The sequence below is a fragment of the Helianthus annuus genome, chromosome 4 (genome assembly GCF_002127325.2).
Source record: "Helianthus annuus cultivar XRQ/B chromosome 4, HanXRQr2.0-SUNRISE, whole genome shotgun sequence".
In the NCBI taxonomy this organism is placed as follows: Eukaryota; Viridiplantae; Streptophyta; class Magnoliopsida; order Asterales; family Asteraceae; genus Helianthus; species Helianthus annuus.
The window spans coordinates 53,429,316-53,501,404 of NC_035436.2; the positions used below are offsets into that span (position 1 = coordinate 53,429,316).

The window sequence follows — 72,089 nt, forward strand, 5'->3', positions numbered from 1 at the left end:
AATAACCTATTAGAATCCTAACGGGTCTTTAATTTAGCCGTAGCTAAGACCGGTCAGTTTCAAAGGATAGTTACGGTTTAATCGCGTGAAAGGCGAAAACCGGGAATGGAATGTGATTTGGACCCAACAAGTTTGAAGACTTGTTTTATACAGGCATATAACCACACTCTGGATTTTGGGGTTAAAACAATAAGGTTTGACCCGTTTCGGCTAGCTTATGTAAACTAGTTACATAAACCGAACCGTGCACGCAAAAGGCGTAACGGGTAACCGTAAGAGTCCTACACAGGTTTCCTAAGTCAATATGCTTTAAAGAGGTTGCGGTATCAGTAGGATACCTTCCATAATGCCCGTAACGAGTTTAAATCCATTTTATGCCCCGTAGGGGTATTTCGGTCATTTTAAAGATTTAAAAGAGGTTTCTGAGTTCTACAGGAAATCTGAGTTTTCCAAACAGTTTATAAAGTTCAAAATACTCTATTTATTATTTAAAATCAGTAGCAACTGGAATCGGGTCAAAAGACCTTGTAGAACTCAAGTTATGGCCGAAAAGGGTATATTCGGTAATTACCGAACCGTTGCCATAACCGCAGGTTATGAGCAGGTTAAAAATAATTAAAAATCTTTAAAAATCACAAAATATTATTTTACATCAGTGTGTAAAAGGTTTGGTGTCGAAATCTGGGTTTAGATAGGTGTTATGCTAATTGCGCTATTTAATTACTAAAGTTTCAGTAATTTGCGCTATTTAGCATAACTCCTATTCTGGACCTCGGATTGACGTGAAATTTTAGGGACATGCTTAGAAATCAGTAACCAAGGTTATGGTCCTTTCACGTGTCCGAAATTCTCGTTTAAATTTAAAAAGGGCATTACGGTCAACTTTTAAGCATTTAACGGAAAGGTGTAAAAGACTCGGACAAACAACGAACCGGTCACAGAGGGTTATACCATCATGTAACCTGGTCCTAAGAGAGTCCTAAGGCATATCTAAATCATACTTTAACGGGTCAGAACTGAAGTCAAAGCAAAAGTCAAAGTTTTGCGACTTTTGGCTCCGAACCGGGTCAAAACAGTAAATGGTCGGATCAAACAAGCTTAGACTAGTTAATATACTTATTATCATGTTTTATGAGTGTTAAAACAGGTTACACACCATCTACATTACTGATTATGCATAAAATCGCAAAATAGCATTTCTGTTGACTTTTTCTAAGCACGTTTGACTCGACATTCGAACTAGTTAGAGTGGGAATCAGAGGGTGCCCTTTTAGGGGTTTAATGCCCACATGATTACCAACATATAACTAAATTTGATTCGACAAACCACTGGACCATTTGTGATTTATCGCAAAGTCAATCGTTAATTACGACAGATTGACTTTTAAGCTAAACTATGCAAAAACTAAGCCACAAAAGGGTAGACATACTTACAGAAGCTTGGTGCATGACTAGAGATGTTAGAGGAATGCTTTGGAGCTCCAGAGGTGAACTAGAAGGCAGGTTTGAGGTGTGTTGAACATTGGTGAAATGCATTGCCTTTTATAGTGAATTATGGTGCCCAAGATCATTACAACTCATCCTACAATTGCTCATGGATGATCAGCAGGTGTCCTATAGTGCTAGGGCACATGTAGAGGGCGCCCATGCTTCAATTAATGCATCAATGATCGTTCACAAGCTCAAACAGTGAATCTGTCCAAGTTTTCTGCATCTGGGACTGTCACGCGGCCCGCATTAGGATCAGGCAACATGGACGCGGGCCGCCTTAATCCTCATGTCAGTAAACGGATCTTCATATGGCGCGCGGCCCGCATTAGCTTTCTTGTTTCCTTCACGCGGCCCGCCTGGGGCTTGATTTCCAAGATTTTCAAATCTTTTGTAATCATTAACCTGACCTTTCGGTTTCGAAGGGGTAACTTTGCGATTTGGCCCTCGATTATTACAATTAAGGGCCTCGTGACTTTTACCCGCATTGTTAAGTCCCCGGTTAGTTTAATTACTATCCGAAAAGTCTTAACTTTCATTGTTGACGCTTTTAACCCCTCGCATACGAATTTGATCATAACTTTCTCGTTTTAGAACGGAACTTCGCAGAATTTATATCGTATATTCTAGTGAGCGTATTTTACTGTTACAAAGTCTCGGGTTCGTCAAAGGGTCACTCAGAGGTATAAATTAAACATGTTGACACATTTGACCCCTGTAGTTTGTAATCTCTCACTTTCTTCCACGTTTCGCTCCGTACGATCCATGATTTATCCGTTTGAAGGTACGAGCATCATTTAGGGTTACTATACAGTATATTTACCCCTCGTTGACATTTTTAACCCTCGAATTTACATACATTCAAGGTTTGTTAACTTTAGTCCTTTATTTAATATTTAATGCCACGTGTAAACTCATGACACGTGTCAACTCATTATTGGACACAAAATTTCGAGGTGTTACATGGTTCCACGGGGTCCGTGTCTTCATCCATATCGTCAGCATGGTCTCCTGAGAAATGATCCTCAGGTCCTAGTGGGTTGAATCCCACGGGTTCTGGAAAAATGTTAGCCGGGTTGAACCGTTTGAAAGACAGGGGTTGGGTCGTCAAACGAATGGTGAGAATTGGACCTTTGCAACGGTATGAAAAAGGGTGGTTGATTATTGGGCTCATTCTCTGATTGGGGCCCAAAGGAATGCAAGTATGAAGGTGAGGAGCTGAGGGAGACCGATCGCCTCCCGGGCTCAACATAGAGCCTCCACGGCTCTTGTGGGCTCGTACTCATTGTGATGGAAGGTGTGCGCCTGTGTGAGGGCCCGGCTTCATGATCGTGGCTCGTGAAAGGAGCCTTTCCTCATCCGCGTCTCATTCGTGGTGGCATGATTAGACCTGTCAACAAAATGATACAGCAACACATATATATAAAATAAAATAAAGACAAAATGAAATAAAACAAAACAGAGTTTGTCCTATGTTCTTTGTCTAGACTCGGAACTCCTATGCTCCTTATATACAGTCTTTGATCTCACAAGATGTTGCCAACATGGTCTATGGGTGATACAAGATCATTACAGGTGCCCCCTATGCATGAAATACCATTGGGGCAGCCCCTTGTATGTAAAACAAGCATTTTGAGTCGGTTAACAGCCTTAACAGGAACCTGTCCACGTTTTTCTGATACTGGCACCCTGACGCGGCCCGCATAAGCCTGCAAGGGGGGCTTACGCGGGTCGCCTGACCTGCATAACCTGCCAAACATGTTTCATTCTTTGCATTTTTTGGTCCCTGGTCCTTTGTAACGTGGTTTTAAGCTTCTAAATTGCTATTTCAGCCATCCAACTTGATTTTTAAGGGCCTTGGGACTTTTACTAACTTGGTTAAGTCCTTGACTAACCTTGTAACCACTCATAAGGCCTTAGAATTCAATGTTGACGCTTTTAACCCCTCGAACACGAATTTGATCATAACTTTCTCATACGATAACGAAACTTTATGAAATTTTAACCACCTATTCTAGTGAGTATATTTTATCGTTACCACTTTGGGTCTGCCAAAAGGTCACTAAGAGGTATACTTTGCACATGTTGACACATTTAGCCCCTGTAGTTTGTAATTCCTCACTTTCTTTCATATTTAGCTTCGTATGATCCATGATTTATTCGTTTGAAGGTATAAACATTGTGTAGGGCTATTTTAGAATATATTTATCCATTTTTGACACTTTGGACCCTTATATTCTCATAGTTTCCCCGTTTGTCAACTTTAGTCCCTCCAAAGTATTCTTTCTCACGTTCAGAGCTTATGACACGTGTTTATACATTATTGGACATAAATTTTCCAGGTGTTACATTGGGGGACTGCCAATTTGGGATGGGGTCCTTAATGGGACGGAGGCGGTGCTATACAACGCTAACAAGTTCCTTAATTCTTTTCATTCAGATGGCTCGCTGGTCATGCTTACGGTTGATTTTTCCAACGCTTTCAACTTAGTTGACTGCTCGGTTTTACTTCGCGAGGTCCATCGCCATTGCCCCTCCTTATTCCCATGGATTCAATTTCTGTATGCCCAGCCTGCTAGGCTATATGTAGGGAATGACCGTATTGTGGCATTCACGGGGGTTCAGCAAGGGGATCCCTTGGGACCTTTGCTTTTTGCCCTAGCATTACACCCTTAGTGCTTTAGGTGCAGGAAAACTGCAAACTCCCCTTACATGCTTGGTACTTGGATGACGGGGCGGTTATCGGGGAGGATGTTCAGGTTGCTAAAGCTCTTAACATCATCGGTTCGGAGGGTCCAGCCTTGGGGCTACGGCTTAATATTAGAAAAACTGGGTTATTTTAGCCGACATGTAACGGGGTGAAGGTTCGGCCAGGGCTTTTCCCTAGTGAGCTTGGGAGGCCGGATAGAGGTGTCAAACTGCTAGGAGGGGCAGTCAGCCGTGATGCCAGTTTTATTAGTGGTCTAGTGGCTAAGAGGGTAACGCGAGCTGTTGACATTATGGGACACCTTCCTTTGTTGCGGGATCCCCAAAGCGAACTCCTCTGCTTAGATCATGTATGGGGGTTGCAAAGTTGCTATTTAGTGTGCGAACTTGCCAGCCCACCTTTGTGGATGATGTTGTTTCATGTTTTGATAAAGGTCTTCGAGAGGCAATAGAAGACATTGTCATATGTGGGGGGGGGCTTTTTTGGTGAACTCCGGTGGCGGATCGCGACCTTATCGATGCGGCTTGGTGGGTTGGGCCTTATCTCGGCCCAGGATGTGGCTGCCTATGCTTTTATGGCTTCCAGGTCTCAATATTGGGAGTTGCAGGACCACATGGATTATGCCAGCGCCTTGGAACGCTTGTATGAATCTCTACCTGACTTTGATCTTGGCGGTTTCTCTAATAAGGACACCCCCCCAAAAGCCATAGAAAACTTTGGCGAATGCCCTTTGTTGTCGAATCGCACAAAGTTTGGCAGAAGATTTCCATTTGTCCCCCCTCCAGAAAGCCGTCATTGAATGCCTACAGAGGCCTCACGCTCAGGATTTCTTAACTGTTATTCCTATTGAAGGTCTGGGTCAACGTATGTCAGCAGTGGAGTACTGGTCAATCCTTAAGTACCATCTGATGATCCCCATGTTCCCGAATGATGAAACTTGCCCAGTCTGCCGAAAACATGCCTGGATAAATACGGGGAGCATGCGTTACACTGCAGAGAGTTGCCGGGGTTTAAGTATCGTCATGACTTTCTTCGAGATGCGTTAATGGATATTTTCAGACGAGCAGGGATTTCGGCAAAGTAAGAGGCACCGGGTAATTTTCTTACGGACCCGACGGAAGGGAGGTCCACCCTACGCCTGGCTGGCGTGCTAGTTTTTGGTTGGGAGGGTGGGAAACATCCTTGTGTCGATCTCATAGGTGTATCCCCCCTAGCCGGGTTCTGGGAAAATGGGTTTGTGACAAGGCAAGCGGTACTGAAAGCAGAGTCAATAAAGGTGGAAAAGCACGCGAAAGCTTGTGAGGATAATCAGCATGCCTTTGTCCCCCTGGCGTTTGACACGTTCGGCTCCTTGGCGCCAGAGGCGGTTCGGTTCTTGGCTAGAGTTCGGCGTGTGGTCCACAACAATTTTTCAACCCCTCAGGGACGAGGCTTTGGGGTAGATTATTGTTTTCTATTAAGAAGGGGATGACAGCGCAATTTATTACTCGTCTACCTGCTATCCTTATGTAATTTGCCCTGGTAATTTGAATGAATTTACAGTTTACTTGATAAAAAAATTGTATATTATCAATATTTGAAAAACTTTACAAGTCCAAATTGCTACAGTAGCATTTGTTTTGAACCCTTTTTGATAAACTGGGACAAAATACTAAATATATGCCATCGGGAAAGGAATCGTCAAGTACTCAGGTTGTGTCACCTGTCACAATCATGTTCAAGTGACAAACTTGAAAAAGGTTCGGCCAAAATACGGATCCTAACTTTTCGAGGCCTAAAACTAGAACTATTTTTACAAGCTAGTTGGACCCGTGTTGTATATATATAAAACTCGCCTAGCCCGTTCTATATAAATAGGGGGAAATTACACATCTAAGTTAACCACCTTTTGATCCATACAAGTTTAGATGCACGTGATTTAACAGATCTAGAAATAAGTCAAACTAGATGTTAGTACCCGCCGTGTTGCGGCCGGGTTCACATTCACATATCAAAATAATACAAACAAAGCCCAATAAATCCATTTAGCATACCCTTATTATAGCACCTAACCGATGCGGCATTGAAACCCAACCATGGTACAAATTTTGCAAGAAAGTAAATCTTCATCGAGGCGGTCAGCAACACTTAGTAGGTCATAATCAATCATCGTAACCATCAGCTTCATCTTGTAAACAAACAATAAAAATGTAAAAAAATGTTAGTGCATGTTTGTGACAACAGCTTGGATTTGGTCTTTGGATATCTTGTAATTAGTTAAACGATAAACGGTTAGCGGGTTTAGCTTTGTAATAGTTAGTTGTAAATGTTTGGGCTAACTAAACCCAAAGAATTGGGTGATGGGGGGTGAATTGGGCCTGTCCAATTCGCAGCCCATGATGTTTGACCTAGCCCAGTTGTAAACCTTGTGTTATATAAACAAGGTTAGGCTTTAGGGTTTAGGTTGATCAGTTAATCAGTCAATCAGCCAAAACAGAGTTTGAGAGACATAATTTCGTGAGAGTGCTTGCTTAGACGAAATTAGGGTTTGTGGTTAGGGTTTGATTGATTGTAATCAGTCTTGATAGATAATCAATAAAACCCGGTTTGAAAGTGATTTGCTGTTTCTGTTTCCTACACGTTTTCTGCTAATTCTGATCAAGAGGATTCCGCACTCTTGATTGGAAAGACGATTCTGTGACGATCCATAGACTCAAGGGGACCTGCAATTGGTATCAGAGCATTAGGCTCTTGATTGCTCGGTTCAGAATTGTGCTTGGCAGAAGGATTTTCGAAATTGGTGAAACCTGAAAATTAGGGTTTTAAAATTTTCGAAAATTTTTTAGGTGTTTGATTCTGATTTTCGAATTTTTATTGGCTGTTTTGATATTCTGGTTTGTTTGATTGCTGTTTTGCAGGTTTTAGGGTTTGCAGGACTGTTTTTGGTTGATTGTTTGAAGGATTTTGGCTGGAAACACTTGAAGATTCGAAGACTGTTCTTCGTGTTCTTTGCGTTCTTCGTTCTGTTCCTTGTTGATTTTCGAAAAGCACTGATAATTTGCTTGTTTTGATTTTGCAGAAAGTTGTTAGGAGAATCAGAAAATCATCAAGTATTTTGATCAGATTGAGTTTCCAAAGTTACCGGGCGAATTTGACTGTTTTTGGCGAATTTGATTAATTTTGCTGACTGACCAGCGAAATTAACACCTGGCGAATTTGGGACTAAATAACTGGGTCATCAGCGAACTTAAATCCAAAGGCGACTTTGGTAATCGTGTTAGTTTCCACAGCGAAATTATCACGGTTTCAGCGATTTTACCAGTCGTTATAATAGCGAACTGGTTAACCGGCGAAATTAATCTGAGCAAAATTGATCAGCGAACTTGCCAGCAAATTTAACATTTCAGCGAAATTGACCAGCAAAATTAAAGTCGTTGTCCAGCGAATTTAACTGTTGACTAGCGAATTTAGCTAAAACCAGCGAAATTAGTAGAGATTTTAAAGGGTGGAATTTCAGTTGGCAAGCGTCGGAAATTTTTGAGTGTTTTGCAAATAGAAATTGATCCATAGCTAGTTTGACAGAACCGTTTGCACCGTTGACAGAACCGTTTGCACCGTTGACAGAACCGTTTGCACCGTTGACAGAACCGTTTGCACCGTTGAACTCGTGTGATTATATATCATTGGACTCGTCTTTTCGAGACGATTCTAAAGGTGTAATTTGGTAACCACTGTTTTCGGAAATATTTTGTACGGTTTTCTCAGTCTGCAACGTTTAAAATGTCGAACATGACCAACTTGAATGCTCCAAAGATGATGAAGGTGGAGAATTATCTTACATGGAAGGACAACTTCAAATCCTTCATTAAATCTCAGGATGCACGAATGTGGATATGTATTGAAGATGGATACATAAACCCAGTACATGATTTTGAGGGCAGACAACGTAGAACAGACTACGTGAACATGAATGGGGCTGATAAGAAAGTGTATGAAGCTGAAAAGAGAGCTTTAGCTGCAATAAAGTCATCCTTACCTGATAGCATCAAGCATACCTTCACAAAGTACACAAATTCAAAGGATATGTGGGATGCATTACAAAAGCGATATCAGGGAAATGAATGCGCCACTCAGGCCTTCATGGCAGAGATAGTGCCAGTTGATGAGGCTGAAACTAGTGTGAGTGATGCTGAATCTCAAGTGGAGAATGCTGAAGCAAAAGTGGATGCTGAAGTAGAGAAAGAGAGTGAAGCTGAACAGGTTGTTGCTGATCAAACCACAGAAGTTCATGAGAAAGAGGTACAATCTAATTCTGTGTGTTTGAGGTGTCGTGAACTACAGGGTGAGGTTGACAGGTTGTCAACTCAAAATCAAAGTCTGGTGAGTGAGATGTCTAGTATAAAAGAGTCAAACTTTTTTGCTAAAAGAAATGAATCTGTATACTTGAAGAAGATAAAAGGTTATGAAAGTGAAATCGAAGCCTTAACATGCAAATTAAACGAAAAACTTCAAGTAATAGACTTAGCTCACGAAATGATGGCTGAGAAAACAAAAGAGATTTCTGAAAAATGCAAAGAGTTGTCAGATGCACAACTCAAAATCATTGAACTTGAACAGAAATTGGGTCAATTCAGGGATTCTACTTTTGTTATGAAACATATGATGGGTGGGTTAAAGAAGAGTAATGACAAGACTAGTGTGGGATTCCAAGGCTATAATGAAGTCCCACCTCCTCTTAGTCATGATTATTCATTCCTACCTGGTGAAGATGAGCTAACAAAGTTTATGTCAACAACACCAAGTAGTTCCACAGCAAGTCGAGGTGATGAGTCTGAGAGAGGTGATGCTAAGAAGGATAATAACAGCAAACCAGCTTTGAAAAAGAACACTTCACAACCTAAGAATAAAAATTCGACTTTTGCTAAAAAGATAAATTTTGTTCAAGGAAGTGACATGAAAAATGAGACAGCTGTTATTGAAAATGAATCTAACATAGAGTTTGCTAAAAATAAAAACAAAGAAACTTCTGAAATTAAGCAAACTGAACCAAATCCTTCTATGGCATCATCATCAAAGCCTGAATCTAGTTCAAAGGCTTCAGATAAGAAGTCTTCGAAAAGGATGTCGTGCTTCAAATGTCACACCAAAGGACATGTAGCTAGCTGCTGTCCTAACAAAAAGAATGAAGTACAGGTGGATGAGAGGAAGAGAGAGAAGTCACCAGAGAAGGATGGTGATAAGCAGGAGAGAGAGTCCAACTCTCCAAAGCAATCTGCTCCTAAGCAACCAGAGAAAGTTGCTGTTGGTGTGGATAAGGCTGAAAAAGGAACTCCACAAGTTCCTCGTTTTCAAAGAAATCAACCTAGATTTCAGCCTAGATCTCCACCAGGCAGATTCGAGAGACCTAGAAGCAGTTCACCAAGAATGAACAATCAAAATACAAATAATTTCAGAAGTCAAGGTCAATATCAAAATCGATACCAAAATAATGGTAGTCGAAATTTTTATAACAATGCCTTTAGAAATTACAACAATAATGCTTCTTGGAATCAAAATCAAAATTTTCAAAGGTCAAATAGTCCAAACACACATAGGAACCCTCATGACCAAAGACCTAGTGGAAGTCAAAATCAAATTCCAACAGGTCTAAGATCCAAGACTCCAGTTAGGAGTAATGGATATTGAATGGATGTTCCGGTGGTTGGTGAATTTGGACGACCCAAGACCATTAAGGCTTGGGTCCCCCAATCTAACTAATTTCTTAGTTGGTGTGTGCAGGAGCTGCTAAGGAGGATTATCAACTTATGTTGATAGTGGCTGCTCTAGGCACATGAAGGGGGGTGTGAGATTGTTGATATGTATATATATTTTAAATAATTTAATTTGAAGTTCAAAGTGCTGAGTTGACACACAAGATAACCTGGCAGATCTTTATACTAAAGCATTTGACAGGGCTCGCTTTGAACACTTAGTCGAACTCAACGGGATGAGGAATCCTGAATAACTGTTTTTTCATAAGAATTTTTGTAAATAATTTATTGCTTTTCTTAAAAATCAAAAATAAAAAAAATAAAAAGAATTGAAAAATCAAAAACATTAAAAAATAGAAAATCAAAAATGAGATTTCACTGTGTGAAAAAGAAGAAACGATAGTACATCGGTAAGTTAGATTGTCACACTGAACTTGAACCAAAAATTGCTTAAGTGTGATAGCAGCTTCATCATATGATGTACCAGTAGGCAAAAAGCATGAAGTAATCAACTTACCAATGTGATATAAACTTAAATGAACTGAATATGAGTGGGGAACACATCAGTGGTGTATGGTTGAATGACCTTAATTCTTGCGTTGATAGATTGCCAAAATCTGAAGTTTTGGGTCTTTATACTGTTGTTTCAACTAGGGATATCTTGGCTGTCTGTCTGTTAGAACTAAAATTGTACATGACCCCAGGAAAGATAGTCACTTGGAATTAGCTCATTTCTATTTGAATGTCTGTATATTTCCCGATACACACAATTTTGATCTGATTCTGAAATCTTCTCTGAAAAAAGTCGTGTACCTCCTCTGCTGCATCCAGATATATGCTGACCTGGAGGTGCTAGGCAACGACAGCTTCTGCTGCATCCAGATACATGCTGACCTAGCTGTACGTTGTCGCGCTATAGATCTAATACACCCGAAAGAGGCCCTCAAGTGCCCAAAAGAAACCCAAGAAACCTATATCAAACTGAGTAAAACTCATTTGATCTGTATATTATACCATCTCTCCTAAAGATCTATTCTGTTCTCTTCTCAACCTATTCCCAGTTAAGATTTCAGAAATCTGGATTGGACTTGTGAAATATGTGGTAGGGAAGATACTTGCATGATAGAGTGTGCTGTTTATATTTCCAGGATTTGATTTGTATTTAATTGGGTGTTCATGGTTACGAAATCAAAACATGATAAAATAGTTTAAATGAAGAACTAGACACAGTCAGAATATCTTAAAGCATGACATCAGTATACTCACCTACTACGATGAATCTTTGTGCATACCTTGATCGTGGGGGTATATCCTGAAGTGGGACACGCTCGTATTTCAGAAAATAAAATTACCTTAACGTATCATACGGTAATGGTACTTGAAATGTTCATGCATTTTGTTTAAGTGGACAAACATACTGGTAATCGTCTTGAACTGCTTTTCACGAAAAATTAAATAAAGAATTATCTAATTGTGTGAAACAGTTTGATTATGTTGATATGATCTTCTTACCAGTGATTCTCACAAAAATAAAGTGTTTATTGCTTTTGTATTTACTTGCTTTCAGAAAAATATAAAAATCCAAAAATGGTGTCTTTTCTTGTTTAAAATTCTTAACGTACGGAAAACTGTTATTCTTAGAGGAATTGTTACTGATAGGGGGAGACGGTGTTAGAAAGTGAGTTCAAAATTTTAAAATCAGGCAGGTTCTTCAGTGTTGGATAAAAAGTTTTGCGTGTTGGTGATAAGTTGAAAAAGCTTAATCTGTTATACAGTTTAACTAATCTCTTGAAAAATGATTTATTTTACTTATGTTGAAAAATTCTTATGGTTTCTCGAGATGTTTGTTTTATAGTATACAGATTGAAGCGGTTTGTTGCTGAGAAGTTGCCGAGAAGTTGCTGTGAAGTGTGAGGATGAGAGTTTGATTGGATGCATGGTAGAACCTCCTTTCTATATTGCAGACAAGATTGAAGAGTTTGAAGATTGCTTTGCAAATGCTGAACTGGAGTTTACTCAAACGCTAACGTGTTGAAGATTTGGTGATTGGATGCATTAGCTTAGGGGGGGTCTGTTGCTGACAGAAGCTATTGAAGCTGAAGCTATCCAAAGACCAAAGACAGTGCAAGACTACTTGAAGATTGCAAGAAGACCGAAGACAGAGTTTTGACTCAAGACAAAGTTTTTATGAAGCTATTGTCAAGGGGGAGTTTGTTGGTGCATGTTTGTGACAACAGCTTGGATTTGGTCTTTGGATATCTTGTAATTAGTTAAACGATAAACGGTTAGCGGGTTTAGCTTTGTAATAGTTAGTTGTAAATGTTTGGGCTAACTAAACCCAAAGAATTGGGTGATGGGGGGTGAATTGGGCCTGTCCAATTCGCAGCCCATGATGTTTGACCTAGCCCAGTTGTAAACCTTGTGTTATATAAACAAGGTTAGGCTTTAGGGTTTAGGTTGATCAGTTAATCAGTCAATCAGCCAAAACAGAGTTTGAGAGACATAATTTCGTGAGAGTGCTTGCTTAGACGAAATTAGGGTTTGTGGTTAGGGTTTGATTGATTGTAATCAGTCTTGATAGATAATCAATAAAACCCGGTTTGAAAGTGATTTGCTGTTTCTGTTTCCTACACGTTTTCTGCTAATTCTGATCAAGAGGATTCCGCACTCTTGATTGGAAAGACGATTCTGTGACGATCCATAGACTCAAGGGGACCTACAAAAAAAAATCACTAAATCAGCTTGTATAAATGTATGACTAGCCACACGCTCTACCATGTAACTAATCATTTCATGCAAATTAAAAACAATTTGATCACCAAAAGAAAGAATCGACCTAAACAAAGCTACCAGTTTTGGCTAAAAATTTTGTTTACTTTTTCAAATGATAGGTTCATAACAGTGGCTAGCTTGTCATTGATGTCACACCCCGCTATTTCCACATATCACCGGTGGGCCCGGTGGGGAGTATCGTGACGTAGTTGATATCATCATGGTCAAACATACACAGAATAGCACAGCGGAAGTCTTGGAAATAAAATATTATTACAAACTCAATGTCTGAAAATATCAAAGTATTTATTATAGACGAGTCTTTAATATCAAATCCACAGGTGGATCATTAGAGGATGTATAAAGTGAAGCTTAGCAGACTTTATGACATCTTTAAGGATTTGCAAGATCCTCTTTTTCGACACTGAGCAACTCCCAGCCTAGTACGAGTAGTACCTGCCACTTAGTCTTTTGAAAATACGTCAGTTTTCACTGGTAAATACAATTAACCGAATCATTTGAAAAGAGTTTATGAAAATTGATTTAAGTGCACAAGGCACAAACCATTTATAACTTGGGACAATCTTTAATAAAATCTTGTATACAGTTTTACATGTTTGTCATACATATTGGGCCGGTTTGGAAGCCGGTCATGATTAACCGACTCACCGCTTATAAAACCCACAAAGGAGTTATCCCCAACATGTGGTTTAATATATTATTTAGCATTTGCATTTGTCAGGTGTATGCCTACACCCCGTGCATAGGTCGTGGCCATTTTCAAATGAAATGAGCCGAGGATATCCAGGACACGGTCGAATTAACCCCCAATGTTTATGTTATCAAACAAGACAGATAAAAACGGGTGATGTAAATTTATTAATCACAATCCGATTAAATGATTTCATACCCGACCAAGCGGTATTATTATAATACCTTATCCCAAGCCCGTATAAGGGAAAATAAGTTAAAAGTATTTACCTGAGCTAATACTTGATTCTCAGCACAATAACTCAGTCGTATCCAACCTATCTAAATGCAGGTAGCTTTTACCAGGTGGCTCTAGTCTGGAGTGATGGTAATATATAACCAATTCAGAATGTTAATGGTCTTATTTAGGTCGTAGACTTAGACCGACTAGCTTAAAGCATCTAAAGCGGTACGACACGCTAGATTAAACGATGACTGGAATAGAATGTTATTTAGACCCGACAAGTTTGGATACTTGTATAATATGGGTAAACTAAACACATTCCGGACTTTGAGATAAAAATGATAAGGTTAAACCCGTTTCGGCAAACTTACGTAAACTAGTTACATAAACCGATCCGAACGCGTAAATGCGTAACAGGCAACCAAATGAACCATATACAAGTCCCATATGTTATTATGCTTAGAATATGTTAATACATCAGTGGGATATTAACATATATGCCCAAAAAGTATTTAAAACCAAATTAAGTCTCGTAGGGGCATTTTGGTCATTTTACCCTTTATAAAAGAGGTTTTAAAGCAAACCGAGGTTCTGGTCTTTGGTAATCAGTAAAAATATTTATTTTATCACATTACATCAGTAAGATATCATACATATGTGAGTTTTACCATGTTTGGCCAAACTATGCCCCGGAAGGGTATTTTGGTCATATCACATATGCTTTTACGGACATTTTTGGAAGTCTGAGTTCACGACTTATACCTACTGTAATAATATTAATTTTTTTTAAAAAATTCAGTAGGTAACAAGTCTTAGGTGTTAAATATGGTTTAAAACCATACTATGCACCTAAATAGCGTAAAAATCGCTAATTGACGATAATTAAGGAGTTTTATGGAAATCTGAGATTTTGATCAGTTTTGAATGCTCAAAATAATTTATTTAATATATGAAATCAGTAGGAAAATGTTTGGCATTCAAATCTTTTGTAAATCTCATTTTATACATGAAAAGGGTATTATCGTCATTTACCGAATAATACAAGAACTCTATGATATGATCAGTTTATAATCTGATTAAAAATTCCAACAATCCCTAAAATAATATCTTAACATTAGGTAATGAGTTTTGGGTCAAAATTCAAGTTTAAACATGCTTTATGCAAGATATCGCAATTTAATTAATTAAAAGCTTGTAATTACGATATCGAGCATAACTCCTATTTGGGACCAAGAACTGATGTCAAATTTTCGGGACAAGCTTATATATCAGTAACAAAGGTTTTGTCCTCTCACATTTCTAAAAATCTCATTCATATGTCAAAAGGGCAAAATGGGCGTTTATAAGCATGATAACGGAAACTAGCGTATAATTCAAACTACTAAGGACCAGGTAATACAACCTTAGGGGGTTATACTACAACATGATACGGTCCTAATGGAAGCTTAAAACATGGAAGAATCAAGCTTAATCGGGTCAAAACTAAAAAGTCAAAGCAAAGTCAAGCTTTTGCGACTTTCGGTTGCGAACCGACCCTAAACTCAGAATTGTCGGGTTGAACACGCTTAGACATGTTTTAATAATTATTGCCAAGTTATTAGAGTGTTAAAATATAATTTATAGCCTCTGCATCTATGGTTTTTAATTAATATTCACAATCTGCCAAGTTTGACTTTTTACCTAAACGGTTTGACCCGACAATTAATTAAGCAAACGAAGGAATTAGGAGGTGCCCTTTTAAGGGTTAATCACCTACCTAAATATGGTCACATACCCACATTCATTTCGATCAGTGGCTGGACCATGAGAGTTTAAACTGAAAGTCAAAGTTAATTTACGATACTTGACTTTTCGGTTTGTAAAACTATGAAACTGAACTAATGAGAGGGCTTAAGACACTTACAATGGGTCCTTGCTATCTTTTCTACTAAAATATAAGTTCCATTCAGATTATAGAGCTCCAGGGATGAGAGAAGGGATGTTAGAATGAAATGGTGTGAAAAATGAATGAACATGGCTCCTATTTATAGTTTTGGGTGAGTCTTGGATGATTAACATGTGTTTGTTTGGCCTCCAAGCAGGAAATCTGAGCCATACAAGTGTCTAATGACAACTAACATACTTGGAGAAGTGTTAACTTGGTTAACACTCAATAAAAATGACATAAACAGTCCCTGATCAAACAAACAGTTGCTGAAAACAAGTTTCTGGAACTGGGTATCTTCAGGCGGCCCACGACAAGGTGTACTGACCTTTACGCGGCCCGCGTACAGTCAGCAGATCAGCAACAGTTTTTAGAAATTACAAGATCAGTCCCTGCAATGTGTTTTTATCTCATTTCAGGCACTTTTGACCCCTGTTTATCCAATTTCAAGGCTCTTCAAGGTCATTAAAGTTTAGAAGACTCAAAATATGCTCAGAACACTCTCGGATGTCGGTTCGTTTGGTTGTACGGTCACGTTATTCGTCAAATTACGACGAAACTCGAACGAACGCGAAAACGATCCAAATTAAGCGACGAATGGTATTTTATCAAGCCAAACACTAAAATAAAATATTTTAGTGCTTACATAAATTTTTGGATGCCCGGATATATCCAGAACGTAAGATATGCGCGAAAATGCAAACTTATGCACTTTTTGACGCTTTTAGTCCCTGTAAGATCAAATAAGCATATTTTCGCACACCAAACCACTCAAAGCTTATTCCTAAGATATGTTTAGGTTATATATGGCATGTTTAGCTTATAATCAAGTTCCAGACTGTACGTTTCCTTACGAAACGGCAGACTTTTGCAGTTTGACGCAAATAGTCCTTTAATCGCACAAAGGAGCGCGAAATGTCGTTTAATGATACCCAAGCCTTCCATGGCCTAAAATGGGTATTTCCAAGCATGTGTTTAAATTTTACTATGCCCTCGATTGCTTAAATGTTCACCGAAAGGCGTAGATTCAAAAGTTGACGCTTTAGGTCCCTCTAATGCACAAACTTGCGCATATCATTGTTTAATAGCATCGAAGCCTTATCTAGTCCATGTTAGGCATTCTTGAGAGTATTATAATACATCATGATGCTCCGGGTTCGTTAAAAGGTCATTCAGAGGTATAATTAAACATGTTGACGCATTTAACCCCTCTAACTTACAAACTTGCGCGTAACTTCACTTATTGGCATAAAAGCCTTGCATAACCAATATTAGGCGTTCCCGAGAATATGATGAAACATAATGAAGCTCTCGGTTTGTTAAAAGGTCACTTAGAGGTAAGAATTAACATGTTGACACTTTTAATCCTTTGACGCGCAAACTTTCTCATAATTACGCAAACGGCTCCTCTCGTCCAACAAGTGGCTCATTTGAGAATACGGACACCGTATAAGGTCACTCAGAGGCCTAGTTTAGGCATGTTGACACTTTCAGTCCTTCTATAATCAAGGTTTTCGATTTTTGACAAAATTAGTCCCTCATAGTCAACGTTTGACTTTATTTGGGTTCATTACACGTGTCACCGCATCATTGGACACGATTTTACGAGGTTTTACAATTGAATGGCAAGATTTGGCTAAAAATTTTGTTTACTTTTTCAAATGATAGGTTCATAATAGTGGCTAGCTTGTCATTACTAGCAAGATAAGATGGTTTCTAAAACTCGTAAGTGATGATATGAGCCTATTAACTTGAAATGAGAAGATTTGGGTTATGTTTTAACTAAAAAGAGTCAACCCCCTGTCATACCCGTATTCACCTCTACTGAAATCTTTTACATGATTGCTTAGAATAGAGTTTACCTCCGTAATCATAATGCCCAATGAATTTGCCATAACCACCCCCATGTCCACGATATCCACCACAACTTCTTCCTCTTCTCCTTCCCAGCCACCATCTTTGTTGTATTCATTTTCTCCATTATTATAGTTCCCTACAGAAATAAGCAACAATACAACTTTGGCTTTACTTATTCATCACGCATAAATAATTAATCTACTTCTTTCAAGACATGAACAAAAGGGTTTAAGGTTTGCGCTTAGCATAAACCATCTCTGAGTTACAAACTTGGTTAAAAAAAAGAGCAAGGCGCTCTCATGCGTTGAAGGCCCAAAAGATGAGGTGCTCTCTCCGCCTCAAGCCCCTAATGTGTTTTCCTAAAAGCCTCGTGTATGTGGTAATCAATGATCAGTGTGTTGTTATTTTAAATACCTATCGGAAATTTACATTTATTAAAACAATTACTTACTTTTCATCGATGAACATCTCAACCGCTTTCGCATTAGTGGCGCTAAGAACTCTGGTCATCGTGCCACCAGCTCGCCCTGCAGCATAAGCCAAATCGATTGATGAGTATTTCACATTATTGTTAATAAATATATTCATAAATCATAAGTTTTTGTTATGATTTACATACTTGCAAAGATCGAGGCAAGGCCATGTAATTTCAGATAAGGTACTCTATTAAGCCATAATAATGTGTAAAGAATTGACAAAATCGTGTCGGGCCAACCTAACTGGGCCAGGACAAAAGAGTCTGCCAGAAGTAAAACATATATGATTTATCAAACGGGCCTGCATAAGTGAATTGTGATAAGTAAAAAAAGGGTAAGCCACTAAGATGGGAAGTGAACCTGTGTCTCAACCATGGAGTGTAGCCAGTTTAGCTAGTTAAAGATCCTAATGGACAACAGTTTAACTCTACAATTTGCTCGAACATTACAGCTGAATTTCTTCAAAAAACCATACTCATTAATCCATATAATAGCTACATCTTAACAATATGCTTCATTAAAATCAAGTAAAACACATGAAACCGCACAACATAAAACTCACATCATCGCTAGTAAACTTTACAACTATCAACCTCAGATTTTCGTCTTCGACACTTCAATCGGGTAGCAGATTGTCGATTGGAAATTGGACATATGCAACCACATTCCCATCTTTTCCCTTTTTTGAACCACCCCATTCTGACCACCGTTGAAACACAAACCAATCAAATTAACATACCCAATCCATAAATCCCAAACTTTAAGGACCCTAACCTTCATTTCTCATGACATTCTGAGCTAGCATTGAGCATCCCGTCACACACACACACCCTAAAACATAGACCAATCAAACCAGCATATCCAATCCATAAATCCAACAGTTTCATTAACCATCACTTGATTAACGATTAAACAAAACAACTACATACAGAAATTAACTGTCTAAAGAGATGAGGAAGATCATGTATACCTGCCGACCTTCGAAAAACAATGCAAACGAACTGCTAAATAAACTAATCGATCAATGGAGGTACGCGAAATTCGATGCAGGAGATGCGTTTCTGGAGTCGTGGAGATCGGATGCCGCTGTTGACCGCGTCAAATGTTAAAGCACAATTAGGGTTTCAGTCGGTACAGACAAGGAGGTGGATTCAGATGTCAGCTTGAATCAACAGCCAAGAACCGTGAATTCTGATATGCGGTGGATTTAGGTGTTGGGGAGCACGTGATGAAACTGCAAATGCTCTCTCCGTGTAGGCGGTGGCGTCAAGTCAGATATATTTACAAACCCTAAACTTAAACGTACAACAACCCCTGCTATGGACACTTGTATTACAAACTGATAGTTACAAGATCATAAAGCACATAACACCAAATAAGCTGAAGTTACAACTCCTTATGCCCACAAATGTTACAAATTTATATAATATAAATATAAATATAAATATAAATATAAATATAAATATAAATATAAATATAAATATAAATATAAATATAAATTTGTTTATGTAATCTTTAATAACATATCTGCCTAAAACTCTATCCTTTAACTAGTTTTCCTTTTCACTCACCACACATAACTAGAAAAAGTATATATAGTATATATTTATTACATTCATAACTGAGATTGTGTTATTGTTCTGTGTTTCATTACTATATTTCCTACATAGACAATCCACTATCACCAATAGTTTCTTTTTATATTTGCTCCAACTACTATACACGAACAATTTTAAAGGATAAACAACATGAAAATGATCATTAATAGAAACTTTTGTACCCTCAAAAGCCAAACCCCTTCTAGTATTGTCCATGAAAACTCATTTCATTCAGAAGTGATATTGTAATAAATACGGTATTTCATTACGCATTCAACACGCGATTGCTGTTCATCTAAGTCATTTTACGTCCACAAGGTAGCTATTATATCTATTTTCTAGATCGATCGGTTGATGAAATATAGGGTCTTATCTTTACAAACAACCTTGAAAGGGAAAATATGATATAAAATCACTAATGATTAATATGCTGAAGCATCCATGGTGGCAAGACTATTGATGGTTGAGCTTGTCTTGGACTTTCTTCTACTAATCCATTACCTCCTGCCTGATATGTAGCACTGATCATTGTATATAGAGATGGTTAGAAAAATATACATATATTTCATGGGAAAGTATGATAGTGTACTTGTAGGTAAAAGTTGTACCACCAGATGTATATAATACGAAGTTGGTTCACAAGCTAGCAGACTCATACTTGGCCCAAATGGGTAGTGGTAAACATGTTAGAAAAAAGCCTAACTTCAAAAGAGCATAACGTGGGCTATGTGAAGTTACAAGACCTAAAAGTAACGGAATGATAGACTGGTAAAATCATGTGGCAAAAGCGCCATATGCAGGCTACCCCTAATGTCGTAGCTGAATCCGAAGCTCCAATCTCAACTATCAAGGTTTTTCCCAATTTTAGCAAATTTTGATCTATTTCGTTTTTAGTTACAAAAATTGTCCTTTATGTATGTCACTTATTGCAAACTCTCTCCTTTGTCTTCAATAATTACAAAAAACGTACTCGATGTTTGCAAACTCTTGCAAGTTATGTCCTTTAACCATAACTCAGTTAATTTTTATGGTTAAATCTGACCAAATGGACCCCACATGAGGGTATTTTTGTGGTTAAATCTAACCAAATAGACCCCACATGAGAGTAAAATGACCAAAATACCCTCATGTGGGGTCCATTTGGTCAGATTTAACCACAAAAAATTAACTATGTTAGGGCTAAAGGACATAACTTCCAAGGGTTTGCAAACATCGAGTACGTTTTCTGTAATTATTAAAGACAAAGGACACAATTTGCAATAAGTGACATACATAAATGATGATTTTTATAATTTACTCATTCCTAAAACATGTGAAATTTATAATATGAGTAATTTACATGTTTATTTAGAAATTAGTTTTATAACTAGACACTAACTTTCAACCACATTCAACATTATCCTAGGGGCTTAATGTAATGGTTTAATCATTTTATATTATATCAAAATTTTCTTTTAATAATGTTATCTTTTATTCAGTTTAATTCTTTGATATAATTTTTAGTAAGTCAAATAACAAAACAAAATACTAACTGTTAAAACAATTAAAATCTGTTGGATAGGAAATCATAAATACCAAAGATTACTCATTTTAATCCGTTACCCAACCAACTTAAGCCGTCTATTTTCCCACCTCTACGGTTTTCAGACAATTGTCTCGTGACACCACATAACATACATTCTAACATAGTCATGTACAATCTGAGAGAGAAAAACTAACCTGATATATGTACCAAAACGATACGATGACATGTTATGTCGGTCCTGCTGCTCGATGTGCGCTTGTCGGGCTACTTCTTTCTCTATTTCCTTGACCTGCATAGTTTTTTACAAGAAGTGATAGTACTGTTTTTAAACAATGACACACTTCTATTTGAATCCAAGTATACAAAGATTTTCAACAAACCTTATTCAAAAGAGCATTGTTTTCATTCTGTAATTCCTTATCCTGTGGATTGATTTCTGTTAGAAGATATTCTGCAAAGACATTAGGTGATACATGGTGTCGAAGATGGTCATACCTTTTTCTCAAGCGCAGAAATTGATTCAAACATCAACTGGTTCTGTAAAAAACAGAAGTTTAGTTTAACACATTGTATAAATGCGAATGATTTTCTTAAAGACGATACTGTTGTTATACCCTTCGCAGCCTAATATGTTTAAGACTCGCATCGAGTTTCTGTTCCAGATTTTGAAGCTCTTTCAAGCTCAAGGAATCAAGGTCTTCTCCCATAATGTGCCTAAAACAAAGAAACATGTATATTGTCACTTTAAATGTCGAAATGTTATGCGTGGATGTGTCCATAAACCATCAAAACCAACCAAACTCAAGCAGGTTTGTGAGTTCGGCCTGTGTGAGATGTATACGGTTCGGTTTTGGTGGTTTGACTCAAGAATTAGGTATTTAGAACCAAACCATCCTTTTAACCTTTATTATTTATTTTCATTTTAAGAATATGAAGTTAAGTATATTCATGAAGCATTTTGATCATCTTAAAGTTCTAATACAAGCTAAAACTTTTGAAAAAAAAAATATCCTATAAAATTCCGCTAATAGTAAAACTATTGGTAGGGTCTGAAGAGTGTGTCGCACAGAGAAAAATCTTTCCTATAATACAAGGGTAGAAATTGTTTTTTCATGTCATCCACGTAACATGAAAGGTGAATAAAAGAATCAAAGCACCAATCATACAAAAGAATTAACAATGATAGTACTAAACTACTGCTAAAACCGGCCACTCAACCAACTAATCCAACCATTTTAGTTTATCGTTTCCCCAAACCGTAGTTAGCGGTTTGACCCAGAATATTCGCTAAAATCAGCCAAACAAGACCGTAAACACCTCTAGTTATGCATACACGTAATTTGTAAAAAAAAACATAATATAAAAAACAAAGTGGGATTATAATCTTTTGAGATGCAAGTAAGTACCTTTGTGTTGTTTGCAAACCCTCCATTCTGGACTTGAGTTTGGCATATTCCATTGTCCAGATTCCCTATAATTATGGGTGTTCCATTCATGTCACTTTTTAATACAAGTTTCAAAGTATCATATCATTCCAAGTTGAAATGGAAAAGTAATTGTTTGAGCACGTGACATACATGTGATTCATGATCAGTTTCAGTAAGCTCCCTTTCTGAATATGAGAGTCTTTCATACCTCTCAAGTATCCGTTCCATGCTGATGCCACAAATAGTGTAAACAATAAATACACAAACAACAAATGTCACGATTCTATAGATATGTTTGCCGTATATTTTATCATTATCCTTACATAAAGGTTTGTATATTTCTGTATATTATACAATAAGATAAGATACATTACTTGTAGAAACATGAAATAACAAACTATTCTAGGAGACATACATGAAACAACAAACTAATTCTAACCAATCCCAGTTCACATGGGTCAACGTACTGATCAATATTGCCAAGTTACTAAAGTGCTAAACTCTAAGACTAGTGGGTATGGGGGCCGGCTGAGGCCCGGCTAGGACCGGCGCCGGTCCCCCACCCCCCCCCCCGCCCCATTCTAGCTTGACCAGCAGCCCACGCTCGTTCTCGCCGGCGTACACTTTTGAATATATAGCCGTTAAATAACGGCTATTTTAAAAAAAAAAAAGAAAAAATTGATTTTTCACTTTAAATATATACCCCCTTCATCTATTTTTTATACCATTCTCATCTATTTCTCCCCATTCTTCTCCCATTCTCATCCATTTTTATAAAAACCACTCCCATTTTTTATACCAATCTTCTATAAAAAAAATATTTTTCCATCCACAATAGCATCTAATTCTTGGTGGTCGTCGTCTTCTTCGGACGAAGAGGAGATGTTTTTCGCAAACGTTGTGGTAAAGGCGGCGCACATTCTTTTGGAGGAGGAAGAGGAAGATAGCTCGTCTGAAAACGTTATTACCAGACGAATACGGGTTAACAGAGACCGCGAAGGTTTGTCATTAATAAATTTTATATATTTATATCTTTCCTCTTATTTATATATTTTTCACGACAGGAGCGCACGAGAAATTGGTGAACGATTATTTTTCGGATACACCCCTTTACAATGCCGACATTTTCAAACGAAGGTTCCGAATGAGTCGCCGGTTATTCACACGGATTGCTGATGATTTGGCGGGGTTAGACCCGTTTTTCACGCAACGACCCGATGCTCGGAATTATGAAGGGTTCACCACGTTACGAAAGTGTACTGCGGCCATTCGCCAACTGGCGTACGGGACAGTGGCCGACGCTTTGGACGAGTACTTACAGATGTCGGCAAGAACTACGCGGGAATGTTTGTATCGGTTTTGCCATAATGTGGTGAAACTGTATGGCAAAAAATATTTGCGGAAACCAAACGCGTATGATATTCAACAGTTGTACCAAGCTCATGAAGCAAGGCACGGGTTTCCGGGAATGCTTGGTAGCATTGATTGTATGCATTGGGCGTGGCATAACTGCCCGACTGCGTGGCGAGGCCAATACACGCGAGGTGATCACGGCCATCCAACGTTAATACTTGAGGCCATGGCGTCACAAGATTTGTGGATCTGGCATTCTTTCTTTGGGCTCCCTGGTTCACTCAACGACCTCAACGTGTTATACCAATCGACGATCTTTAGCGATGTCGTTAATGGAATCGGTCCGGACACCCGTTTTACAGTTTCAGGGGTTGAGTATAGACGCGGGTATTATCTTGCTGACGGAATATATCCGTCTTGGCTACAATTGTCAAGACTATTTCATTTCCCGAGGACGAAAAAAGGAAAAAATTCGCCAAGCGTCAAGAAGCTGCAAGAAAAGACATCGAACGTTGTTTTGGTGTTTTAAAAAAAAAATGGGCCATCCTTGAACAACCGGCACGTGCGTTCACACCGAAGAGGTTGCGGCTTTGTATGTACGCTTGCCTTTTGCTCCATAACATGATTATTGAAAACGAAGGTCGGGCGATTTGTGAGTATGATGAGAATGCATCTTACGGGAATACTGTCCCGGTAGATCCGACGCAACAGGATTTAAACTCGTTTGCGCTAACCAACGACTTCACGCATGCAAACCTTCAACATGATTTGGTAGAACATATATGGAACAACGTAAACATCGGGGACGGTGACGGAGACGAAGACGAAGACGAGTAGTGTAATTTTTTATTTTAAGGAAATGTAATTTTTTTTTTCGGAAATGTTTTTTTTTATTTTTAGGAAATGTAATTTTTTTTTTATGTTATGAAATGAATTTATTTATGTTGTGTTATGTTGTATTTATTAAGTTAATAAAAAAATTAGGAAATTATAAAATATTAAGGTGGGGTAGCCCCATCCTCCACCCCCCTCAAAAGTGAAGGAGGCCCATCTCCCACGAGCCGGTGATGTGGCGCCTAGGTGGCGACCCATCCTCGTGGGGATGGACCTCACCATACCCACTAGTCTAAATCATAAACTACAACCATAATACATTGAATTATTCTTTTTTTAATGGCTAAACTTGCATGCCATGAGAATTGAACTCATGACCTTCATCTACTCTATACCTTATCCTACTCACCAACATCACTGGGTTATTCCCAATTATTCATATGTGAGCTTTGAAGATTTGTTGAAGGTTTTAAACTTGACTAATATTAAACTCAAACAGTTTGATAATTACATGGCTAATCTCTTAGTTCCTCCAAACATCACTTAGTAGTTACATTAGAATTCTTATAATTGATGATGTTAGCTTGTTAGTTTTTAATTTTTAAACTTAGGGAATACAAAAAAAAATTAAACAAAATGAAGTTAGGGACAAAATAAAAAACTATGTGAAGTTATGAATCATATAAAAAACCTTAGATTTGCACTAAAAAACCCAAAATATTTCAATCTGGTAATAAAAGTTCCATGACCAAGTGAACTCACAAATTCTTTTTAATGGCTCAACCCGAAATAAATCCATGTTGATAGACATACAAAGACCGGAAAATTTTGACCCAATGATAAAAGTTTCTGAGTCCGTCACTATTTGTAAGTCGATTCCATAAGGCGTGCCTCCAACGATATTAGACAAATTTGTATGGTATATAAATAACTTTTTTTATTACCATGCTTATGATGGGAAAAAATTAGATCCGCCACTGAATTCACCACTAACGTGTAAATTATCTTCGTCGATTACCCCAAGCTAAAGCATTTACAAGGGTTCACATATGTGTAGGTCCACCCGGAGGATCGAGTCAAACCTCTATTCCCTGTTTTCCGACGAACTCGAGAGTGCGGAATCCAAATGGGTAAGTTAAACCAAGTTAGAACACGAAAACGACAAACACGGTTCAACGACAAACACGGTTCAACGACAAACACGGTTCCGACGAACTCGGCGAACCTCCTGCAGCTGACGAACCTAACCGAGTCGAACCAAACCGAGTCGAACCGAACCGAGTCGCGTCCACATAAAGTGTACCAACACTAGGTGTATTCATGTGTTCATATGTGAACTCATTCCCTTCATTCTAGAACACTGGTTTCACATGTACTCTTCCTATCCCTTTGATACTTTGGGTTTTCATCCTCTCTTATATTAGTATCCTTTAACGAAGAAAACTTAAACCAAGAGTGAATTATAAATAAATTAAGTGAAGGATCCAAATGAAAAAAAATTGGTTGAAAGACACGTTTTGGTCGAATCGAATATAGAACATACACTTGTGATGTGAAGGAGAGTAGGGGTTAAGAGGATCAAAGTGGGAGAGAAAGCTAGGAGGAGAGTTGTGCCATGGCATGAGAACCCATTACCCACAAATTCACATGACCGTACCAATACCTAACTAACCAATGAAATTAGATAAATCACAACATGTGTGGTTTGGTGTAGGGAAGAGAGGAATGACAAAGATCATAAAATGATAAATATATAATGACAAGTTATGGCACAACATCATAAAATGGTAAATATAGCTGCATGATTATATAGTGCGTGTGAGTTAGGCGATATAAAAAAACATACACAATTAAAAAAAATCATACAATGGTAAATTTATAAATAATGGCAAGTTATGGTACAAAGTTGAAGTATTCTAATTATATATAACTAGTATTAAGCACTCTCACGCTGCGACGGTTGGCTAACACCAATACCAAACTACTGCCAGCGACCACTAACACTGAAGCTGCAGTGTCTTAATGCGAAAAAATTAAACCGAAATGTAAAACATATAAAAGAATAACTAAGTCGATCTAGGACCCGTGATATGATGAACCTGTCAAACGGAAAAAATTAACGACGTAAAAACGTTTAATCATACACACACGTTGCGCCGTGTTACCTCGCAAAATTTAGAACGAAACCTAAAACGAAAATTTTGCGAAAAAAGAAAAGTGTAGAGGAACAAAGTTAAAAGTAAAAGGTTGACAGGTTAAATTATAAAAGATGAAAAGTATTAGGGTTAAAAGTAAAAGAATAAATAGTTTTAAATTAAAAGTAAGGATGAAAAGTTTTGAGGCTAAAAGTAAAAAAAAAAATTAAATAGTTTTGGGTTAAAAATAAAAAAATCATTTTTTTTAAAACCCACAAAGCATAATTTACAACATCTCTATGCCTAAATATGTTGAAAATTATAGTATTGGGTAATGGGTAATTATATACTAGCAGGATGCCTGCGGGATGCGGCAGGAGCGACACATCGCATTGCGGTACTCGTTTTTGTAGTTTTCTTATTAATGTAATATTTATTGTGGCATCATTGTGATAGATATACATCAAAAGTGAAGTAACCGGTTAATCTATTTCATTGTGTTATGCATGGTTCGGTCAGCGCAGTTATAATCCTCAACCGAATCTGAAACCAAAGTCATCAGTTAGTCTATTTTATTAACCAATCGGTTTTCGATTAATTACTTTGGTTTATTTGGTTAGATTGACAGTTTTTAGTTTGGTTAATTTAATTTTAGTGAATAGCAAAAAAAAACTTAGGCTACAACGTTTGCTTAGAAATATATGAAATTAAGGCATAAATACATCAACCGAAAGTATAAATATATGAAATAGATATATAAAATATGAAATATATGAACCGGAGTTATAAAAGCTAGAAATATATGAAAATATGAATGATTTGGTTCGGTCAGTTAATCTTGGTTAATGGAGAATACAAAAAATTGATAATCCGTTTTTAGTTAATTCGGTTTTCAGTTTTTTTGGAGGATTTCGATTCGATTTCGGCTGTTTTCGGTTTGGTTTAGCTTAACGATTTTGTTATTGCTCACCAATAACCGGTTTTGGTTAATAACCGATAGGAGCGCACGCGATGAAGCGGGAAACACAGACATTGCCACGGTGAGCATTATTCAATTGGTTAGATTATTATCTTCAAATCGAGGTCGCCGATTAGTCTATTTTATTAACCAATCCGCTTTTAGTTAATCAATTTGTTATTTAGTTAGATTGATGGTTTTTTATTTAATTCATTTAGTTTCAGTTAATAGCCAAAACCAAACATGAGCTAAAACTTTTGATTAGAAATACATGAAATTTAGGCATAAATATACAAAATGGAGGTATAAATACATAAAATGGGGGTATAAATATGAAATACATGTATTGAAAGTATAATAGCTAGAAATATATTAAAATATGAAATGTTCAGTTTTGGTTAATTCGGGTTTTTGTTAATCAGTTTTTTAGCTAATTCAGTTTTTGGTTTATTTCGGTTTGATTCGGTTTCAGTTAACGATTCAGTTATTACTCACCCTTAGACATTGTTAATCACGTAAAATATCAATTTTTTTAATTAAAAAAACTATAGCAATACTATACTTAAACTAAAGAGAATAAAATACTGGTGTAATTAAAAAAATATTAACGTACCAAAAAGTTATGACCGTTTAAAAATCGTAGAGGGAATTAGTTTTTTATAAAGGGATAAAGTGTAAGTACTAACGAATTATCTATATTTTTGTTAAAGATGAAGGATTAAAGTGTAATTTAGATGAGAAGATTAAATTGACGGTATTTAATCACCTGACATTTTGTAGTTATTATACATTCTGGGATAACGACTAAGTATGTGGGACTTTAATCACTTGTACATTAAGGCATTATCTACTTGTACATTTTAATCCACACGTCAATACTGACCAAGACAACTATCGAAACGTCGACAAAAATAAGTAGGTCGTTACGGTACTTTTGGTTTTTTTAAGGGTTATTAGATTTTATCACCACCAATTATCGGCCTTTGGCCGTTGCCACCCGCGACTAACACTTTGACACCCGGCACCCCCAACTTGACTTTTTGTTTGTAATGGCACCGCCCAATTAAATCTCCACTAACTGGGTTAGTTTTTTATCCGACATGGCACAAGTTTGCTGAGTTGGAGATGATTATGTGGCGATGATGTGTATGTAAACCTCATCTCCTTCTTTATAACATATAGAATTCCAAAACAAACCCTAATTTCCTCAAAATCATATGGGTTCTCATCGATTCATGGCCTTTGAAGCATAGGTTCGAATCGATTCATGGCCAATTTAAGCGTAAGTTCATCACGGTACATACATTAGTCGCCTTAAAATGAGTACCTACTCTGCTTTCTTCCTTTCATCAAGCCAAAACCCCACAACGTCTATCTAGTTGTCTGTGCAACACTTTCCGATAACGGAATACTCTTTTCCGTCAACTTCATAGCTATTAAAGTTCACAACTCACCGGATTCGTAAGTTTCTGTACAAAACAATAACATGCCAACGCCATCGTATTGGTTTTACAAGTGCACTCACTTAGTTAGAATACCAGCCCAAAACGCTGTACTATGTCCAGACTGCGACGACGAATATATCAAAGTTGTAGATGTGAACGTCAATGACAACGCGCCGCCGTCGCATGAAACTCGCCGGCGTTTTCCAGCCGCATCGATGTACATTTTCGACAGCAATGACCGGTCAGATCTGAGATTCTGTCGCCATGGCCGGCGGAACAACGGCGAGTGGTCACCATTCAATCCGGTAAATCGTTCTCCGCAGCAGCGTCTCAACCGAGACTTCTACACCGTCTTCACAGACTCAAAACACTCAGGCGATGAAATAACTTCTAATTTTGCTAATTTTGTTCGATTTCGCTAGGGTTTTTGGTCAGGTGAGAACGACATCTACGAAGATTAGCACATCACGGCGACGAACGACGGACCGAAAAGTCATCTATGGAGAAATCATTACGCAGTTTTACAGTCAGATTGTCGCTGGCGACGGTGTACGACGGTGATCGGAAAAGTTTTCTGGTTGTTGAGCTGTTTCAGCTTTGTTTGGGGTTAACAGAGAAAATTGAGAGTTTGTATATATAAGGTGTTCCTACGTGAATATTGTTTGCTGACATGGATTTTAATTTTTCCTACATCAGCGCCACATAATAAGCTCCAACTCAGCAAACTTGTGCCACGTCAGACAAAAAACTAACCCAGTTAGTGGAGATTTAACTGGTTAGTGCCATTACGAACAAAAAGTCAAGTTGGGGGTGTCGGGTTTCAAAGTTTTAGTTGCGGGTGGCAATGGCCAAAGGCCGATAATTGAGGGTGATAAAATCCAATAACCCTTTTTTAAACATTATAGTTTATAAGATATGGCAAGAATACGTAAAAGAATTGTAACTTATCCACATTTTAAGGGGTAGTATGAAAAGTTATTTTTTACAATGGTTTTACATGTTTTCGGTATGAATATAAAAACTTTTAGTCACAAGTTCATTTTGAACTTACTGAACACATCTTCTAATTGATGCAGTTTAACATATACATTTTATTTGCTGTTTTTTAACCAAAACATAATAATAATAATAATAATAATAATAATAATAATAATAATAATAATAATAATAATAATAATAATAATAATAATAATAATAATAATAATAATAATAATAATAATATAATATCTTCCTATACTAATAAATGAAAATCTTTTTGTACACGTGTCACTCTCTGGTGCCTCTTCCCTTTTAATAATAGTATTACATATTAATTTTATACACAAAATATAATATAATATTAATTAATATAGTTAAAGATAAATGTCTAAATTCAAATTTAATTAATAATTATCTATAACAAATATAAATGTATCAAATAATATAATAAGTATAATATTATTTAATATAGTTAGAGATCAAACGTATAATTTCAAATTTAATTAATAGAAAATTACTTTTGAGTCCCTATGTTTTAGTGGTTTTAGCCACTTGAATCCAAAATCAAAAAATTTAACACCTTAAGTCTCTACCCGCTCATTCACACCCTCTGTAAAAAATTAAAAAAAACCTTTTGTAAGGTTGAGTTCTCTAAGTTCACACAACTCGTAGAAGTTTTCATTTTACCCTAACCATATATATTTGTTAAGATATAATATATTATTTGGATATAAACAATTATTACTAATAAAGTATCAAATCACATGTACAAGTAATGAAAATATAACTGTTTTTTTGTTTTACTAATTTATCTAAACTAGGATTGGGACCCGCCGCAATGCGGCGGGGATTATTTAGTTATAACTAAGTCAATCTAGGACCCGCACGTTATCTTAAATCTGTCAAACGGGGAAAAAATAGACGATGTAAAAACGTTCACCCACACACGCACGTTGCGTCGTGTTAACTCGCAAAATTTAGAACAAAACGTAAAAACGTTAAACCAAATACGCACGTTGCAATGTGTTAAGTCACAAAATTTAGAACCAACCATAAAGCGAAAAATTTGCGAAAAATGAAAACTATAAAGGAGCAAAGTTGAAAGTAAAAAAAAGTTATGAGTATAGATTGCAAAAGATAAAAAATTTTGGGTTAAAAGTAAAAAAAAAACAAATAGTTTTGAGTTAAAAGTAATAATGTACAATTGATAATGCACAAAAAAGTTGCAAAATTATATATGAAATAATAAGTCATTTCATTAATAAGGATTATATACAAATTTATAATTTATATTTTTCATCATTCAACCCGTGTAATACACGGGGTTGTAAGCTAGTAATATAATATAATATAAGTTAACAATATATAAAATGATGTATGTACGTTTGGGTGGTTTATTGATCAGTTTTTGTTACCTATACATATCTAAAGTGGTGTTTATGAAAGTTGTGTGGTGACAAGATGAACAAGACAAGTTAATTTAATTTAATAAAACTTTATACAGTCAATTAAATTTTACTCAAATTAGAGCTTCATTAACCAAGTACTGTATATATATCATTTTTTTTGAAACTATTTCTTTATAGTTATAATGAGGAAGGATTAATTAAAACATGTATTTGTAAATAGCATAAATAATGACATAATGTACATGATATAGCCCAAAACAGATTTTATACCAAATTATCTATTTAATAGTTAGTTTAGAAGATATTTCAATTGCAGTTTTAGCATTTTAAGAAATTAATGTCATCAAAGATTATTAAGACAAAAGAATAACTTTATTTCATTAATCCATGTGAGAACGAAAAGTCGAAGCACAACCAGTCAACCACCTAGGGGTGCAAACGAGCCGAGCTACTCGCGAACTACTCGAGCCGAGCTTAAACGAGCTCGAGCCCGAGCCTAAAAACAAGCTCGTTTAGTAAACGAGCCCGAGCCCGAGCTTCACTTATCGAGCTCGAGCCGGCTCGCGAGCCTTAACGAGCTTTCTTTTTATATATTTTTATTAATATATTAAACATATATTTAAATAATAATATTTACCATTTATATAAATATAAAAAAATAACTAAATTATATATATAACAATTATTATAATTAATTAAAGTTTGTTAATAAATACTAAACGAGTCGAGCCCGAGCCGAGCTCGAGCTTCAAAAATTACCTTCGAGCCGAGCTCGAGCTTTAGAAATAAAGCTCGAATCGAGCCGAGCTCGAGCTCGAGCTTTCAAAGTTAAACGAGCTCGAGCTCGAGCCTGGTTGAACCACCTAAAAGAAATCAAAGTTTTTTTTTTAAACGGTCACTTTCTTTTCAAGTGACCCAATGTCACATCGCCTAAACGGCGGCCCTAGCCATGATCTGCCCAAACTACGTTGTCTTAACCGGGCTCGTGTTGGGTTGGTCAGCCTTGGTTACGGCGTTCCCCCGGAAACCGTACTGCCTCCACACGAAATGCCTCGCTGAAGTAACAGCCGGATGAAAACCGGGGTGTAGCTCAGGATCGAACCCCCTCAGTGGGTTTGTCACCATCATTGCCCAATATCCACCGCAATATGACACAAGTGGGAATTCAACTTGAGTCTCCATTGGAAAATCCAAGTCTCCTACCACTAGGCGACAAGTATGGGGATAAATCAAAGGAATTAAATTACGTTAGAAATGTTTACATTTCATTTGCCTATTAAATATAAGAGTAAACTGCAATTTTACCCCCTAAGGTTAGGGGTCATTGGCACTCTTACCCCCCTAAGGAAATAATTGCAATTTTACCCCCCACTGTTCATTGTTATGTCGCAACCTTACCCCCTAACCACAGTCAACGGTAGTTTGACCATTATATGTAAGGGTATTTTGGTAATCTTACCCTATATTTATTTTTATTATTTTTTTATTATTATTTTTATTATATATAGAGTAAACTGCAATTGTCATCATCATCTTCAACCATTATCTGAACCTCCATCATCATCGTCTTCAACCATCACCGTCGCCATCTGAACCGCCACAACCACCACTACCGCCACAACCACCACTGCCGCCACAACCATCACCGTCGCCATCATCACCACCCCCACCACAAACCTCCATCGTCATCATCTTCAACCATCACCATCGCCATCTGAACCGCCACAACCACCACTGCCGCCACAACCATCACCGTCGCCATCATCACCACCCCCGCCACAACCACTCTTGTCTTCTTCGTTATTGATAAGTCCAAACCCTAATTTTAAAAATACAGCCGCCACCACAATCTTAAGAACGATGACGATGAAGACAAGAGATCGGAGAACGGTGAAGATGACCGGAGATCGATGTGGTTGTTCGGTGGCGGTGATGGAACGGTGACGGTGAACGGAGGTGATGACCAGAGATTTGATGATGATGTTTGCCGTGAAGATGATGTTTCAGAGATTCTTTGATAACCGCATCGTCACCGGTGGATCTTGATTGGGTTAAGATTTGGGTTTCCATTTGAATCTGTCACATAACAACTTGTCCGGAAAAATTCCAACGGGAAATCAATTGCAAACCCTTAATGATCCATCAATATATGTTGGTAACAGAGATCTCTGTGGCGCTCCACTACCAAAGAATTGCTCCAATCATGAAGATCCAACCACCACCACAACAAGCAAGAACCCTCTGTTTATCAGTTCAAAAAATTTGATCGATTATTCAGTTCTTTATTATGGGTAAATCACTGTTGATTTCTTCTTCTTATTTTGTGGATATTATATATTTAGTAGAAGACAGTTTGTTAGTTAGTAGAATACCAGAGGCTAATTTTGTCTATTGAAGATATTATATAGGTTAATCCATTTGAAGCATTGTTGTTTTTAATTGCTGTTAGTGTTAGGTTTAATCTGTTTGAAGCTATTGTAATTTTTAATTTGATTTACTAATCTTAAGTGCTGATACTGTGATTACTTTCATTGATTTCGTTTTTAGCCAAAAGGAAACTTTGTGTTTTGTAATTTAATTTACTGATATTAAGGGCTGATACTTTGATTACCGTTATCGATTTTGATTCTACCGAAAGGGTGGTGGCTGGAGGTGGTTGAGGGAGGTGGTTGTGGTGGAGATGACGGTGGTGATTGTTGAAGATGAAGGCGGGTGGTGGGTTTTTTTAGAGAGAGAGGGGGGGGAGGAAGAAGATGGCAGTGGTGGTTGAGGGTGGTGGTTGGAGGTGGCAGTGGTGGTTGTGGTGGTGAATGGCGGTGGCAGTGGTGGCAGGGGGTAAATTACAGAGTAAACAAAACACGGGGGGTAAAATTAAAGGGTAAAATAGTCATTTCACCACCAAGTCAACAGATCAGTCAACAAAATTGAGGTTAGGGGGTAAGGTTGCGACATAACAGTGAACAGTGGGGGGTAAAATTGCAATTATTTCCTTAGGGAAGGTAAGAGTGCCAATGACCCCTAATCTCAGGGGGTAAAATTGCAATTTACTCTAAATATAAATATCATGTACTATTTTATATGTGTGAGTATATATATGTTTATTTAAATTTGAAATTCACTTGTTCAAAGCTAAAACTCAAACCAAAACCATAACTCTACCGGTAACTAAAAACAACATAAACCAACCAAAAGATCTTATATATTGTTTACTTGCACCAGCCAAAAATCAACCTTTCGGGAGGTGACTAAGAGGATTATATGTTATCTGAAAGATACTTGATTATGTAAGTTTTTTTTTTGAGCTTGTGATACACTTTTGTTTGGATTATTGTTGGATGAACTCCGTTTTCAGCAAAGTGAAGCTACCAAGATCTACGAATAACAAGCTCATAGCTCCTATGCAGTTAATGCGGTAAAATATCGGATATCGGTCAAGGACCGATATATGAAATATAGGTTATCTCGGTAAGATATCGGTGGGATATCGGTAATTTTAATATAATGCAGAATTTATATATATAGCAATTTAACACCAATAATTCAGTGATATATCAGTGATATATCGGTTATATCGGTCAGATATCGGTAATATATCGGTTATATCGGTCAAATATCAGTGATATATCGGTTATATCGGTCAAATGTCGGTCAATATCGCCGATAATATTTTGACCGATATTTTACTAAGGGACCGATATGACCGATATATCACCGATATTAACTGCATAGCATAGCTCTAATGAAGAACTCGAGGTTTCATGATCGAATCAAACACATTGACACAAGGTATCATGTCATTTGACAATAAGCTCGTTTTCAATGTATTGTCTTGTGTATGATTTTTTTCATTGATCTTGAAGTTAAAAGGTTTTGGTTATTGAATTGAAATCACGATAAATATATCAAAACGAAGTCGTACGTGGCGTATTTCTTTAACTGCAAAAAGAGTTTGTTTAAAAGTGCTAAGAAACTAGAAATTACAAAGGATTAAGAAAAAGTAAAATAACACCTAAAACTGATAACCCTTCTATTAACTGCATGAAATCTTGATAGAGGGCTAAAATAGACCTAACCAAAATGACGTCACATGAATTTATATATCGAAAACAACACTATATCTAACGTGTGGGTCTAGTTTTCGGTTCTCATAGTTAAAAAATAGTACCATTGGACATTAACATTTTCAACTTTACAATAAGTAAATATAGCAGTCCTGATCGAGGAGTACCCTAGCATATTAACTTTCGTGGAGCCATTTTTCAATTGTATAGTTATATTTCATTAAATTAAATTAAAACAGATTTGTACTCTTTTTATTTTCATCTATAAAGGCTTCTATGGCTTTTGCTGCAAACTCTCTTATATACTAGTGAAATGATGAACAAAGCTGATATTAAATCTAAAAAAGATAGCACTAGAAAAGTTCTGTTAGAAGAAACTGTATTCATAATGACCATAGTATAATAACCTTTATTAGGTGAACGGAGTGAAATAGGTAAAGGGTTCGGTAAACACCTTACCGATCGGGGAAGCCACCGCCAACCTTTGGTTTACCGATCGTGAAGGCCAATCTCGGTGAACCTTTACCGACTCGGTGAGAGGGAGGGAAAGGGGAGAGAGATGGATGTGTGGTGGGGTCCATTCCTTCTAAACTAATCACACATTTTTTTTAAATAGTTTACCTAAACCTCATTAGGTAAATCATCGCCAACGTTTTTAACATTAGGTAAACAAATTAGATGAATTGATGTGACACTATTTGATTGGATGAATGAAGAGTTTACCTATTTAGAATAGGTAACGACTCCCTTCACACTTATATAAGTTTTCTTGTACTTTTTGCAATTATGTTCATATGTATATGTATGTACATTTAGACACGTATATATGTTATAGTACTAGAAGATGCTAAAACAGTGACCCTTTTTTTTCTTACTGACAGCTTTGAAATAAAAACATTATCTTTTCCAATATAAATTGAAAAGCAACACAGAGATTGCGACACAAGAATGATGAGATACCAAGTATGACTTGACCTAGGGTATGTGTTTTCGTTCTTTCATTGGTTCCTTTCCTTGTGGGTCCCTTGTCTTAACACTTAATTTATTCTTAAAATATCATAAACCCTAAAACGGCCATACAACCACCTTAAAAACATATAAAATAAAAATAAAATACAGTAAGATAACAACTGTAATATATCTCAATCTAACATGAAATCAGGTGCATGAATCTGTTTCCATTTTTAGAAAAATATGCCATAATTTAGTAGCAAAGGACAAGCTTCAGATATTCCTAATTTTAGCTGTTTGATTATCTGTATTACTTGAATTTAACCAACAAATATCATGATCATAATTGTTTGATCATCTGTATTACCTGAATTTAACCAACATAAATCATGATCGTAATCATCAGGTAAGAAACAAATTAAAGATCTGACTTACCCACTTTAATTTTGGTATGATTTGTAAGATTATAAACTTGTATGCTATAAGAATTCAAAGTTGGCCTAATATTTGTTATTATTTTGAGAGACAAAACGAAGTAAAAATCCGAGGCTCTTTTTAGATCGTCTTGATCAGTAAACGAAGTAAAAATTTAGGGTCTTTTTTTCAATTACTTGAAAGTGTATAGATCGAACGAAGTAAAAATCCGAGGCCCTTTTTTAAATTTACGAAGGCATGATCATATGATGATCATCACTTCAATTATGGTATTATGTCCAGTATTATAAGCTTAAATGTTATAGTAATTCAAAGTTATCATAAACTTTGAAGCAAAATCATCAAAAACTGAGGAGAAAGGAGAGAGAGACATACGAAGAATTAGTCGAAAACTCGGAGAGCTTGCCTTTAGTAGAGAAGATGATGAGGGCGACATCGGCATCACAAAGGACAGAAATTTCATGAGCTTTCTTCAACAATCCAGATCTTCTTTTAGAGAAAGTCACCTGCCGGTTGATCTTATTCTCGATCCTCTTCAACGTTACCTTTCCCCTACCCATTTCAGATTCAGATGGTGGTTGTTATGGCGGCGGTGTGATTTTATAGAGTTTTCTGGTGGAAGAAGGAAGGAACAATATTCTTTTTTTCCAAGTTAGAGATATTTTTTGAAGATCCTTCTTGTCCTATATTTTATCTGTTTTACCACCTTATTATTTGGAAAGAAATGTCACTTCCAAAATAAATCTACAAAAAGTAAATAAATAAAATCCTCCATTTTTTTAGTTCGGATGTATTTACACACCCGGCTTAGCTATTTGGACACTTTTGGTGCCCTAGACGTCTCGTCTAGGTCTATACGTGGCGTCTAGGCACCGAAATCAAGGGCTTTGAGTGGGAGGTTGGGTACAAAGTTTAACGGGTCTAGATGCCCCGTCTAGGCCGATGAGACGTCTAGCAGGTTGGTGTTTTTTTGAGTTGAAAAATGGATGTTTTGGTGGGGCAATTTGAGTTGTTTTTGAAGAAAAGTTTTATTTTTTGTATTAAAATATTTTACCGTTTCCAAGATCAGTCCTTTAAAAATATTTGATCGTTTAAATATTACATTGTTTTTGACATTCTACTTTTTAAAATATTACCCTACCATTAAAATATTATATTATTTAAATGCTATATTATTTTCAACATTTTAATAACCGAATTTTAATACTATTAATAGACGGATGTATAATAGGAAACGATATCACTTATATTTGTTATGTAAATATCTCTCCCAAGATAGGAGATCCCTTGTAATCTTTATATATGACATATTGTAAATGAGAATGATCAAGGGTTTACAATCTCTCATGGTATCATACCTATAGCCGATCCTCCCTTCTTTCCCCACCTTCTGCGTCTGCGCAACCCTAATTCTCCCTCATCATGTCTTCGTCATCTTCTTCCCCTCACCCTGCAGTCACGGTTACTTCAATCAAAAACCTGATTCCTATCACCCTTGACATTGAAACTGGCCACTACACTACATGGTCAGAGATGTTTAAGATTCAATGCAAGGCTCACCTTGTATTTGATCACCTGCAACCCAAGCCAGCAGAAGCTTCCAGCTCCTCCACAACAACTGACAAAACATCGGACAAAGATGCCGCTCCACAAACCGAAACATGGGAACGCCTGGACTCCATTGTACTACAGTGGATTTATAGTACAATATCTACCGATCTTCTTCATGCTGTTCTCAAACCCGACACCACCGCATACGACGCCTGGACCACGATTGCTAATATCTTCCAGGACAATAAAGCAACTCGCACAATCGACCTCAACAAAAAATTCGCCAACACTCGTCTTGACCAGTTTCCGAATATGTCTGCGTACTGTCAAGCATTGAAGGTTATTTTTGATCAACTGACCAACCTCGGCTCCCCGGTCACCAACGAACAACTAGTGTTACAACTCCTCACGGGTTTGAATGAACAATACGAAAATACTGCCTCCGTCATTCAACAAATGAAGCCTCTTCCAGATTTCTACGACACTTGCTCCAGGCTATGTATGGCCGAATCCCGCAAGACCAATCAGGCCCGCCAATCGGCTCAGTCAGCCGGCACCGCCCTTCACACATCTGTTGAGCCACCATCTCGGGACACTCGGGACAAATCAGAGTCAAGGGAGCAGCGGAACGAGAACTCCGACAGGGGCCGCGGTCGCGGCCGCGGCCGTGGAAGAGGAAGACAGAACGGTTATGGCGGTCGTGGCAGGGGAACCCCAAATTTCTCTTCTGGCAGCATCGGTCAACACATGAATGGGTTTTACCCTTGGCCTTATTACCCTTGGGCCGGCCCACCTGCCAATGCACCCACATGGAATAATTGGGCTCCCATTCCACCTTGCCCCTACCCTACTGTACCCAAACCCAACAACACTGGTGCGGGTATTTTAGGGCCTCGTCCATCTACCCCATTTGCTGCCACGCCCACCGACATCAATCAGGCCATGTACGCGATGTCTCTCACTGACCCATCTTGGGCCATGGATACAGGTGCCACAGGTCACATGACTTCCAACTCTAAACTCTCGTCTTCTTTTAATAAAAGCATGATTCGAAATATTATTGTGGGCAATGGTCAAACCATTCCCGTGTATGGACAAGGCGACCTTACCTTACCCCCTCCCCTCCCACCCTTTAAACTGAATCAAGTCCTTTATTCACCCTAACTAATCAAAAATTTACTGTCTGTTCGTCGTTTCACTACTGATAATCAACTTTCTATTGAATTTGACCCATATGGTTTTTTGGTGAAGGATCTCAAGACTCGGACGCCTATCCTACGATGCAATAGCTCCGGAGACCTTTACACATTTGATCCATCCCAAGTCACCAAGTTCACTTCTCCCACTGCCCTCACCGCTATTTCTCAAGACACATGGCATCAACGTCTCGGTCATCCGGGATCATCTTCATTACATTCTCTTAAAAATTCCAGTTTTATTGATTATGGACCGTTAAAAAATAATGTTTGTCAATCGTGTGTTTTTGGTAAACATATTAGACTACCGTTTCTTGATTCTAATAATACTACGCAAATGCCTTTTGATATTATCCATAGTGATCTTTGGACCTCTCCGATTCTTAGCACGGGGGGTCACCGTTATTACATTATTTTTCTTGATGATTTTTCAAACTTTTTATGGACTTACCCCCTCACACACAAATCCCAAGCTTTTTCCATATTTACCACCTTCTCTAACCTAATTAACACCCAGTTTGAACGAAAGATCAAACAATTCCAATGTGATAACGGTAAAGAATACAATAACCATATGTTTAAACAGTATTGTAATCTCAATGGCATGCATTTTCAGTTCTCTTGCCCATACACCTCATCCCAAAATGGTAAAGCCGAATGCAAGTTACGGTCCACTAATAATATTATCCGCACCTTGTTGGCCCATTCTTCCCTACCAAATACATACTGGCATCATGCTTTGGAAGTAGCTACCTACCTACAAAACATTTTGCCAAGCAAACTCCTACACAACATTTCTCCCACCCAAACATTATACCACCGCATTCCATCCTACTCGCATTTACGGGTGTTTGGCTGCCTATGCTACCCCCTCATCCCTCATACTACCATCCATAAACTACAATACCGGTCCATGCCATGCGTCTTTCTTGGTTATCCTACTAACCATCGGGGCTACAAATGTCTCGACCTCAATACACGTCAAATTATAATCAACCGACATGTTATATTTGACGAATCTATCTTTCCCTTCGCTAATAATCCTAAACCTTCCCTACACTCCTATGAATTTCTCAACACCACTGTTCCTTCTACTGCCTCACCTAGTCCTTCAACTAACCCTCCCTCCACCACTTCAGTTCAGCCCACCCATCATTACCCAGTTCACCCTCCAACCCACATTCACCCACCCACTCACGGCCCACCTTCCTACTTCACTAGCCCAACTACTCCATCTCCACAACCCTCGGTTCCCTCCAGCCCAAACTCTCCTTCGCCCTCAGGCCCAAACTCACCCACCAGCCCAATCCCGATTTCATTCACCTCACCATCCTCCTCTTCTCTCGGCCCACACTCACCCACTCCCAGCCCTGTTTCTGATCCCTTACATGACCCGATACCCCCTCCATCACACAGTCCTCCCCAACCCCACCCCCACCTCCCCCTCCTCCCACTCGAACTATCCGTACCCGCTCCATGGACGGCATAGTTAAACCGAAAAACATACTTAATCTCCATTCCTCCTCCATTGCTCCTATACCCAAAAATCCCAAGGACGCCTTGTCTAACACGGATTGGCATAACGCCATGAACACCGAATTCAATGCTCTTATTAAAAACAAGACGTGGGTTTTAGTTCCACGGCAACCTCATATGCATGTTTTACGTAGCATGTGGCTATTTCGCCACAAATTTCGGTCCGACGGTACACTTGAACGATACAAGGCGCGTCTTGTTTGTGATGGAAGTAATCAACAAATTGGGGTGGACTGCGGTGAAACCTTCAGTCCGGTTGTGAAGCCTACCACTATACGTACCGTTTTATCGCTTGCATTGTCACAGTCGTGGCCGATTCATCAACTCGACGTTACCAGCGCGTTCCTTCACGGTAATCTAAATGAGACAGTATACATGTATCAACCCGTGGGGTTTCGACACCGGCAATATCCCGATCACGTGTGTCTCCTAAAGAAGTCACTTTATGGTTTGAAACAGGCCCCGCGTGCGTGGTATCAACGATTTACCGACTTCGTTCTTTCATTGGGATTTCAGCAAAGCAAATGTGACAACTCACTCTTTACTTACTGTCACAACGGCACTTCAGCTTACTTGCTCATCTACGTCGATGATATTATTCTCACAACATCCACGGATTCTCTTCACGTGAACCTTATGTCTCGACTATCAAATGAATTTGCAATGAAAGATCTCGGGCCGCTCAGTCACTTCTTGGGCATTCACGTTCAACGGCAAGGTAATCGAATGTTTCTTTCTCAACAGGTTTACACAAAAGAGATTATCGACCGGGCCGGCATGTCCTCCTGTAAACCTGTGGCTACTCCTGTTGATACTAAGCCTAAACTCGGCTCCAACGCGGGTGTTGACTTCGATGACCCGACACTCTATCGCAGCCTTGCGGGAGCCCTACAATATTTGACATTCACGCGACCAGACATATGTTACGCTGTTCAACAAGTTTGCATGTATATGCACGCACCAAAAGTGGATCATTGGAATGCCCTTAAGCGGATTATTCGGTATCTTCAAGGTACCTCCTCTCATGGCCTTACCATCGGTACCTCTGCAGATTTTTCTTTACGAGCATACACCGACGCTGATTGGGCGGGCTGTCCCGATACGCGACGTTCCACTTCGGGCTATTGTGTGTATTTGGGTTCGAACATCATTTCATGGTCGTCTAAACGCCAGTCAGTTATCTCCCGGTCCAGCGCTGAAGTCGAATACCGGGGCGTTGCTAATGTTGTCGCTGAACTATGTTGGCTTCGTAACCTTCTCTTAGAGCTACATTGACCCGTCACCACGGCTAGCCTAGTCTACTGTGTTAACATCAGTGCGATCTATTTGGCCGGGAATCCAGTTCAACATCAGCGTACTAAACACATTGAACTGGATATCCATTTTGTTCGTGATCTGGTACAGCGTGGCACGGTTCGCGTCCTTCACATACCCACGCGGTTTCAAGTGGCTGACATTTTTACAAAGGGGCTGCCTAAAGTTCTATTTGATGATTTTCGCTCCAGTCTCATCATTCGCCCTCCTCTAGCTTCGACTGCGGGGGTGTAATAGACGGATGTATAATAGGAAACGATATCACTTATATTTGTTATGTAAATATCTCTCCCAAGATAGGAGATCCCTTGTAATCTTTATATATGACATATTGTAAATGAGAATGATCAAGGGTTTACAATCTCTCAACTATATCATTTAAAAGTTCTTAGAATATAACCGAGTTTGTCAAAATGTGAGAAAATATGAATAGTAACAAAATGGCTACTGTAAAAGTTATTAGAATATACTTAGAATGGTTTGATTTGTTTTCTTGAAAGGTGTGAATTATTCGTCAATGTCGGGAGGTCTAGCATACGTTGTCTTAACCGGGTCCGTGCTAGAAAGCCCCCTCGCACAATAGATCCCCAATTTAAACCCCTCAATGAGAAACCCTTATCACCAAGACTCGAACTTGAGACCTTGAGAGGAAAACTCACCCGGACCCACCATAAGTGGAACTTAAATACCTGTGGCCACCACTAGAGCACTAGTGATGGTTTACAATGGTTAGATTTGTGTGTCGTCAATACGCTTTCAGCGTAACATAATAAATATAAGACGACTTAGGGGGTGTTTGTTTTTTCTTCAAACATCTTCAAGGGGCTGATGTCTGCAGGCGCGCAGACGTTACCCTTGAAGACTGTTTATTTTTTCTTTTTAAACAGATCCGAACTCAGCTTTTTTCATCTTAAAAAATAAGCTATGGACCCCCTTCTTAAAACATCTTCACACCTCCCTCTTCTCATCCCTCGAAGATCAGCCCCTCTCACCACCGCTCCTCCTCCTTCTCCGACCTCCATCTTCTCCTCCGGCGACCTACCTCCTCCTCCGGCAACCTACCTCCTCTGGCGACCTACCTCTTCTCCGACCTCCCTCCTCCTCCGGCGACCTACCTCCTTCTCCGGCGACCTCCCTCCTCCTCCAGTGACCAGCCCCTTATCCGACCTCCCTCTTCTCCTCCGCTGGATCGAAGCGGAATGTGAATGTTTCGTCATTGTTTGATGCTCTTCAGACCGGTATCAACTTATAAAAACAATTAACAGTCTTATATTTTCAGCTTAAAGATCTTCAGATCACATCTTCAGTTGCAGACATAAAAACAAATGAAATAAGCTTGCAGATAATTATTTCTGCAAAAACAAATAGCACCTTAATGATCACATCTCCTGACCAGATACTGATGCTCTTTCTGTGAAGTTGTGAAAATCATTCAATAGTTAAGCTTACCCAACCAATCCTCTACAATTAACACCGAGGTGATACGATTTTAAATTCATTAAAATGGAAAGAAGATTCGATCATTTGTAAGGAGAACAAAATTAAATAAAGACCCCACTCTTTACTACAAAATTACCATCAATGAAGTGACACTAGTCGTGCTCTCACCTTTTAATAAGTTATTTTGTGAACCTAATTGGAACACATATAGGTAACTTAAACTCATGAAAGATTGTCTACCAACATGAAACATAAGAGCACTAAATGAACCATGCATGAGGCGCACATGTATCCTTTTGATAGGTTAATAGCGTCACACAATAATTGTAACGTCCTAGATAAATCACACATTGGTTATGGACATGAGTCACTCTTGATTCATAAGGAATATTAAATCACCAAGGCATTTTGAGATTAATGTTAGTGGATGGGAGGAGAACTCCACAATTAAGCGTGCTCAAGTGGGGAGTAGTATCAGGATTGTTAGCCTTCTGAGAATTCTCCACCAGGGCAACCAAAAACAAATTCATAAACTCTTTGTGGGCAAAACGAAGAATATTGGTGGTACGAGAGGCTATATGTTACAACAATACTTTAGATGAACGATATATAAGAAAAATAACCCATACTCTCCCTCCATTGCGTATATACATGGGTTATGAAATTGGCTTTTAGATTTGTTTAATCTTCGTAAATTTAACAATAATACGCTAAAGTTACATGGAATAAGAAACGCATATTCGCTTATTAATTGGATCTAATCATCAAAACATAGTTTCTAATTTTCTTTAATAATGAGTAACTAAGGAGATGTTTCATTTCATGCCCACGTTAATGACTTATTTGAGATCATTCAAAATTATAACTACCTATAGAGATTAGTTTTTTCTTTATCACACCGTGAGAAAAAAACATCTACTTTCATGAATTATCTATTTTTTTTTTTTTTTATTATGGCTTGGAGAGGTAATCTGGATATATTAGCAACGAGAGTTAACTTAAGAAGAAGGAATGTGGATGTTACTTCGATAATGTGCCCTTTTTGCGAAGAATTTGAGGAAACGGTGAACACTTATTTACTGCTTGTTCGGTGGTGGAGAGGGTTTGGTCGGCATTTAGCGTGTGGTGTAAATTGCCCCAGATATACGCTTTAGACTTCAAAGACATTATGGAGATATACAATTTCACGAGTCAAGGTAAGAAAACAAAGAGTCTAATTCAAGGTTTGGTGATGATTTCGTGTTGGTGTATTTGGAAAAGAAGAAATGAATTAGTTTTCAAGCAGATTAGTCGAAGCTAGCAAGATATATTAGGGGAGGTAAAATCGAGGGGGTATGGGTGGGTTAGAACTAGAACTCCGTATAAATGTATTAGATGGGTGGATTGGTGTAAATACCCGATATATATGTTGTAATTATCTGTCTTTTGCCTGTTTAGATTGGAGGTGTTGTTTTATTGTTTGGCCTTTTACCCGTTTGGATTGAAGGTTTGTTTTAATAAAGTTTAATTTAAAAAAAAAAAATCTATTTCTTTTTATTTATTACAAACCATGACACTTGAGACTTATAAGAGATAAATAGAGAAAATTAAAATGATATCACCTTACACATGTCATGGTATTCGTTATCCCAACATTTCTAGTCGTTCATTAGTCAAACCGGTCAATGATAGAATAATGTTAGACACCTCTTGGGTGCCACTTCATGTCTGCCTTTACTCCATTTCCTAAATCTACAAAACACATGAGCGGGAATAGTGACAGGGAATAGTGTTTCTTTGTCGAAATGGGTGGTCGCCATTTTTTTATTGGAACAATCAGTTTATTATTTTATATTCACTTTAAAATCACGCTTTTGTCCCCAGTTTAAAATTACGCTTTCCTCCCAACTTAAAAATATAATAACCCTTTTGCCAACAGCTCAAAATTACGATTCTGCCATCGGTTAAAAACTACGATTTTACCCTCAGTTTTTTTATTTTATACCCGCTTTAAAATTACAATTTTGCCCGCAGATTAAAATTACGTCTTCGCCCCCAGTTCAAAATAAAATTATGCTTTTGCCCCCAGCTCAAAATTACGATTTCCCCTCAGCTCAAAATTACGATTTCACCCTTAGTTTAAAAATACTTTTTTGCCCTCTGCTAAAAATAAAATTATGGTTTTCCCCTAACTCAAAATTACGATTTTACCCTCGGTTCAAAATTATGATTTTCCCCCAGTTCAAAATAAAAATATGACTTTACACCCAACTAAACCGAAAATACGATTTCGCCCTTGTTAAAAAATTATCCTTTTACCCTCAGCTAAAATTACGTTTTCGCTCCAATTCAAAACAAAATTTTGTCCCCCTCCCCCCGGCTTAAAATTACGATTTTACACCAGTTTATTATTTTATACCCACTTCAAATTACGGTTTTGCCACCAGTTTAAAAAAATTACGTCTTTGCCCTCAGTTCAAAATAAAATTCTGCTTTTGCCGCTAGCTAAAATTTACGATTTTCCCCTCGGTTCAAAATTACGATATCACCCTCAATTCAAAATTCCATTTTTTTGCCCTCAGTACAAAATAAAAATATAGTTTTTCCCTAACTAAAAATTAGGACTTTACCCTTGGGGAAAAAATGGTTTTTCCCCGAAGTAAAAACAAAAATATGACTTTGTCCCTACCTAAAAATCGTGTCAACGAGGTGCCTAACACTCTTTTTACTTTTCTTTTCTAGCAAAACTATAGTACTGTTTTTTTAATTGGTTGAAAATTATTCAGCCATCGCCACGCAACGCGGGCGGGGCATCACCTAGTTTGCTACATTTCTAAAAATATCACATTTTAACTTGTTGGTATAACCTAAGGTCTTTGAGTATAGTTTAACCTAACTTAACTTCACCTAAGTGACACATCAACTTTTTTTTTCCTTATTTCACTTTGTCTTACTCTAAGGAAATGATTTAACATGTTACCACATAACTCATTTAATACAATGAGTTAATTGCCCGGATGTGTAACACCCCGTGTTTTCGAATGTCAAAGTCAAAGTCCAAGTCAACCTTGACTTCTTTGACTGTTAATGTTTCTCTTTACTTTTTGTATTATGTGGAGTAAGTGTTGTCTAATGAAAAGATCGAATGTTCAATCAATACGACCGATTTACGATTGTGAATAGTAGGAAGTAACAATGCGATAAAGTTAATCAATCAATAATCAAGCTAATCGATTCAATCGAACTCGAGACTCGAATTATGTGAACTCTGGTATTGTTATACGTGTGTGTGTGCTTTATGTGTTACTTGTGCATGTTTACTTATATGTTTGGTGTGGTATTCAAGCAAATCAATCGAAAATCAAATCGAAACTCGAAAAGCAATCGAACTCAATCGAAACCGACATCGAAACGTGACTTATAGAAGATCGTATGTTAGATATAGTAGTTGGGACAGAAAGTAATTTGACTAGGAACCCTGTCGTATTCGTATCATCGTTCATCGAAATCGAAACATCGAAAATCGTCGCGAAATACTCAAAGTGGGCCGCGGATCGAACAGGAGGCATCCTGATCGAACAGGCCAGCCGATCGGCTAGCATCTTCCTAGCCGATCGAGCAGCCCATTCGATCAGAGCTCCTGGCCGATCGGCTGCCACTTTCCCCTTTTGGAGCCTATAAATAGGGCTGTCATTGTCACACTTTCCATTTTTGGAAAGCTCTGACCGAACCAGCCTTCTTCTTCAATTTTCCTCAGATTTCTCTCAACTCCGGTGAGTTTTCACTCTAATTCTTGTATGATTTTGATCATTGCATGATTCTACACCTTTCTATCTTTCAAAACTTGATTTTTAACCGTGAAATCACCAAGATCTAAGTGTTCTTGGGTGATGTCATCATGGTGTTCTTGAAGAACACCAAACCTTGGCCTCATTCAACCATGAATAGCTTAGATCTGACCGATTTCCACATAAACAAACTAAGATTCTTATAAATCTTAACATTTTTATGAATAATTTCCAACTTTCTTCAACCTTTTACACCCGAAGCCTTCAAACCGGTAGAAACGGAGCTTGAACCGGCTAACTAGTCATTCTAACAGCTAGGAGGTTCAAGATTTGGATTCTATGCACAAGGTTCACCGATTCCGGGTTAAACTCTAACCGACATTCCGAACCATTCACCGGCTGGACTTAGGTGATTCCTGTCCGAGCCGAAGAAACGAGTAGGGACGGAGGATATCATAGTTCAACTCGTTATCAAACTACCTCGATATGGCAACAAGTAATTAAACAGCCAAGAGTTAGACGAAAGGCCGACCAGGTCAGACTTGCTGGCCGAACGGCTAGGCTGTTCGAACAGCCCAGCCGATCGGACATACCAGCCGATCGACCGGGCCAGCCGATCGGCTAGCACATGGTCTCACTTTTCAAACTTCCTGAGGTATGGTATTGACGAAGTGATGTTCGATCGAATATGCTACTCGATTGGTAAACATTACTCTTCGGATCATGAGATACTATGCTTCAACACTTGATTGATTTTACAATTCGTTCGTAGTAGGGAATGCCAGCCGATCGAACAGCCCGTTCAATCGAGCGACATCCTGTTGAGAGCCACTTCAAAAGTTCTCAGCCGATCGGTTAAGCCGGCCGATCGAACGGACCGTTCGATCGATCGACCTGAAAGGTAAGAACATTGTAGTGTTCTCATATACTACAACGAAAACTTCAAAAGTTCAAATCCTCAAACACAAACACACCAGACGAAGAAACAATCCACTCGAATGGCCCATCCGATCGAGCCTACCGGCCGATCGAACAGGACTGTCCAAACGGACACACCAGCCGACCGAACAGCCCGTTCGATCGAACCTTCCGTTCGATCGACCAGCCCATTCGATCCATTCACACTTGCCTTATTTTCCACGTTACTCATTGTCGTGCTATCGAACTATCCAGGCTAACCCTACTCTCAGCGCTCCCTTCAATCCATAATCAATCACTGTGAGTATACTCGATCCCTTTTTGCTTTAGCACTTTTGGGTGTTACATACGTTACTTATATCAAAACACAAACGATCACACTACTCAGCTATTTGAACGCTAGCCAATATGCATGTATTACGTGACTTAATGAATGCTTGTTGATTGTGTTTACACGTGGAATGCTGTCTACCTGCCTTAACGACGTAGTACTATAGTTTGGACTCAGCACCCGTTCACACGGGGGTTGTTAAGGACAATTACTTGCATGGATTACGGTGGTAATCATGTATTGCGAATCGTCTCGGATGGTCAACCCGCAGTCATTGGTATCGATAGGTCCATGTCGATATTTAACATGCTTCGTTTTCCTCTGTGTACGTGCTGGTTATGCGTAAACTATTCGAACTCTATATGCTATTATCAAACTTGTATGCTCACCTTTACATTTTATGTATTGACTTTACTTTAACGTATGTGACAGGTAATTAGGATGCTTATTTGCTAGTAAAGCGAGGCTAGAATAAGTTTCTAGAAGCCCCCAACAAATAGTTGTCTGCCAAGAACAAGCGTCTGAGGCATAGTTGTCTGTAGATCTTGTCCTCTGGCATTACAGCCAGAAAGTCAACAGATTAGGGGTCTAGAAGCAGATAAACAATTGCTGTAATAATATTTGAATCTGATTTGTCGGAACGGAATTTCTTGTTTGGATGATTATCTGTAATGACATGTTTGTTTATTCGGGATACGGTATGGGACGTATCTTTAACTGGATTATATAAATAGTTGTTATGGAAACTTCTGAACAATCTGTTTCGCTCAGTGCCGCGCCCCGATGATTCCGCCATCGGTTGGGGTGTGACAGATTGGTATCAGAGCCATAACTATAGGGAATTAGGTTAGACACGACCTAGTCCGGGTCGCTGTCTTAGAAACCTAGGCTATAGTTAGGAACCAACAGACCCAGTTTATGTGCCTTATTCTGCAATTCTTCACTATCACTGCACCCGAATTTCCAATTAAAGTTCAGCGATTTGGTTGGGAATAGGTGTGAAAGCCGCAAACTCCTGACCAAATTGCCTGACTTATGTTGATTTTATTCATTTATTCATGCTTATCTCATTATTTTCACCAACAAACAACGGAGATTATACCAAATCAGGAGTGAAATCCATATTTTGATGAATAATCTCCTTTATTTTATTAAAAGCTCAGGAACAGAGGTCGTTAAGTTAGGGGTGAAACCCGAACCTTGACAATTTGTTCCGAACTTTATCTCACCAAAGTATTCGACGGACTCCAACGACCTGAACTCACAAGTATGACCTAGGGAACGCGTGTGGAATGCCCAAGAATCGAGGCTGAAACACGACCTCTAAAGTCGAAAATGATGACAAGTCTACTGTGAATAGTCTAGTTGCCTTGGGTAGTCGATGTCTAGTAGCCGCAGACAATCTACCTCTCGATTTTATGTGTTTCGATTCTGAGAACCGCAACCGTGTACTCTGATGACTCGTTGATTTTTATGTGTTTATGTGTGCTTTCTCTGTTTTTGAGTTTATATTTGGGATGTTATTCGATTTTGCTATCATTTCAATCGACACACACGACTTGCATTTGCTGTTCTATCTCAATTCGACATCCACTTGTGGCAACTCTAGACGATATCATACTATGTTATGCTATACGACTAAGTTAGGCTAATACGATGCTATTCGACATGCTATTCGAACGACACGCGAGCTTTGAAGGATAGGTTTCTGTTTTCTGACTGCTTCTGTGATTAAATGCCTAGGTACTTATGTGCTTCTGTGTTTTGTGCTCTACGTGCTTATGTGCTTCTGTGACCTATGTGCTCTATGTGCTTCTGTGCTCCATGATTAGGTATATATGTGAATCTGTGTTTATATGTTACGTGATTCGACGTGATTCTAAGCTTTAGATAGTAGTAGACGTGTGAGGTGAGATTCGATTACGTTGTGTTGAGTCCTGTGACGATGTCTATTGCAGACCATGTCGTCGTCTGGATCACGTCACCGTCTGACTCGCCAAGAAAAGAGAGACAGACGCCTCGCTGCTATCATCTCCAAGCAAGTGGCGAAAGCCGTGAGTGAGGTGTATGAAAATGCCAGCAAAACGTCTGAAGAATCCCGAGCTGAGAACCCTAAGGATTCAAGCAAGACTGCTTTTAGCTTCAAGCAGTTTAAAGCATGCGGACCGAAGGAGTTCACCGGTGAGGATGGCCCTACTTCCATGTTTCATTGGTTCGACTCGGTCGAAGTCACCCTGCGACAAAGCGGGTGCCCCGAAAATCTCCGCACTCTCAATGCTACTAGCGTCTTCCAGTCCCATGCTCTAGACTGGTGGACCGTTGAGCGAAACAAGCGTGGGAATGATGCAGCTTACGAGCTGACATGGGAGGAACTGAAGGCAATCATGATCGACGTATTTTGCCCTCCCCATGAACGCCAAAAGCTGGAGGATGAATTTTGGGTCATCAAGCAGAAGGACGGAGACAACGTTGCTCTCACTGCTCGCTTCAAGCAGCTTAGTATCATATGTCCCGATCAAGTCAAGACTCCATAAATGACCATCAAGAAGTATATCCGAGCTCTTCCAGACTGTGTAGCAGATTTTGTTCACGCCTCCAAGCCAGCAACGATCGAGGAAACCTAACTGCTAGCCGCTGAGATTAACGACAAGCGGGTAAAGGCCGGTTTCTGGGATATGCAAACCAAGTCTCTGCACCAAGCTACAAAAGCACCCACCGACAACACCACTGCTCAACCCTCCAAGACATCAAGAAGGAAGAATAAGCACAACAACAACAGCTCCAGCAACAAGAGCTGTGCTGTCGCAACCACTGCTGCTCCTCTACAAGCTGTACCAGCTCAACAGCAGCAACAGCACCGCCCAGCTCCAGTGATCAATGCACCGCCAGCGAAGCATGCGTACACAGGCCCTCACCCACTCTGCCCGACATGCTCTTACCATCATCCAGTGGGTCTGGCTTGTCGTTTCTGCGCTCACTGCAACCTTTACGGTCATTTCACTGCGAACTGTCGCCATGGTCCCCGTCAAGCCCCAGTTCAAGCCACTGTCAACCAAGCTCTACTCCCTGCCCCTCAAGGCCAACAAGCAGCTCAAGCCCCTGCAGCCAACGCTCGAGTCTGCTTTGCATGTGGTGACCCTAACCACTTTGCAAACAGGTGCCCAAACAGGGTGGTTAAGCAAGAGCCCCAGCAGCAACAACCACAACAGCAGCCTCAGCAACAGCAGCCAGCAGCCCGTGCCCGAACCTTCAACATCAATGCCCGTCAGGCTCAGGCGGATAACAACGTGGTTAATGGTACGTTCCTTGTGAATGGTATTTATGCATCATGTTTGTTTGATACTGGAGCCGATAACTGCTTTGTGTCGTTTGAATTCGAGAAGCTCCTTAGTCGTAAGCGCTCTTATCTGTCCTCGTCATTCGAAGTCGAAGTCGCTACGGGAAGAACTATTGCCGTTAATTCAGTACTCCGTGATTGTACTCTCGAACTCAACCATCACATTTTCCCAATCGACCTTATTCCAATGCAACTCGGAAGCTTTGACGTCATAATAGGCATGTACTTTCTTCGCGAAAACCATGCTGAAGTTGTGTGCTTCGAAAAGATGATTCGATTCTCGCTCGCGAATGGTGATCTATTGTGTGTGTACGGTGAAACGGCGTCGAAAGGTCTCAAGCTCATGTCTTGTATTCAAGCCAGCAAGTATCTCCGCAAGGAATACCGAGCCTTCTTGGCCAACATTGTAGTAGCGGAGAAGGAAAAGAAAAAGAAAGTTGAAGTCAAAGACGTTCCAGTGGTTCGTGAATTTCCTCAGGTGTTCCCTGACGATCTTCCCGTATTACCACCAAGTCGTGATATCGACTTCCGCATCGACCTCATTCCTGGAGCTAACCCTGTTGCTAAAGCCCCTTACCGACTCGCACCTTCCGAAATGAGGGAACTCTCGAACCAACTCCAGGAATTACTCGAAAAAGGCTTTATTCGCCCAAGCACCTCTCCTTAGGGCGCGCCAGTCCTTTTCGTCAAAAAGAAGGATGGATCGTTCCGGATGTGCATCGATTATCGGGAATTGAATAAGCTAACCATCAAGAACCGATACCCCTTGCCCCGAATCGACGATTTGTTTGATCAGATGCTTCTCTAAGATCGATCTGCGTTCAGGATATCATCAGCTACGGATTCAAGAGGAAGACATCCCTAAAACCGCTTTTCGAACCCGTTATGGCCATTACGAATTTGTTGTTATGCCCTTTGGTCTAACCAACGCACCCGCGGTTTTTATGGATCTGATGAATCGCGTGTGTAAGCCTTATCTTGAACGTTTCATCATCGTGTTCATCGACGATGTCTTGATTTATTCCAAAACGAAAGCCGAACACGCGCAACATCTACGTTTGGTTCTCGAGTTACTCCAGGGGAACCAACTCTATGCCAAGTTCTCCAAGTGCGAATTCTAGTTGGAGGAGGTTCAGTTTCTGGGTCACATCGTGAATAGTCAGGGTATCCATGTCGATCCTGCGAAGATTGAAGCTGTCAAAAGCTGGATTACACCTAAGAACCCGTTAGAAGTTCGTTCTTTTCTCGGACTAGCGGGCTATTATCGACGATTCATTGAAGGATTCTCCAAGATCGCTGTGCCACTTACCGCTCTTACTCAAAAGGACAAGCCTTTTGTGTGGGGAAACGCACAAGACACTGCCTTTCAAACCCTCAAGCATATGCTGTGCAACGCTCCGATTCTTACGCTGCCCGACGGAAGCGACAACTTCATTGTCTACTGTGATGCTTCTAACCTTGGTCTTGGCTATGTCCTCATGCAGCGAGACAAGGTTATAGCCTACGCATCTCGTCAGCTCAAGATCCACGAGAAGAACTATACAACCCATGACCTCGAGCTAGGCGCGGTTGTCTTTGCATTGAAGATTTGGCGACACTACCTGTATGGCACTAGGTGTACAATCTACACTAATCACAGGAGTTTACAACACATCTTTAATCAGAGAGAGCTTAATATGCGTCAATGCCGATGGGTAGAACTTCTCAACGATTACGACTGTGAGATCCGTTATCACCCAGGCAAGGCGAATGTGGTTGCCGACGCACTCAGCAGAAAGAGTTACGTGCTCAGTATCCGAAACATCCAAGCCCAGCACAACCTCGAGACCCTTATCCGCGAAGCTCAACATGCTTGCTTTAACGAGCGTACATTGAAGAAAGAGAGAATCTATCACGATGGAGCTCAGTTGGTAAGCAAATCCGATGGGATATTCTATTATCTGGATCGAATTTGGATCCCTAAGTGGACCGAATTGCGAAAGATTATCATGAATGAAGCCCACAAGTCCCGGTATTCTATTCATCCCGGCGCAGATAAGATGTACCAGGATCTACGCTACAAGTACTGGTGGCCGGGCATGAAACGAGATATCGCCCTATACGTTGGAAGTTGCTTAACTTGCGCAAGAGTCAAGGCTGAACATCAAAGACCTTCCGGCTTACTCGAACAACCGCCGATACCTATATGGAAGTGGGAGAGTATAGCTATGGATTTCAAAACAAAACTCCCGCCCACGCCATCAGGTCACGACAGTATTTGGGTTATAGTCGATCGTCTAACGAAATCAGCCCACTTTTTGCCTATACGAGAAGACTACAAGGTGGAGCGACTAGCCCAAAATCTACACCGACGAGATCATTCGTAATCATGGTATGCCTCGTGACATCATTTCAGACCGTGACGCTCGGTTCACTTCACGATTGTGGGAAACGTTTCAAGCGGCCCTTGGTACGTCGCTTAATCTGAGTACTGCATTCCATCCTCAAACCGACGGACAGACTGAAAGAACGATCTGTACTCTTGAAGACATGCTCCGAGCGTGTGTCATAGATTTTGGTGGTAGTTGGAACAAACACCTGTCATTGGTGGAATTCTCGTACAATAACAGCTATCATGCCAGCATCCAAATGGCACATTTCGAGGCTTTGTATGGTAGAAGATGTCGATCGCCTATTGTTTGGCACGAGATCGGTCACTCACAACTAACCGGTCCCGAGATTCTACAAGAAACGACTGACAAAATACACCAGATTCGAGACAACTTGGTGAAAGCTCGGAACAGACAGAAAAGTTACGCCGATAAAAGACGCAAGCCCCTTGAATTTGAAGTTGGTGACTACGTACTCCTAAAGGTATCACCTTGGAAGGGTGTAGTCCGATTCGGCAAGAAAGGGAAACTCGCGCCTTGATATGTTGGACCTTTTAGGATTCTGGAAAGAATCGGAAAAGTCGCCTGCAGACTCGAACTACCGGAGGAACTCAGTAACGTCCACCCGACTTTCCACGTCTCTAACCTCCGAAAATGCCTTGCTGATCATGATCTAATCGTACCGCTCAACGATCTTCAGGTCAACGAAACGTTACACTTCGTGGAAAAGCTTGTCGAAATCATGGATCGCCAAACCAAGCAACTGAGGCGCTCTCGCATCCCGATCGTGAAGGTCCGATGGGAAGGTAAACGAGGCGCGGAGTTCACTTGGGAACTCAAAAGAGACATGAAGGCTAAGTACCCGCAGTTGTTTAAATAAATAGATCTGAAGCATCAAATTGGTAAATCACGGCGTTGTGTAGCCTTCGACCTAATTTCGGGACGAAATTCCCTAAACAAGGGGAGGCTGTAACACCCCGTGTTTTCGAATGTCAAAGTCAAAGTCAAAGTCCAAGTCAACCTTGACTTCTTTGACTGTTAATGTTTCTCTTTACGTTTTGTATTATGTGGAGTAAGTGTTGTCTAATGAAAAGATCGAATGTTCAATCAATACGACCGATTTACGACTGTGAATAGTAGGAAGTAACAATGCGATAAAGTTAATCAATCAATAATCAAGCTAATCGATTCAATCGAACTCGAGACTCGAATTATGTGAACTCTGGTATTGTTATACGTATGTGTGCCTCTTATGTGTTACTTGTGCGTGTTTACTTATATGTTTGGTGTGGTATTCAAGCAAATCAATCAAAAATCAAATCGAAACTCGAAAAGCAATCGAACTCAATCGAAACGGACATCGAAACGTGACTTATAGAAGATTGTATGTTAGATATAGTAGTTGGGACTGAAAGTAATTTGACTAGGAACCCTATCGTATTCGTATCATCGATCATCGAAATCGAAACATCGAAAATCGTCGCGAAATACTCAAAGTGGGTCGCGGATCGAACAGGAGGCATCCTGATCGAACAGGCCAGCTGATCGGCTAGCATCTTCCTAGCCGATCGAGCAGCCCATTCGATCGGAGCTCCTGGCTGATCGGCTGCCACTTTCCCCTTTTGGAGCGTATAAATAGGGTTGTCATTGTCACACTTTCCATTTTTGGAAAGCTCTGACCGAACCAGCCTTCTTCTTCACTTTTCCTCAGATTTCTCTCAACTCCGGTGAGTTTTCACTCTAATTCTTGTACGATTTTGATCATTGCATGATTCTACACCTTTCTATCTTTCAAAACTTGATTTTTAACCGTGAAATCACCAAGATCTAAGTGTTCTTGGGTGATGTCATCATGGTGTTTTTGAAGAACACCAAACCTTGGCCTTTTTCAACCATGAATAGCTTAGATCTGACCGATTTCCACATAAACAAACTAAGATTCTTATAAATCTTAACATTTTTATGAATAATTTCCAACTTTCTTCAACCTTTTACACCCGAAACCTTAAAACCGGTAGAAACGGAGCTTGAACCGGCTAACTAGTCATTCTAACAGCTAGGAGGTTCAGGATTCGGATTCTATGCACATGGTTCACCGATTCCGGGTTAAGCTCTAACCGACGTTCCGAACCATTCACCGACCGGACTTGGGTGATTCCTGTCCGAGCCGAAGAAACGAGTAGGGACGGAGGATATCATAGTTCAACTCGTTATCAAACTACCTCGATATGGCAACAAGTAATTAAACAGCCAAGAGTTAGATGAAAGGCCGACCAGGTCAGACTTGCTGGCCGAATGGCTAGGCTGTTCGAACAGCCCAGCCGATCGGACATACCAGCCGATCGACCGGGCCAGCCGATCGGCTAGCACATGGTCTCACTTTTCAAACTTCCTGAGGTATGGTATTGACGAAGTGATGTTCGATCGAATATGCTACTCGATTGGTAAACATTACTCTTCGGATCATGAGATACTATGCTTCAACACTTGATTGATTTTACAATTCGTTCGTAGTAGGGAATGCCAGCCGATCGAACAGCCCGTTCGATCGAGCGACATCCTGTTGAGAGCCACTTCAAAAGTTCTCAGCCGATCGGTTAAGCCGGCCGATCGAACGGACCATTCGATCGATCGACCCGAAAGGTAAGAACATTGTAGTGTTCTCATATACTACAACGAAAACTTCAAAAGTTCAAATCCTCAAACACAAACACACCAGAGGAAGAAACAATCCACTCGAATGGCCCAGCCGATCGAGCCTACCGGCCGATCGAACAGGACTGTCCAAACGGACACACCAGCCGACCGAACAGCCCGTTCGATCGAACCTGCCGTTCGATCGACCAGCCCATTCGATCCATTCACACTTTCCTTATTTTCCACGTTACTCATTGTCGTGCTATCGAACTGTTCAGGCTAACCCTACTCTCAGCGCTCCCTTCAATCCATAATCAATCACTGTGAGTATACTCGATCCCTTTTTGCTTTAGCACTTTTGGGTGTTACATACGTTACTTATATCAAAACACAAACGATCACACTACTCAGCTATTTGAACGCTAGCCAATATGCATGTATTACGTGACTTAATGAATGCTTGTTGATTGTGTTTACACGTGGAATGCTGTCTACCTGCCTTAACGACATAGTACTATAGTTTGGACTCAGCACCCGTTCACACGGGGGTTGTTTGCATGGATTACGGTGGTAATCATGTATTGCGAACCGTCTCGGACGGTCAACCCGCAACCATTGGTATCGATAGGTCCATGTCGATAATTAACATGCTTCGTTTTCCTCTGTATACGTGCTGGTTATGCGTAAACTATTCGAACTCTATATGCTATTATCAAACTTGTATGCTCACCTTTACATTTTATGTATTGACTTTACTTTAACGTATGTGACAGGTAATTAGGATGCTTATTTGCTAGGAAAGCGAGGCTAGAATAAGTTTCTAGAAGCCCCCAACAAATAGTTGTCTGCCAAGAACAAGCGTCTGAGGCATAGTTGTCTGTAGATCTTGTCCTCTGGCATTACAGCCAGAAAGTCAACAGATTAGGGGTCTAGAAGCAGATAAACAATTGCTGTAATAATATTTGAATCTGAGTTGTCAGGACGGAATTTCTTGTTTGGATGATTATCTGTAATGACATGTTTGTTTATTCGGGATACGGTATGGGACGTATCTTTAACTGGATTATATAAATAGTTGTTATGGAAACTTCTGAACAATCTGTTTCGCTCGGTGCCGCGCCCGATGATTCCGCCATCGGTTGGGGTGTGACAGGATGGTCCCTGTGGTTTCACATTTTTTCACGTTTAGTGTCACAGCCCCCGATCCCTAGTTCCCGGGAACGGGCGGCCGTGAGCCAGTTTCGGTGGTATCACGTTTATTTATCCAATTTGGCAGCGAAAATTTTCATCAGGACCGTAGTTAGGAAATGTTAAATCAGAGTAAACCACCACATTTTATAATACTAAACACATGGGTAAAACCCAAGTTTTCAGTACATGTAATTTCATAGGGATATACCCTATTTTATTTAAGAAAACATCTAATTCTTTTTAGGTAACTTTATTGCCACTTTTCCAAGCCTTCAGTGCTGTCCAGCTGGCTTCTATTTAGCTATCACATTTTGTTACCTGAAACGCGTTTTAAAAACATTTTGTCAGTGGGAAATACTGGTGAGTGAATCCCAATTTAATGAAGTTTAAATAAAACCATTTTCACAGTGTACAGTATTGAGGGCGCATCCGCAATTACATTTGTTTACAGGTAATACCAATTAACATCCATGGTACTGTCATCTGACTTATGGTCATGTTACTCCTCTCCCCAGGTGGTAACAAATTTTGTATACAAAACCCCAAATATACCATCATAATTGTACCCTTACAAATACTCAATAACTGTCTTTCACATGAAGAAATATTTAAGGTTTTGTAAAAACAGTTAACAAAAAGATTTACAAAAAGTGGATCAACTCACATTGTTGTTTTAGGTTATCCATTAGGGTTTCCTGGTGAATATCTATAATTTACACAAATGCATGTGTGTTAGTATAATAACCCATTTTAACATTAGTAATACCCTCCCCGAGATGGCATTCCAACGACTACGTCGGGCAGAACCACGACAGCCGTTACGGAACCCTAGATCAATCGGGCAGAGTATCTAATACGTCTCCAGGGGTTATAATACTTATATCGTAGCAGAACCTCGCTAATTAGGGGGTATAATGCCCGGGTATAATAACGCCACTACAGAAATTTAGAAAGAAAGAAAGGAAATGAACGAGCAGACTGAAGTCCCGTTGCCTTCTATTTATAGGGCTGCTATCGGACTTTCTCGCGGCCCGCGTGAGATATGGGCACGGCTTACGCGGCCCGCGTGGCCTAGGGGTCTAGGCGTAGCTGATCCGGGTCATCACTAGGTTCAACACGTGTTACGACACGTGTCATCACCGGGCTGTGCCACATTCCAGGTCGCTCGCGGCCCGCATGAACTTAGACGAACTCATACGCGGCCTGCCTCAACTTAAGATTTAAGGTTTTTAATTATTTTATATGTTATATTGTATTTTGGGCTCGGTTTTCACATACGGGATGCATATAAAAACATATTGAGACATTTTAAGATATATTAGGGTGTCAAAATTATTATGAGGATGTCGGTTTTACCGAGGGTTGTTATATCCTCCCCACCTTGTTTTAGAGCTCGTCCTCGAGATCTACTGGAACAAGTGTGGATATATCTTTTGCATTTCTGATTCAAGCTCCCATGTGTATTCAGATCCTTTTTTGGAGTCCCACTTCACTTTGACCAGAACTAATCTCTTATGTTTGAGATTTCTAATTTTCCTATCTTCCATTTGTAGAGGTCTTTCTATAAACTTGAGTTGTTCATTAACCTCTATATCCTTAAGAGGTACTACAAGTGATTCGTCGGCTAGATACTTTTTGAGATTAGATACATGAAATACATCATGTATTCTTGCCATTTCCTTTGGCAGTTGTAGCTGATTGGCTACAGGTCCTATACTTTTAAGAATCTTGAAAGGTCCAATATATCTGGGACTTAATTTTCCTCTTTTAATGAATCTTACCACTCCTTTCCAAGGAGAGACTTTTAACAATACTTTATCTCCTACTTGAAATTCTAAGGGTTTGCGTCTGTTATCAGCGTAGCTCTTTTGTCGATCACGTGCTGCTTTCAGTCGTTCCTTGACTTGAATAATTTTATCAGTTGTTTCTTGTACTATCTCGGGTCCAGATAGTTATTTTTCTCCAATTTCTGCCCAACAGACTGGGGTTCTGCACTTTCGTCCATAAAGTGTTTCGAATGGTGCAGCATTGATACTTGTGTGATAACTATTATTATAAGAAAATTCTATTAAAGGTAAGTGTTCGTCCCAGTTACCTCCGAAATCTATTACACAAGCTCTAAGCATGTCTTCCATCGTCTGGATTGTCCTTTCGCTTTGTCCGCCCGTTTGAGGATGATAAGCTGTGCTTAGATTTAATCTGGTTCCCATTGCTTTTTGGAAACTTGACCAAAAATGAGAAGTAAAGCGGCTATCCCTATCAGAAACAATTGATAAAGGAATGCCATGTAAAGAAACGATTTCATTTACATACAATTTGGCTAATTATTCCATACTAAAGGTTTCTTTCATTGGCAAGAAATGAGCTGACTTGGTTAGCCTATCTACAATCACCCAGATTGTATCATTACCTTTTCTTGTTTTGGGTAATTTGGTAACAAAATCCATTGTTATCAATTCCCATTTCCAAACTGGCATTTCTAATTGTTGCAATAAACCTGAGGGTTTCTGATGTTCAGCTTTTACTTGTGAGCAAGTTAAACATTTAGAAACATAGGCTGCTATATCCTTTTCATTCCTATCCACCAGAAATTTTTCCTTAAATCCTGGTACATTTTATCACTTCCTGGATGCATTGTATATTTAGACTTATGAGCTTCTTCTAATATACGGTGATGTAAACTTCCTAATTTAGGTATCCACATTCTCTTTTTATGGATCCTCCAAATTCCATCTGTTCCTTGTTCTAATTCCTTAATCATTCCTTTTAATTTTTCAGTATCCTCTTTGATTACTGATTCTTGTGCTTTTCTAATCTGTTCATTTAAATCTACTTGTAGATTTAATTTAAGAGAACGTACCCTTTTTGGCTTTTCATGATACTTTCAACTTAAAGCATCAGCCACCACATTGGCTTTTCCTGCATGATACTGGATATCACAATCATAATCACTAAGTAACTCCATCCAGCGTTTTTGTCTCATATTCAACTCTTTTTGCCCGAAGACATACCTTAAACTCTTATGATCTGTAAAAACGGTAAACTTACTACCATAAAGATAATGTCTCCAAATCTTAAGGGCAAAAATTATAGCTCCTAATTCTAAATCATGGGTTGAATAATTTTCTTCATGACTCTTAAGTTGTCTAGAGGCATAAGCTATAACCTTTTGACGTTGCATTAACACACATCCATATCCTAACTTAGAAGCGTCACAATAGACTACAAAGTCTTCAGTTCCTTCTGGTAACGCTAGTATGGGTGTATGGGTTAATCTTTGGTTAAGGATTCTAAAAGCTTCTTCTTGTTTTGGTCCCCATTCAAACTTAACAGATTTACAGGTTAACTTAGTTAAAGGAATGGCTATTCTAGAAAAATCTCGAATAAATCTTCTATAATAACCGGCCAATCCTAAGAAACTTCTAACCTCGGTTGGAGACTCAGGGGTTTTCCATCTGGTAATTGCCTCGATCTTTGTTGGATCTACATGAATTCCTTCATGGTTAACTAAATGTCCGAGAAATTGTACCTGTTCTAACCAAAACTCACATTTTGAAAACTTAGCATAAAGCTTTTCTTTTCTCAATAAATGCGGCTGGGGCATTGGTTAAACCAAATGGCATGACAGTAAATTCATAATGACCATACCTTGTTCTGAATGCGGTTTTAGGAATGTCCTCTTCCTGTACCTTTAATTGATGATATCCTGATCTTAAATCGATTTTAGAGAAAAATCGAGCTCCCTGAAGTTGATCGAACAAATCATCGATCCTCGGTAATGGATACCGATTCTTAATCGTGACTTTGTTCAATTCACGGTAGTCAATGCACATATGCATTGATCCGTCCTTCTTTTTAACAAATAAAATCGGCGCTCCCCATGGTGATGAGCTTGGTTGTATGAATCCTTTCTTCAACAATTCGTCTAGCTGTTTCTTCAGTTCTTACATTTCAGCGGGTGCCAAACGGTAGGGTGCTTTGGCAATCGGTGCTGTCCCGGGTAACAGGTGTATTCTGAATTCAACTTCCCTGTCTGGCGGTAGTCCTGGCAATTCTTCTGGAAAGATATCTGAAAATTGGGACACTACTGGAATGTCTTTTAATTCTTTTCCTTTAGTGTTAGTGATTATAGAAATCAAATACACTATAGATCCTTTCCTTATATAACTCGCAGTTTTCATCACAGAGATGAATTTAGTGGATCTAGATGGTTTATCTCCTTTAATTGTGATCTTTTCACCTCTTGGTGATTTTACCTGAATTGACTTTTGATCACATAAGATATTGGCTTTATTGGCTATTAACCAATCTCTTCCTAACACGACATTAAATCCTACCAGATTCATTGGGTAAAGGTTTGCAATAAATTCTTGATTAAAAATTTCTATTCTTGCTCCTTGCAAGAATTCAGAAATCTTAGTGGTTTCTCCATTTGCTGTCTCTACTAGACATTCTTGTGGTAGTTTAGTTAATGATTGATTTAGGAGTTTGCAAAATGAAGTATTAATAAAACTTTGGTTTGCACCAGAGTCAAATAATACTTTAGCAAAAATATCATTAACTAAAAACGTACCAGCTATGACGTCTGGAATCATCCTAGCTTCGTCTGCAGTTAGAACGAATGCTCTAGCATTTTTAGTGTTCTTGTTGTGTGCAGCTAGAGCTAACTTTGGACAGTTTGTCTTAATATGACCTTTTTCTCCACAGTTGTAGCAGAATCCATTACTGGATTTCTTCTTGCAATTCTCTTCCTTGTGTCCTGGGGCCTTGCAGAAATTACAATAAATAGAGCATCTTCCAGAATGCTTCCTTCTGCAGGCTTTGCAGTATGGTGCCGAGGTAGAACCTACGTTCCTACGGTTAAAATTCCCCGAACGGAATTCTTGAGTAAGCTTTTGGGATAGGTTTCTTCTCTGGTCTTCTTCACTAGTTCGCACTAGTTCATCAGTCAAGGTATTGGCTAGTTCTACAGCTTCCTCTATGGTTTGGGGTCTAGCTGCCTTGACTACATGTCTAATCTCTCCAATTAATCCCCAGATGTAACGGGAGATTAATACCGGTTCAGGTGATGCAAGGGTTGGTACTATCCTAGCATATTCAAAGAATGTGGTAGTGTAACCCTTACTGTCTACCCCGACCATTCTAAGATTCAGAAACTTATTTGCTATCTGTTCCTTTTCATTGGGAGGGCAGAATTTCCTTTCTACCATATTTTTGAACTCCTCCCATTCCATATTATAAATCCTATCACTTCCTCTTGACTGGAGGATAGTGTTCCACCATTCTAAGGCTGCATTTTTAAACAGATTTGAAGCAAACATTATCTTATCTTCTTCAGCACACTTGCTTATTTTTAGAACAACCTCGGTTTTCTCTATCCAGCGTAGGGCTGCAATGGGTCCTTCATTGCCTGAGAATTCTATTGGTTTACAGGACCAGAATTCCTTGTAAGAACAACCATATGGCATGGTTCTTCTTCTTTTGGGAATGGGCGCTTGAAGTACGGGTCCATTGTTCACGCTGTGTTCCGGTTCACTTGGTCGCTTACTGCTATGCTTACTTTTATTATTCGCTTCTTGAACTGTTTGAATAATAAATGGCATTGCATCTGTAATTCCTTGTGCCACTATGTGTTAAACGACACTATTATCCATTTGGTTTCCCTGGTTATTGTTGTCCAGATTCTCATTAACCACGTTATTGTTACTCTGGTTATCGTTATTCAGATTATCTTGGTTTCCCTCGTCGGCCATCTGAATTTTAAACATTTACCAAATATTAATATCACAATTAATATTTGAATATAGCCAATCACATGACACGCACTTTTAACCAAAAGCGTCGAGCATTGCGACTTTTACTCTATTTATATAGTATGCCTCATTACACACTAGTACTGAAATTTAAATTACAACACCGACTAAAATGTAAAGCTACAATACTAATAGTAGGCATCCGTAGTGTTTTATTTTTTTACATTTTAAAAACATACACACATATATTATTTTATTATTATTATTACTACTACTACCGTTCCTGCCATCACATTCACCGATATGGTTTCATCCAAAAATCCATATTACGCTCATCGTATTTCCATACGAGGCATTCTCCCATCTGTCGCATTCTTTCACTGCTTTCTAAAATTTCCTCACCAAAAGTCCTAAGTTCTTGGACATTTTCTGCACTCATTGGGGGTGCAGGTTCTAGGACTGGGTTTGGAATCTGGGTACGGGTTCCTGATATGGAGGCATAGGGGCCTGGTACGGGTATGGATTCTCTAAAATTTCCCTAACATATGCATCACTAATGTTGTAGGGATCTTGAGGATCTAACACTGGGTAGGCTCCTAAGTTGGGTATTGGCACATTTTCCTGTATTGGGTTTTGTTGCACGTAGTCCCTAACATCGTCCCACCAGGGGTCGTAATTGTTTGGGTCTAGAGGATTTGGTGCAGGTACCCTAGGTATCTCCTCCGGGTTGTAATTAGGCATTTCTATTTGGTTTTCTACTTCCATGGGTTGGTCAGGATTTTGTGGTTGGGGTGCTAGCATTTGTTCCAGGTTTGGGTCAGCAGCAGTGGTTGCTAAAATATGGATATTAGCTATACCCCTATTGAGCATATCCTGATTGTAAGCATCAGTTTCTCTTTTTGCTACGGCTAACACTCGCTGTTCCTGCAACTTTTTCATTCGTTTCCTACGCTCGTGCGCTCCCCTACTGAACCATCCCCTCTTTTTTCTGAGGAAATGGCTCTTCAGAGTGAGCCTTAAACACAAAGATTCCTTCTTCCGTGTCAGCAGAGTACCCTGAGAGGGTAGGCTGAGAAGAGGAGGTGCCTTCGCTCCTAGGCGAACCGGACAATTGACGATACGCGTCAGAGGGTCCTTGGTCGCTCATACTGTAAACTAACAAATAGTCAGATAACACATAGTAAGAAAATACAATTATACACGTATTTCCATAATTTATTTCCTAACACTTTGAATTTTGATGTCAGCAGAACACTTCTGTGGGTGAATCAGTGGCATAGCTCTGATACCACCTTCTGTCACAGCCCCCGATCCCTAGTTCCCGGGAACGGGCGGCCGTGAGCCAGTTTCGGTGGTATCACGTTTATTTATCCAATTTGGCAGCGGAAATTTTCATCAGGACCGTAGTTAGGAAATGTTAAATCAGAGTAAACCACGACATTTTACAATATTAAACACATGGGTAAAACCCAAGTTTTCAGTACATGTAATTTCATAGGGATATACCCTATTTTATTTAAGAAAACATCTAATTCTTTTTAGGTAACTTTATTGCCACTTTTCCAAGCCTTCAGTGTTGTCCAGCTGGCTTCTATTTGGCTTTCACATTTTGTTACCTGAAACGCGTTTTAAAAACATTTTGTCAGTGGGAAATACTGGTGAGTGAATCCCAGTTTAATGAAGTTTAAATAAAACCATTTTCACAGTGTACAATATTGAGGGCGCATCCGTAATTACATTTGTTTACAGGTAATACCAATTAACATCCATGGTACTGTCATCTGACTTATGGTCATGTTACTCCTCTCCCCAGGTGGTAACAAATTTTGTATACAAAACCCCAAATATACCATCATAATTGTACCCTTACAAATACTCAATAACTGTCTTTCACATGAAGAAATATTTAAGGTTTTGTAAAAACAGTTAACAAAAAGATTTACAAAAAGTGGATCAACTCACATTGCTGTTTTAGGTTAGCCTTTAGGGTTTCCTGGTAAATATCTATAATTTACACAAATGCACGTGTGTTAGTATAATAACCCATTTTAACATTAGTAATACCCTCCCCGAGACGGCATTCCAACGACTACGTCGGGTAGAACCACGACAGCCGTTACGGAACCCTAGATCAATCGGGCAGAGTATCTAATACGTCTCCAGGGGTTATAATACTTACATCGTAGCAGAACCTCGCTAATTAGGGGGTATAATGCCCGAGTATAATAACGCCACTACAGAAATTTAGAAAGAAAGAAAGGAAATGAACGAGCAGACTGAAGGCCCGTTGCCTTCTATTTATAGGGCTGCTATCGGACTTTCTCGCGGCCCGCGTGAGATATGGGCAGGGCTTACGCGGCCCGCGTGGCCTAGGGGTCTAGGTGTAGCTGATCCGGGTCATCACTAGGTTCAACACGCGTTACGACACGTGTCATCACCGGGCTGTGCCACATTCCAGGTCGCTCGCGGCCGCATGAACTTAGACGAATTCATACGCGGCCCGCCTCAACTTAAGATTTAAGGTTTTTAATTTATTTTATATGTTATATTGTATTTTGGGCTCGGTTTTCACATACGGGATGCATATAAAAACATATTGAGACATTTTAAGATATATTAGGGTGTCAAAATTATTATGAGGATGTCGGTTTTACCGAGGGTTGTTATATTTAGTCCCCACCTTTTGAAAATAACATGTATGCTCCCCAAACATTTACTCCGGGGACTATCCAAGTAACAAAATGACAAACCATAGGGAGCATACCTGCTATTTCCAAACTAACTGACATCTACTCAGGGACTATCCGAGTAACAAAATGACAAACCATAGGGAGCATACCTGCTATTTTCAAAAGGTAGGGACTAAACGTGAAAAAAATGTGAAACCACAGGGACCATCCGAGCAATTAACTCTAATACAATTTAACATTGAGTTTTTGTCTAAAAAAGAAAATAATAATTAATTCAATCTCTTAACATTGGGTTAACATGTTAACATATAACTTATTTAATGCATTTTAACACAAGAAGGGAATGGTTTGCAATGTTAGTTAACATGCCATGTCATTGTTAACAATCTAGATGTTAAAAGAAAATTTATTTTTTCACATTATGATCATACTAAAATAAATCAACAATAGACAAGTGTTAATGGAAAATAAAAATATAAATTAAAAAAAAATTGGGTATATAGTTCGGGTAAACGAGTATGTGGTTTCGGGTAATCGGGTCGGGTATCACCTAATCCCATACCCGACCCATACTCGCGAAAATTTTTAAAACTAAACCCATACCCGGCCCAATACCTGTCGGGTATCGAGTATACCCGTCCCATTTGTGTCGGGTTTCGGGTATACCCATCGGGCTCGGGTATTTTTGCCATCCCTATTCAGAAGCTTCTAGAAGCTTCTGGAAGAAATCGCAGGTGACACCAAAGATGCTCTCCCAGACAAAAAAGGACGACACGTGTCACCAGTAGACAAACGCCAGCTGGACCTGCAAGATATTCCTAGGACAGGCCGACAACCACTGCTAGAATTCTTCTAACTGGACGAGTAGGGATGCGCCACGTCATCCACTAATCTGGGAATGACAGAGGAGACCAAGATGATATTCCTCTTGGTCAGACAGCTGGCATTCAGCGGCAGCTGGCAAGGCCCTCCTTCCCTCCTTCATCCTTCGGCTATAAATAGAGGATTCCTTATTCAGGTTTAACATTCTACTCTCTCTCTATTTCACCTACAACACACACTATTCGCCTCAGAACAATACTTATTCTCACGCCGAATGGTGGTGTAACACCTCGAAAATTCATGTCCAATAATGTATTGACACGTGTCATAAGCTTTGAACGTGTGAAAGAGTACGTATGAAGGACTAAAGTTGACAAACAGAGAAGGTATGTGAATATAAGAGTTCAAAATGTCAACAACGGATAAATATGTCTTTCAATAACCCTATATGATGTTTATATCCTTAAACGAATAAATCATGGATCATACGAAGCTAATTGTGAAAGAAAGTGAGGAATTACAAACTACAGGGGCTAGATGTGTCAACATGTTTAAAGTATACCTCTGAGTGATCTTTTAGCAGACCCGAAACTTTGTAATGATAAATTATACTCACAAGAATGTGTGATAAAAATTTCACAAGGTTTCGATTAAGTATGAGAAAGTTATGACAATATTCGTATATGAGGGATTAAAAGCGTCAATATCGAAATTTAGGACTTTTCGGTGAACGTATGAATAATCGGGGACTAAACAAAGTTGGTTTATGACTTGGGGTCCTTAAAAGTCAAGTTTGGGGGTTTATAGTGCAAGAAACCACCTTAAAATCAAGTTTGGAAGGACCAGGGACCAAAACTGCAATTATTGAAACTTTGTAACCGGATCAGAGGGGCCACACGGCCCGCGTAAGATCCTTATGAATCCTGAAGCGGGCCTCCTGGGACTACCAGATGCAGAAAATCAGGACAGCTGGCTGTTAAGGCTTTGTAACCGACTTAAAATGGTTGTTTTAGATTCTATAGGCTTGTTTGCTGGTATATTAAAGCCTAGGGACACTTGTAATGATCCCATATCATCCATAGACCTTGTTTGGCATGATCTTGATGATCAAAGAAGCCTATATAAGGGCCATGATCTTGGGTTCTTGATTGCTCATTCATTTGGAACTTCACAACCCTTTGCTTGGAGGTTCCTGGAGCTCAAGGCTCATCCATAGTGATCATTAGTTGAGCTTAGGATTATTGTAAGTATGCTTAACCTCCTTAATTCAGTTGCTTAGTTTATTAGCGTAAAGTCAAACCGTCGTAATTAAGGTTTGACTTCGTCATTAATCTTAATTGCTCCAGTCAAAATTCAAAAGGTCACCCTCTGATTTCCACTCTAATTAGGTCAATTGTCGAGTCAAACTTGATTATAAAAAGTCAACAGAAAGCTAATTTTCAAATAAATGCATAATTAGCAATGTAAAAGCTATGCAACCTGTTTTGACAGTAATATAACTTGATAATCAATGTAAGAACATGTCTAAACATGCTCAACTCGACAATTTTCAGTTTAGGCTCGGTTCGGGACCGAAAGTCGCATAATTTGACTTATGTTTTGACTTTCAGTTCTGACCCGTTTGAGCATGATTTAGGAATGCCTTAGAGCCTTATTAGGGCCAAGTTACCTATAAGTATAACCCTCTGTGATTATACAACTTGGTTCATTAGTTATCCAATTCATATACATGATTCCGTTAAATGCTTAAATGTTGACTATTATGCCCTTATGACCTTAAAGCATGATTTTTGATAAAGTGAAAGAATAGAAACCTTCACTACTGATTTGTAAACTTGTACCTAGAATTTGACATCAATTTGAGGTCTAGATTAAGAGTTACGCTCAATAGCGTAATTAGAAAGCCTTTTAGTAATTAAATGGTGTAATTAGCATATAGCCTATCTAAACCCAATTTTTGATACCAAAATTTTTACCCACTGATGTAAAATAATATTTTGGGATTTTTGGAGATTTTTATTTATTTTTAGGCTGATCATAACCTAGAGTTCTAAGCTTAATTCGGTAGTTGTTGGTATTGCCCTTTTAAGCCATAAAATGAGTTTCACCAAACCTTTTGGAACCAAACCTTTTTCTACTAATCTAATATGATGGATAGAGTATTTTAAGCCTTCTGGAATAGTAAAAATATCAGCTTTCCTATAAGAACCCGGAAATAGCTCAAAATCGCCATTTTAAGCGTTTTAAGCGTTTTAAACGCATAGTATGTATTAAAACCATATTAGACATATAAGACTTGATACCTACTGATATTTTAAGTAAACTTTTATGTTCCAACAGTAAGTAGAAGTTTTGAACTCAGATTTTCGATTTTGACCTTTTAGGCTTATGTGAAATTACCAAAATGCCCTTAAGATGCATAGTTTGGTTATAAAGGATAGATTTCACATATAAGTTATACCTTACTGATATAACTTAGTAAAATGAGTATTTTTACTGATTACATCAGACCCGAAACTCAGAAACATATTTAAACCCTTTTATAACCTTTTAAATGACCAAAATGCCCCTGCGAGGCATAAATTTGTTTTAAATTCGTGTTGGGCATAATAGAAGACATCCTACTGATGTCACAACATATTTAAGGCATATTAACTTGTGGAACATGTTCATGACTCTTATGGTTACCCGTTACGCATGTTTCGCGTGCGGATCGGTCTATGTAACTAGTTTACATATATTAGCCGAAATGGGTCAAACCATATCGTTTTTGTCTCAAAACCCAGAATGTGTTTAAGTTACCCATGTTAAACGAGCTTACAAGCTTGTCGGGTCAAAACCACATTCTAAACCAGTCTTCACCTTATCGTGCGTTTGAACCGTGTTTTCCTTTTGAAAACTAACCGGTCTAAGTATAAACTTAATTAAAGACCCGTTAGGATTCTAATAGGTTATTAAAACCTTCGTTCCAGATTAGGAGCCCAGTAAAAGCTACGTGCACTTGCTGTATTTGAATTATACTATTGCTCAGGTAAATACCCTTAACTTATTTTCCCTATACGGGCTTGGGATACAGTACTATAAAAGTACCGCTTGGTCGGGTGTATGTAGTCATTTAAATCGTATTGTGATTGACGTATTTACATAACCTGTTTGATATGTATTATTTGGTGTATGGCCCTTGGGGGTTAAATGATCATGTCCCGGATATCGTTGGCATCATTCATGAAATGGCCACGACCTAAGCACGGGGTGTAGGCGTACACCTGACAGTTGCATTATGTAAAGCTGGTATCCCACTACAAGGAATCCACCTTGTGGGCATTATACCTGTGGGTGTCAGTTAACTTAAGTCCGGCCCTACAAACCGGCCCTAATGGACGACAAATGAGTAAAACTGTATACAAGATTATTTTGAATAATTGTCCCAAGTTACAAAATATTTTGCCGAAGTGCATTTAAATCAATTTTCAAACTCTTTTCAAAATGAGTCAGTTAAGTTGTATTTACCAGTGTAAACTGACGTATTTTCCAAAAAGGCTAAGTGCAGGTGCTAGACGAAATAGGCTGGCTACTCCAGGCATTATTACGCAAGTCTCGCAAGCTTTAGATGTCAAAGTCTGTTGAACAATCTTCCTTTTTATTTGATCCGCCTGTGGATCTGTTTCGACTGTGTTGTAATACTTAAACATTACATTTTGTTCAGTTGAAATAAATCTATATCTTTTGCTTCCACTGTGCATATTATATGTTGAATTGTTTGACTATGATGATATCAATGACGTCACGATACTCCCCATCGGGCCCACCGGTGACACGTGGAAAATAGGGGTGTGACAGGTTGGTATCAGAGCCAACGCTGAGTGAATTAAACACTAGCCTTTTGTGTTTAATCTCAGTTACACAATTGCACACTCTTGAATCTAGACAAGAACATAGGATTAATCCTAATTCGTTTTATTTCTCCTTTATTTGTTTCGTTTGTTATTTTTTTTCTTCTGATTAGTCCTTGCATGGGCGAGTCATTTCGGTTAGAAGTCCCATTTAGGGCAACCATTCCTATTATAATATCCTTCTTTTATAAGATCTACCATTGTGATAAAATGGCAAAATCTAAAAAGGACAAGACCTAGCTCATGTGTCACCTTAAGACAGGGCCAAGATGGTAGTTCCTCAATTAGATTCAGATCCTTGTTAACATCTCAAATTAGGATTGCTCTGCATTTAATATTAAAAGAATC

The 72,089-nt window shown here is 39.0% G+C and overlaps 3 protein-coding genes across 3 annotated transcripts; 1 reads left to right on the plus strand and 2 right to left on the minus strand.

The window, feature by feature from the left end:
* Positions 1 to 19,710: 19,710 nt before the first annotated feature.
* Positions 19,711 to 37,687, minus strand: LOC110936693 (truncated transcription factor CAULIFLOWER A). Its single transcript, XM_022179111.2, has 8 exons — positions 37,372 to 37,687; positions 22,588 to 22,666; positions 22,417 to 22,481; positions 21,625 to 21,724; positions 21,506 to 21,547; positions 21,391 to 21,432; positions 21,205 to 21,299; positions 19,711 to 20,006 (listed from the first exon to the last, which is right to left on the minus strand). Exons 1-8 carry the CDS (start codon positions 37,554 to 37,556, stop codon positions 19,901 to 19,903), a joined length of 714 nt encoding a protein of 237 aa, XP_022034803.1. The 5' UTR covers positions 37,557 to 37,687; the 3' UTR covers positions 19,711 to 19,900.
* A 3,265-nt stretch (positions 37,688 to 40,952) lies between these two features.
* LOC110933554 (ctenidin-3-like) lies at positions 40,953 to 41,324 on the minus strand. The gene has a single exon (XM_022176770.1). The coding sequence runs from the start codon at positions 41,322 to 41,324 to the stop codon at positions 40,953 to 40,955; it is 372 nt and encodes a 123-aa protein (XP_022032462.1).
* Positions 41,325 to 41,330: 6 nt separating this feature from the next.
* LOC110933553 (uncharacterized mitochondrial protein AtMg00810-like) lies at positions 41,331 to 42,554 on the plus strand. Its single transcript, XM_022176769.1, has one exon. It carries the CDS (start codon positions 41,331 to 41,333, stop codon positions 42,552 to 42,554), a length of 1,224 nt encoding a protein of 407 aa, XP_022032461.1.
* Positions 42,555 to 72,089: the final 29,535 nt, after the last annotated feature.

What these genes read in the sequence shown, in the direction of transcription:
- LOC110936693 (XM_022179111.2), bottom strand. Translation starts at nt 37,556, where the DNA reads ATGGGTAGGGGAAAGGTAACGTTGAAGAGGATCGAGAATAAGATCAAC. An exon ending in AAACTGATCATGAATCACAT is followed by an intron (nt 22,482 to 22,587) that starts GTATGTCACGTG and finishes CCATAATTATAG; the next exon opens with GGAATCTGGACAATGGAATA. An exon ending in ACAATGCTCTTTTGAATAAG is followed by an intron (nt 21,300 to 21,390) that starts GTTTGTTGAAAA and finishes AAAACTATGCAG; the next exon opens with GTCAAGGAAATAGAGAAAGA.
- LOC110933554 (XM_022176770.1), bottom strand. Translation starts at nt 41,324, where the DNA reads ATGCCAATCCGTGTTAGACAAGGCGTCCTTGGGATTTTTGGGTATAGG.
- LOC110933553 (XM_022176769.1), top strand. Translation starts at nt 41,331, where the DNA reads ATGAACACCGAATTCAATGCTCTTATTAAAAACAAGACGTGGGTTTTA.